We start from the raw sequence: 59,337 nt of genomic DNA on the forward strand, positions 1-59,337 counted from the left end.
TCTGCTCTCATCACTCTCTTCCGAAGGTTCAACCTCTCTGTCACGGATCTAGTGGCGCTCTCTGGTTCCCACTCCATAGGCAAAGCCCGGTGCTTCTCCATCGCCTTCCGCCTCTACAACCAATCAGGCTCGGGCCGGCCTGACCCGCACATGGACCCAAGTTTTCGAGCCACGTTAGACCGGCTTTGCCCCAGAGGCTGCGACGGGAACATAACCGGAGGCCTTGATGCGACTCCGCTCCGGTTCGACGGCCAGTATTTTAAAGATTTGGTTGGGTCGAGGGGGTTTCTTAACTCGGACCAGACCCTGTTTTCCGATAGTTACCAGACCAGGAAGTTGGTGAGGTGGTTCAGCCGCGACGAGAAGGCGTTCTTCGACGCGTTCGCTGAAGGGATGGTGAGGTTGGGGGATTTGAGCTCGGGAAGGAGTGGGGAGGTCAGGAAGAATTGCAGGGTTGTGAATGCGAGCTAAGAATTTAACCCCCTGTTTTTCGATGGAGGAGGAAGAATAACCGTAGTGTTTTAATTAATTGCACTGAATTTGGCATGATGGTATCGTCATATTTTGTTAATAGTTTATGAAAAGAACGATCCTCTTTGGTGGAGTTCATCGTCAACCGTATGCATATTGCAACCATGCTAAAAAAAACAAATTAAATCAACCTACTACAGCGTGCAGATTGAATTACTTACTCCACAACGGGGAAGAATTGAAAATCTAGTGCTTAATTACATGTGAAATGATTTGTAATCGTCCAAGGTGCTACACTACGATGACACAATAGAACCTCCTCTCATATATTGCATATGACTCCTTACTTTTGTCTGGTACGAAGACATGCACGGCGACGTCAACCAAAGTAGTGCGCTTGGGAAGGAGGAAGAGGACGAAGAAGACCTAATCTGAGCACAAACAAAATGAGCAGCAGTCGACAGGGGCGGAGCTGATCAATGGGTGCCCCTGGATTCTCTGGACACCAGTGAAACTGAATATATACCAGAGAGCACATATAAAAATAACAAAAGTATAGATGGTTTAGCGGAAAAGGGTCTTAAGGAACCCAGCATGCGCGCGGGTTCGAATCTCGTAAGGAACCCAGCATGCGCGCGGGTTCGAATTTTTTCAGCTTAATGATAGTTTGGTGGCTTATGTTGAGAGAGATGTATTTTCCACCATTACCGATGCATCTATAGGACACCATAGGATTAAAATCGTGGCTCTGCCACCGCCAGTCGATGTGTTTGCATCGCGACGTCTGCTTCGTTTGCTGCAAAAAAAAAAAAATAAATGACAAGAAAATCTTAATATAATAGGGAAAAGGTCCTACGAAAGTTAGCCAGAAAATATCAGGAATCGAAGGCAACAGGGCCGGCCCTGGGGTAAGCCCACCAAGCCCCGGGGCTGGGGCAACCCAGGCCCGGGGGGCAACTAGCCGGTGGCATACATACTTCCATGGGACCTCGCTAGTTTCCCTTGATCCCCCTCACTAATTTCCCAAATAAGTTTTACATGTTCCCTTGCCTTTCTCTAACTTAACCTATCCTATGTTCCATTAACTTCCCTTTCAGTAGGTGCAAATCCAAACAAACCCTAAGTCTTGGGGGAGGTAAATATGTCTCTGGGGTTTTATTAAAGGTTAATTTCACAAACCCCATTTATTTCGGGGGTTTTGAATGTAACCTTCCAAAACTTTGTCTATTTCACATGACCTCTCTAATTTTTGGGGTGTCTCACAAAACGCCATAAACTTCAACCTTTTCTTCCTAGATCCCCTACATACAATTTCATAACTAAAAATTTAACAAGAGAAGAAAATTAAATTTTTTTTTTGGGGGGAATATATTATCTGTAAATAACAATCGACAAAGTTTGAGATTTCTCTTTTTTTTCCTCAATAATATTTTAGTTTTCCTGCAAATTATAGACGTAGGGGTTAGTGAGATGAAGTTAAAATGTAAGAGGGATTAGGTGAGATAAAACAAAAGCTCTAGCAGTGTTATGAGCAACACCCCTCAAAACTCAGTGGGTTATGTGAAACTAGCCCTGCTATTAATGATAAGAATTTCAAGGCTTTTCTCGCCCAAAAAAAAAAAAAACATATTTTAACAGTTGCAACGCGCGGGCTCAGGCTCAGGCTGAGCGACGCGCTGCCATCCGTTCACGATCCCAATAATTAACCACGTGTCCTTTTCTCACCCTCACCGAAATAAAACCAACGGAAACGAACAACAGGAGCCCACAAACCCAAAGTATCCAGAACCTCATCCCGTCGAAATCCCCACCGTCCATCATCCCCATCCGACGACTCACGTCCCCGCAAAATCTCCCCGCCCTATCCGAATCCCGCGACAAAAAGGAAACCTCACGACTTACGACCCATTTTCACCACCGGAAAAGAAAAAAAAAGAAAAAGGAAAATGTCATCATCGTCGATCTCCACCGCCTTCACCACCGCCGGCCTCCCCCGAGCCCCCAAGCGCCCGCAAACACCGCCAGGGCCATAACAAGCCCGGGGGGGAGGGGAGGAGGCGCCTCGAGGTTCGCCGCCGGCAGTCGAGCCGAAGCTGGCGGGGAGGAACCTCCGGGTGGCGGTGGTGGGGGAGGCCGGGGGGAGGGGCCGGCGCGGAGACGCTGGCGAGGGAGGGGTCGAGGCGGTCCTCATCGAGAGGAAAGCTGGACAACTGCAAGCCCTGCGGTGGGCCATCCCGCTCTGCAATGGTCGGCGAGTTCGACCTGCCCCTGGACATCATCGACAGGAGGGTCACCAAGAGAAGATGATATCGCCGTCGAATGTGGGCGTCGACATCGGAAGGACTTTGAAGCCTCACGAGTACATTGGCATGGTCCGCCGCGACGAGGTAAAAAAAAAAAAAAAAAAAAATTTTTCCTCCCCCCACAGCAAATTTTATGAGGTTTTAATTAAAGAGGAATTAGGTTCAAATTTTATGAGGTTTTAAAGATTACATGAACACCAATCTGGACACCCACTTCAAACATTGCGTTGGCTGATCGGTTAATTTAGTAGGTTGAGGAGTATTCTCTAGTAACAGGGTTATCGTGTTTCTTGCCCTTGACCAGGTCCTTGATGCTTACCTTCGGGAGCGCGCTGCTGAGGCAGGCGCGACCGTCATCAACGGCCTCTTTCTCAAAATGGACAAACCAGAGGCCCGGAGCGGGGGGCGATACAAGATATACTACAACCACTATGAGAAGGGCTCAGTGAACGGGGAGAAGAGGGAGATGGAGGTGGATGCGGTAATAGGAGCGGACGGTGCCAACTCAAGGGTCGCCAAATCGATCGGGGCAGGGGACTACGATTACGCCATCGCATTCCAAGAGAGGGTTAAGATTCCGGATAGCAAGATGGAATACTACAAGGATTTGGCAGAGATGTATGTAGGGGATGACGTGTCGCCGGATTTCTACGGCTGGGTTTTCCCCAAGTGCGATCATGTGGCCGTGGGTACAGGGACGGTGACGCACAAGAGCGAGATAAAGCAGTTCCAAGCAGCCACAAGGTTGAGGGCTCGGGATAAGATCGAGGGTGGGAAGATTATCCGAGTAGAGGCACATCCTATTCCGGAGCATCCTCGACCCCGCAGGTATTATACATTTTGAACAAATACATATTCAATACCATCACAAAACCCCGGTGAAATTTGATTATGTTCCTGTGTCAATCTCTGTATAAGATGAGTAAAAATGAATAGCTAACGCACTAAAGAGGTTATTGAGACTTAAAAGTCACACATCTATGAGGAGATTCACCTCCGTTAAGATTTCCATAGACTAGATAATGAGTTTAAATTTCAGGATCTGGCATCAAGACTGAGTGAACAGTCTTTTCCTGTAGCTTAACATCATTAGATTATATATATTTTGGTCTCATTACACAATCAGGAACTGAAATTCTCAATTTGTCCGGTCTATTTATGAGTGTGCATATACAGTTTGTATCTGATTTATAGCATCATTAACCAATTAGACCTGGTTATTTTTACCCAGTTCATTCATTTTGTATTTGTTCTTCTTTTCCTTTTTCTCTTTGCCCTTTGGGGTTCTTTTTTATTGTCTTTAAATTCTTTGGATATAACATATATATAAGAATCACAATTTATGTGCCCTGTTAATAATAGATATAGATTTTTCGAACATGGACGTCTTTATTTACTCGCTGATCCACACATTTCACTTTCCTCCATAGTTCGCACTTCAAATTTTGCATTTCCTGTGACACATCACAGTTCCCTTGGATAGAAATTCTTCTCGAGTCTCACTGTGTTATGGGAAAGCTTTGAAAATAGTGACCACCTGCTATCTCAATCAGGTATCTTTACCAGCTCCCCTCCAAGACCCTCCCATTTGCTAAAGCTTATGGTGTGAGATACTCCTTTTAAGCTGTTTAGGAGCTGAGATCCGTTTGGTTGATGACAACAGACGACCCCGTTCCCTAAAACGACAATGACATACTCCAAACTCCAAAGGGTGTTGATAATGCTCAATTGTTGCCAGTCTTGTAATTCTTGGTTTCTAGATTAGCACCTTAGCGCGAACGCAATCTCCTAATACCTTTTCCTTTGAGAAATCAAACTCCTGAAATCTTTTTTAGGTTTTTGACAGCTTGAACAAATAAGCACCACTAGATGCTTCTGTGTCCTGATCAACATCTTAAAAGCTCCAGATGGTTGTGCCTTTGAAATGTTGAACTTGGATAATACATAGCATGTTATAATTTTTATAACATGTTTGAACTAAAAGATGATTACTATTGGAATTTGATATCTTGTCATACTTGTACAAAAAAATTTGATTACCTAACCACCGAAGGGGCGAAAAAAATCTAAATGAGCTTGTTGTATGTCCTGAACCGTGTAGGGTACTGGACCGTGTTGCCCTCGTGGGAGATGCCGCCGGATACGTCACCAAGTGTTCTGGCGAAGGGATCTACTTTGCTGCAAAGAGCGGACGAATGTGTGCAGAGGCAATCGTCGAAGGCTCAGAGAACGGCACCAGGATGATCAATGAGGCTGACCTGAGAACGTACTTGAAGAAGTTTGATCAAACTTACTGGCCCACGTACAAGGTGCTCGACATACTCCAGAAGGTGTTCTATCGTTCTAACCCAGCAAGGGAGGCATTCGTGCAGATGTGTGCGGATGAGTACGTACAGAAGATGACCTTTGACAGCTATTTGTACAAGAGGGTGGTGCCTGGTAACCCCCTCGACGATCTTAAGCTGGCCGTCAACACTATTGGGAGCCTGGTGAGGGCAAACGCATTGAAGAACGAGATGAGCAAGGTTGCTTTGTGAGGGTGAAGCCTCAAGGTGGAGATCCAGTATTTGATCATTTATATTTGCATGTATCGGCTAAATTCAAGCGGTACTAAGAGAGACTGAGAGAAAAGAGGACCCCCTGGTGATTCAGTAGTTTGTGGGGATTTTCCTCCTTGGAGATGTATGTATTTTTCTTTGCCAAGCTGCTTAACAGTTCGTGCTGTAAACTACTCTGCCTTGTAATATACAGTTGATGACGAACACGCCCTTTTGATTCGTTGATGACTTATCTATCAGATCTTGGGCTTTTAAAGCTTCTATCCTTCTCCTACTAAATTTCCTACAAGCAAATTTAGGAGAGGTGTGTAACGGTATCTTACCGTGTATGATGCGCTTAAGGTCTGTTTACTTGTTATCCTATTATAGTTATAGCTCGTAAAGTGTCTTCAAATGTACGAAATTGATTCTGATCTCACATTCAATTATCATATAAAAAATTCCCATCATTTTACGAATTTCATCCTGCTATGTTTCAAGCTTTTTTTTTGTTAGCCGGAACTTCTCGCAGGCTCCCGGGCAGGTTTGATGCTGTTCTTTTGGAGCTTCAACCTTCAAAAAGTTGATAAATGAGATAATTCAGAAGAAATAAGGGCTAGTAAATAATAAAAGAAGATGCCAGTGGAGACGCAATCACGAGATTTTGATACATTTGCCTAAGGGGGCACACCCTCAGATAGGGTGAATCTAAAAGATAAGGCTGCTAGTTAGTTTAATAGCCATCGTCATCACCACCATCAACATTTTCTTTCCTTTCGTCTTGGCTGAGCCAAGCAAGGAGGAGACGAGGATGGATATTTTCGATGTTGGGCCCTGCAAGGATTCCTACCAGCTGGGTTTCCTGATAGGACAAAGATTCTCGGACTTGATAAGGAGCAGGGTAGTCACTGACCTCATACTCCAACACCAGCTGCTTCCGTTTTCTCGCACCCCTGAAGCCGAGCCGCTCATCGAGTCGCTCTGCAGCAACAACAAGCAGAGATTTCCAAGGTACTGGGATGAACTATTGGGAACTGCTCAGGGGAGCCGCGTCTCAGCCCTCGAGGTGTCACTCTATGCTCTCTCTCTCAAGTTTGCTCTTTCCGACTATTGTATTTGTCATGAAAAGTTTGAACTGATGCTCGTGAGCACGCAGCTAATACTGGTGAACTTCAGAAAGGAGATACTACCATTTATCCCCAAAACAGAGGAAGCCCCCAAACAAGAAGATACAGCCAGTGAGGACTGTTCCGATGTTCTCATTGTAAACGATTCGACAGCCTTCCTTGGACATAATGAAGATGCAAATGTAGCTCTAGTCGGCCACACGTAATTATTAACCATGAAGCATTCTCAAACCTAAATGCAAACAAAGTTACGTTATGTGAGAACTCACAGAATCATTTCATCTGTGTGCTGCAGCTATTTGGTGAGGGTGATGCTTCCTACTGGACTATCCTTCACAGCTTACACCTATGCAGGAGAACTACCAAGCTGTGCTTTTGGTTTTAACAGCCATGGGGTGGTAAGACAAAGGCACCTTTTCCTTCATCACTAAAATTCCATCGGATATTAATCTATGTTGTGTCTTGTTTAGGCATTTACACTAAATGCGGTACCGCCATCCAACGATGAAATACTTGAAGGAGGAATTGGTCGGAACTTTATATCACGAGATCTACTCGAAGCAACTAACATCTCAGACGCGTTGAATGTGAGATATCATTCTTTTTTTGTTCACAGAAGGAAATCTTACAACTATGCGAACTTACTGATGAACAGTGATGTAATTATATCTTGAATCCAGAGGCTTCAGTCATCCAATGCTTCTGTTGGGCACAGCTATAATCTGGTAGATATGCAAGGCCGGAAGATATTTAATGTAGAAACTGCGTCAAACAACCGCTTCTCCATTCATGAAGCTGGAGCTAGACCATTCTTTCATGCAAACATGTACCTGCACCTTAAAGTCCAGCAGGTGAACAATTCGCAACCAAATTGAGAACAACAATGATATAACATTTGCATGCACACATATCATCATTATGTGCTTAAAAAATTGCATGAAAATGTGGAAACACATTAAATTAATATCAGTCAATCGTAATGAAGGTACAAAATGAGAGTTCTATCAGTCGGCAAAGAAGAGCAGCGCTACTTCCAGCAGAGTCCAAAGAAAATACACTTGCTCTTCTTGGAGATTGTGAGGACGAAGAATACCCCATCTATATGACAGGTGTTCTAAACTAGATAAATTTCTAAACGTATCTTTCATCACTTCTGTCACTAGCTTTTGAATTTTCCATTGGCTAATACTTCAGGCCCCACGCTGTACACTCTATGCACTGTGCTTATTGATCTGGATGACCGGACGCTGACAATAATTCAAGGCCAACCCAAAAAAAGGAGACACTCTTTCTTTATTTTCAATATTCTAAGTGCAGGGGCTACAACTAATGCTCTCACTAGAAAGCATAAAGTCTATCTCAACTATTGATGAAGATGTTAATCGATTGGATCAAACACGGCTATCGTCTTGGATTCAAACTTGAACGCATCGATGTTCTTCATGCAGGCTCATAGAGACCCAACATGTGTCCATCAATGCACCGCAAGGCCGCAACCTGTAAAATCAGTGTTAAAACTATGTCCTCTTCTGTGATACTTGTAACAAGCATATACTTGGAGAACGATTACCTTCCCATGGATTTCATGTTTGATGGGACCATCCAGCTCTGCGCCTAATGACATTAATTTTGTAACTGTACTGTTTATATCAGTAACACTGAAGGATAGCATAGACGAGTAACCCTTCTGCATGGGAATATCACTGTTACACCAAAGTCAGTTAGAACAGAAGAGCTACCCTTTCTGAGTTAGCATAGTGAATCAACACAGTCCAATTAAATAATCAAATATAAAACCTACAAAATAGCAAATAACAATGACAAAATAGCATGCAATAAATACTACATTAAAATTTTAACCCCACTCTCGCACACACACAAGAACCTCTGCTGATAACTCAGCCAATGCTGGGTACCAATTTATTAAATTTTGTTGCATCCTACAAATCACAAGTTTGATAAACCTTAAAAATCGGCCATGCATCAGATGGGTCGGACCATACAACAAAAGGATCCGATCCAAATATAGACACAGCCCGACTGACCATGCTGACCAACCTGGCCTCTCCAACAATCCTAGTTTGAGTCAAAAGGTGTCTTTAGATCGGACTCCGCCATAGAGTATTAGTCCCGAGGCAAGGAAGAGAATGTCTAATTTTCTCATCAGAATGTCTAATTGTCTCATCAGCACTGCCTGCATTAAAGCACGGTCATGCGTTATAATGACTTCTCGGATGGTGCCCATAACTCCGCCACCCAGTTGTCATCACATTAAATACATGGCCAGACGTTATAATGACTCCTCGAACGACGCTCATACTTCGTCGCTCTTTTGCTATCACATTAAATGTGGTGTGGGCCGCCCCTCATGCTCGTCCACCGGCTGCCGACATGTGTAAACCGGAAATAGAACTCCAACTCTGTCGATCGGGGTAGATTACCAATTCGCCCTCCACGCTCTACTATAAATAGAGGCCACTTCCACCATTCTAAGGTATGATCTATCTAATATCTAAAACATAAACTGAATTCTGCATTTCGGTACACTGGGGGAAGTTTCCTCTGGAGCCGCTAATGTCTATTATTTGTGCAGTCTTTTCCAGTTTTATCAATCATCAGAGGACATTAAGGGCCCACAATTTTTTCCTAATATCACCCTACTCACAAATTAACTTTTCAACATAAACAAAGTTCAAATATCAGTAGCTTGATCAGCAGTTTGAGGGCTTTACAAGTGGGAAATAACATTTTGGGGAGAGTAGTTATTAGTTTAACAGTGATGGTGCTTCAGAGCTGAATGCAAAAAGATTTATGCAGACTATGTAGCAGACATTTCTATTTTGAAGCAATGGTATCTTAGACACAAGATTTCTTGTGATATAATCTTTTTGTGCACTATCTTAGACTTGTGTATTGTGTCTGTGTTGGCATGCTCATCCGTGAAATTCTTGATATATTTAATCCCAGAGAGAGGCGGAGCACATTCCATTCCAAGAATAAACCAGAGTTCTGAAAAAGGATGGAAAGAAATTGCAAACAACTAGTGGAGATTTCCAATAACAAATGCTTAGACTGAACCTCATATAGAGATATTGGTAAGGCTGGCGAGCTCAAGGAGGTATAAAAATGAAAGGCACATTGGACAATCGTCTACCAGCCAAAAATTGGAACAATCGCTATCCATAGAGCTAGCTGATGAGTATTCTAGATTGAATTTAGTGGCATCTCGAAAATTTATATATAAATAATATCCATTGAGATAAAGAAGAATACATTTGCAGTTTAAATTTTCTTTTCCCACTGCTTGGAGACAGAGTTTAAAGATGATAGACCAGCAGATTTAATTTAATATTCAAATTGGAGGCTGTTGATCAAGCTTAAAAGGGAATCTTGCATATAACTGTAGATTAAAGAAAGAGATCAAGAAGATTCGGCAATATATTTCAAAGGTCTACAGATGAGACAAGTAAATTCAAAGAGGGCCTTGATGAATCTTGAAATGAAACTAGATATTAAGGTGATATTAAGAAGCTTCAAAGGAAGCAACATAATGAACAGAGGAGAACATCCTTCCATATCTTGTGCAGCCTGTGAATCTTCTTCTGCTACTTCATTTTATTAGATCAATCAAAGTAAAATGGCATGCCCCCTTATCGACCTCCTTCCTTCACTCGATATGAAAACGTACTTAAAGTAGAGATAAATCCTAGTATTTGTAATGCTATTTTGAATCCAGACGAATGGAAGTTGATCTAAGTTTAAGCAGTTGTAAGCGTAGTCAGGGTCACGACCTCCTCATTTCTCTTCCAAGGAAGTCTGCAGCATTCCGTTATATCAGTTTCGGTAGTATTTTTTCTCCCTTCAATAATTGTAATTAAATTGAACTGGTTCCTCTACTATGTTAAAATTTTGTGTCATGCCTCTATTCGGGTTTATACATAGTTTTGGGTTGTGCACTGTCTTTTCTTCACTGTGCCTGCGCATTTTATTTCTTTTGGGTGGAGTCTATGAATCTGAGATTTTCAATTTCAATTAGATCAACCAAATGGAAACAGCAAGTTCCCTCCATCCTCCTCCCTTCACTCTCCATAAAAAGTACAAACACGCATCCACATCAAGGAATGATAAACTTAAGTTTAACTAGCTCGCTTCAAAATCAAATTGACGTCAGCAGAAAGGGGGGGGGGAAAAGGGGAATCAATTTTCTAGGTTAGGGTTAAATTGGGTTAAGAAAACACAATGACAATGGCATACCTAGCGGTGCTAGCGGGCGGAGGGGGGGAGTGCAAAAGGGCGAGCTTGAGGGGCCCGGAGTGGAGCTCAGCCCATCGAAGGGTGCAGACGTGGATGTTTGAGGCCCAAAAGCCCTCGGAGTTAGAAACCGAGCCGCCGTTGGAACGCTCCGGCTGTGCAGCTGAAGCAGCCCACCGGGAATGTCCGGCGCGCCGCCGCCGCCGCCGGCGCTGGACGAACTGCCCATTCGAAATTGCTTATGGCCCGGAGACGGGGACCGGCGACGGGGGTGAATCGGGAAGAATCGAGTCCTCTCGAGAAGAAAAATTAGGTCTCTTTCCGCGTTGCCTTCTCTCAAAATTTTATCGAGGGTTTTTGTCCGTATCGGTCACCTCCATTCATCACATTTCTGATTAGTCCAATATTTTGAAATCAGGCCCCCGCATCTTCGTATTTTGAAATTAGGGCCCCAAACAAATCTTTCTAGGTATTTTGGAAATTAGTCTTTCTAGTTGGCAGCTAGTGGAAAGATTTGGGGGACTAATTTCAAAATGCTTAGAAGATCTTAGGAACTAATTTCAAGTTATCCAGATTTGAGTAGCTAATTCAAAATACACAACAAGCACAAGATTTTAATTTTTCTGCAATACTCAAGGTCGTGTGCTAAGGGTTGCCACTTAGCCGTGACAGATGGTTGATATCCATAGTCTGAATGATCATGAAGAAGTTCTCTCGTCAAACCCTTAAAAAAAAAAACTTGTAGAGGAAATATTTCAAAATATAAAGATGTGGGGACTAATCTGAAGCCTATGAAAGATCTAAAACCCCTCTCATCAAATAGATAGGGCCTGGGCCTAACATGGTGAAATATTAACAAGAACTTCTCAAGTTTCTATGGGCTCAAGTGCATTATCCCACGCGGCTCTTGAGTTCCGGGGGAACGGTTATATAAAAAAACGCGCTTCCAAACAACATAAAAACCCTGCTAACCCCCCAATCAATTTCAAATCAAATCCGATCGCTTTCCCTTCAACCTGCCTCAAAACTCCATTATTCCAAAACTAAACAACAAATATGGGAGAACTACTCCGGAAAGCCATGTATGAAAGCAGGCACACCTGCAAGTGGAATTCCCCACCTCCTACCCCCTGCCTCCCCCGCGCATATCCCTCTCCCCGCGCCGCTCACCCTCCCGCGCCCCGCTGCCGACCGGCGCGAGCCGCAAGCGCAAGGGCCGTGCGCAAAGGGACATGCAAAAGACCCTTTCGAAAACCTCCGCTCCTCGTAAACTTCCTCCGTACTGGCACGGCTCGCTACCTTCGAGAATGCTTCTCCCCTCCGCAGTGGGCGACGGCTCCTGCACCGCCCGGTCAGCACCACCATGATCGCTCGTTCCTCCTCTCCGTCTGCGCCCGCCTCCTTGCTTCTTCCTTCCACTTCACCCGACTCCTTCCGCTCCCCCGACGGGAAAATCTACTACGGCTTCGTCACCCCGAGGGGTCTCGCCCTCTTCAAGTCTGGCCTCGGGGTCGAGGTTCCGAAGGATGAGAGGTACAAAATGGGGTTTACGGATCTGGTGCACGCGGTGATGTCGGTGATGGTTTTCGCGGCGATAGCGCTGTCGGATCATCGGGTGACGAATTGCCTTTTCCCGGGGCACAGGAAGGAGATGGATGAGGTGATGGAGAGTTTTCCTCTTATGGTTGGGGTTGTTTGCAGTGGGTTGTTCCTTGTGTTTCCTAACACTAGGTTTGGAGTCGGATGCATGGCCCCTTAAAACTATTAGTAACAGTAGGACATTTTAGCCTAGATTTTTTAAATGTGTTTATTTGTTTGTTAATTTGGCATAATTTGGAATGTACTCAGGAGAGATGCAAGTACCCCTCCATATATATTTATATGTATCAACTTGTGTTTTCTCTATTCTTTATCAGTGTAGAAATCATGGCCTAAAAAAGTTTCCAAAATAGTTAGGAATCATGTTTTACCCAGAATGCCGTGATGACAATGAAAGTAAATACCAGCCCACAATCCATGAACTACTTTTGCATTACTAGAGTTTCTCCAAGTCGCAGATGTCCCACAAGCGACATAACTTCGCAATTTGCTTAAAAGTTTTTTGAGATAAAATAACACTTCTTTCATTTTAGCTTTCAGATGATACCGTATACACGAGGATCAAAATCCTCTTCGATTAGGTGGTAATTGGGGAGGGTCCAATTACCCTAATCATCACCGGTCATAATCATGTTTCAAGGGACTACGACTCCTAAGAAATGAAGTGAAGTGAACACAATTTACTTACAAGAATAAACCCTTCTGCTAGTCAACACTGTTTTCTACAAGCCTATACATCTCTCATATTTATGATACAAAAGCCTTTCCCACCTTACCTACAAATGATTAAATCTCTCTAATGAACAAAAAAAAAAGCTAGTAATATGCTAAACAATGCACCCACGGTACAGCACTGTTACGTAGTCCTGTAGTCCTACACTCATCCCACTCTCAGCAGGTTGTTAGTAGTCAAAAACCCCAGTCAGTTCCTACACCAGAGTTGCGCATGCCTTTGTCTATAAAGCATTCTGAAAGCTTTTGGAACATATACATTCGAAAACTCCCTGTTACGCGATTTTATTCAACACAACATCTTGCGCTTTTACTATGCTGGAGCTTATCCCATAAACATAGCATCTCTCTAGGGCCTTGATAATGCGCAACCACATACCCGTCTTCACATCCATCTATGTTAATCCTGTTATCCTCCACATACTTAACGTCCATTCCTTTCTTCTTCAAATCGGCTATCCATATGCCCATTGCAACATCCTCCAACTTGAACATCTGCATTTTGCCGGTTAATAAGTTGTCAAGCTAAGCAAATATAAACCTCATAATGTACATGTTTAATCAAACAGTTTAAAAGATACAAACAATCAAACAATCACAGCGAACCTGAAAAAAGAAGGAAAAAGTGCATTACCCTCAAACGCCCCTTTTTGTGCTGCTTGCACACTGATTTTGCAATGTCCCCGGACACCACATACCCTGGGCCATGTGCCCAAGGAGGATAAACTTCCTCCGGCCATTCCTTCATTAATAAGTACAAAATAACATGAGTAACAACTCACGAGTTAATGTAAACCATAAATCAAGATTAACCATGAACAACTACAAAGCTAATATGTTGTCATCAATGCCCATTCCTCGTAAGAGAACATTTTTTATTTAGGAATTTCAAGACCAAGGTTACTAGGTAGAGGCGCATTTTGTATTCTAATGCTATATGTCCTTTCAGGGAAACAGAAAAATGAAAAGACGTAAAAATTATTCTAAAGGGTAAGCCTTTTCATGGAATTTTTGCGTCCAGATACATACCTCAGAACTTATGTACCATTTACTGTCAGAATTTCGGTGAGGCTGGTCATTGTGATTGATTCTACCATATAACAGGCCCCTTGTAACATTTGCTCTGTTCAAAGACGAAAGTACTTCATCCACACGGACAAACGCATCATCATCTGTTTTCATAACATATTTGGCTGACACCACATTCGTCTGTTAAAAGAGGAAAAAAGAATTAGCACAAAGTTCAAATTAAGCAGGTCAGATGTTATTCACCAGCAGCTATAATAGAGGTATTTACCCCATAGATGCAGATGGCAAGGGTTTTCCATGTGATTAGACTATAATAATCAACAATTGGCATCAGCTGAACGTCACCATATGTGCGTGCCTCGTCCCAAAGCTCCTCATTCACCAATTGGTTCTTATGCTGTGAGAGAACAAAATTTTCCGTCAGTTCAAGTAGTTACAGAACATGACAAAAACAAATCCTTTTTTCTGATTAACAGCACTGCAGTAAAGAAATAAAAGGAAAAAAAAAAAACATTTGTTAAAGGCTAGTGATGTCATCATAACTGTAATTTAATACCCATCACCTCAAGCCTCATGGATAGTCGGCATTTACGACTAGATAAAGTCATGAAGTCAATTATACACACAGGAACAGATATCTTGTGCTCGCAAACTAATAAAGACGAATTTAAATCGAAGACTATCTACTTGTTTTAAGCGTAAAGATAGTCCGTGTTCTCCAATATAGTCATGAAGTGAATCAGTTCTGAACCAAAACATTAAATGAATCTGCTTAGTAAAATACAAGCTCATACCAGGCCAACAAAGAAACGAACAGCAACTTTGCCAGTCTTCACAACATCATACTGCATCCAAGATCTTCGAACAGCCATTCTCCGCTTGAAATTATTTGCGGTTGAAAAGACTCCGATGAAAAGATCTACAGGTTTATGAATGGGAATAGGGGGTGACTTGAGCATTTCCAAATCAATCACATGCTCCAGCTCCTCAGATGTTGGCAAGCCACTTGCTAACACAGATATCAGTCTAATGTCTCCAGAAAATCTTGCTTCGCTAACAAGCCATGGCTCCAAGCTCTGACCAGGCAAGCAAAAGAATTAGAAACACAATTTGCTTTTGAACTTTTCAGAAACAATCAAGCGGATATGTTCAAAGTTAGTACTTCACGATAAGCAAAGGAAGTTATATGCTTGCCATCAACTGTCATCTGGATCCCTTCCACTCCCATTCGAAGAGTGGCGACAGCTAGATATCCTTGCTTAAAGGGAAAATAATGTCTTGGCTTAGAGCCCTCTTTCATTACAGAAGTTCGCTGGGAAACACTAGAAAGTGTACCATTAGCAGTAATCCCCTTATCATCTTTACCCACCACGGTGCCGCATTCTTCTAAATCATCCACTGGAAAAGAGGAAATACACAATTGAAGAAAAACACCAAGGGAACTAAGAGAAACTAGCAATAGCGTAAACGAAAAGCTAAAAGAGCACGTGTACCACCTGCTAGAATCTATTACTTATTTCATTAACTCGGTGGCTAATTTGTCAAAAGCAGCCAGACGACAAGTTCTACTATAAAGGAGCATCTCACAGTGGCATCATAAAGATCCAGATCCAATACAAGATGCAGAACTATATCTGTAAATTAAGTTCCTGAAATTTGAGGAATATTACCTTTCTTATTATGTTCACGATCTGGAGAAGGACAGCGTTCCTCAGCACCCCAATCACTCGCCAGGGTCCAAGTATTCTGGACAATGACCGGATCATCAGTAAGTTTATCACCATGAATCCGGACATTATAGTGCAACATAATAGGAGGATCCGGTTCTCCTGGAACAGTTGTTCCTGCTAAATCAATCCGAAAATTGCCCATGATTCCTCCAGGAGTTCCAATAAAAGTGATTGAAGAACCTTGGACCAGTCCGCAAGGAATCTTTAGCCTGAAATCACTATCAGTAAACTCTGAGGCATTCATTCTTCTAATGGAATATGGGCACTGTTTCGCTTTAGCTTTCTGGATTGCACTTCCATTTCCAGAAGCAATCCGTTTCTCATCTTCAACTGATACCATAAGTTTTTTCCACACAACTGCAGCCTCCTTGATAGCCTCAAGGGCCTGAGGTAAACCCTCAGCATGACTGATTAAGTGAGCTAAATGATTCCATGTCTGCATAGACTTCTGTTCTCTATCAGAGAGGTTCTGACGAGTAAGAAGACTTGACATTAAGGAATCTGTTGAGACTACTTGGGACTCATACTTTGGTTCTTGAACTGGTGGGTCTCCAACTTTTACCGACTGAAGAGGGACAGAAGCATTGCGATAAAAAGGATTTTGAAAAGCAATTTCCACGAAGGGACTCTCTATTATTATATATCTAAGGACCAGTACCGTGAACAAGAATACTATAACAAGACCTCCAAACCACTTCTTCATCTTTAACTGAACTCTTCACATAAATATTTCAGAACTAGGAGAATGTTGTCTTGCAGCAGTTCATTGAAGAATATCAGAAACCCCAAGCCTCTTAGACATTAATAAGCTTCTCAATAAGAAACTGCAAGGTCAAGTCTGATTCTTCCCCTTTTTTCACGGATATACATCTTGAATTATGACCCAGCATTCACCCAGACAGCTGCTTTTTAAGACTGGACCTTCAATATTAGTCAAAAGAATCAAGCTCGGCGTCAGAATTTTTCTAAGGATGTAACTGGGAGTGGGAGTGCAATGTGCTGCATTGACAGCCCCAAAAATGCTGTGTCTGGCAACATCTTTGATGAAGTAAAGCTGTAACAGAAATGAAATGAAACAGATTATGGAAGTAATTTTTTTTCCCTTAAAGAAAGAATGGAAGTTACCGAAGAATAACTAAGTGTGATTTCCCAAATCAGAGTTAAAAAAAAAGTGCTTGCAACAGAGAGTTGCTTTTACAGATTATGCATGTAGCAGCTCTGTCAGAAAAACAGGCGTCGCAAAGAGTTCGTTCTAAAAGCAAAAACATAAGTCTTGCCTATGAGGACGTTTAACATAGTGTGAGCGGAAGTTTTTCACGTGAGTGGGGGCCACATCCACTCACACGTGAATATCCATTCACGCGAAAAGAATTTGAATAATTTGCTCTCATTTAAAAAATCTTCAAACAATCATTTTGGCATTGGATTTGTTCCTAAGTATTTTGTGAACCTGTGCCCAGCGGGTAAAAGGCAAGTGAACGGGTAAAGGCACTTGAGTCCAGCGGGTAAAAGCAGCGGGTTTCTTTTCTTCTTCACCGGCCCACCAGTCTCTTATAAATACACATGTTTACCTAGGGTTTTGTGGTGTGTGGGTGAAAAATTACAGCAAGGGGAAAAGACTGCGGGGAACTTTTAGTCGGCTGCTGTGGGGAAAACGCAGTGAGAGAAAAAGGAGAAAAACAGAAGCGGGGAGAAAACCAAGGTGTTTTTGGCGGCTGTTTTTAGAAGAGAGATCAAAGGAGAGAGTTTTTTGAGGGATTTACAAAAGAGAGGTTAATTTCTTTGGGTAAAAATCAGATCTCTTTTCTTTGAGACGAGCTTGTGGATTGTACAAGTCGTCGGTGTTCTTCTCATAGTGGAATCTCCCCTCACCCCTCCCGTGGACGTAGGCAATTTTGTCGAACCACGTAAATCTCGTGTATTTACTGTTTTCTGGATTGTTGGCTATTGCTTGTAGGTTCCCTCAATATTCAGTCTTAGAGCTGATGAGAGGAAGAGTGTATATTTCACTTTGATGAAATATATCACTTTCGGTTCTTGTTTCCTTTGAGAAATAAGAATTTCACTATCTATTCTCGTTTCCTTTGAGAAACAAGAATATAGAGGTTGACTTGTGTTTTTGTGACAATAAAAGCCAGGGCTTTCTCTCAAGTGATATCGCTTCCGCGGCGGTGGGCGTGACTCTGCGCCCAACAATTGGTATCAGAGCTGTTATTCGGATTGGGAGTGGTGTAGCTTCTGATTTGAGGTGGTGCTCGGTAATTTCCTGAGAGAAGCGGATTCATTAATACAAGCGGAAAATAGCGTCAACAAGTAAAACAGTTAAAGTGGGAAAATACGAGATTGAAAAATTCAATGGGAAGAATGATTTTTCCTATTGGAGGATGCAGATGAAAAATTCGTTGATTTCGCAAAGCTTTGGCGGGAAAAGAGAAGAAGCACAAGGATATGTCTGATGAGGATTGGGAGGAGCTGGATCTGGAAGCACGGGCGTCGATTATCCTTTGCCTTGAAAGGGATGTAGCTTTCTTGGTAGATGGAGAGGAAACGGCTGCGGGCGTGTGGTCGAAGTTAGAAAGCACCTTCATGACGAAGAGTCTAACAAACCGGATCTATTTGAAATCCAAATTGTATACTTGCAAGATGGAGGAGGGCTCATCAATCCGGGAATATATCAACAAGTTCGATAGGATTATATCGGATCTGAAGGACATCGATGTGACTGTAGAAGATGAGGATCAGGCTCTTCTATTACTTCTATCTCTGCCGAAGTCTTATGAGAACCTGGTGCAAACATTGATGCTTGTGGGAGACAATTTGACGATGGATGAGACTAGAACGGCGCTTCTAGGGGATGACCTTCGAAAGATTGCAACCGGTGACATGACTACTGGTGGTAACAAAGAACAAGCGCAGGGATTGTTTGCTAGAGGAAGGAGCAATGAGCGAGGAAAAGGCAAGGGAGGAAAGTCTAGATCTAAATCGAGACCCCTTGCGGGACGAGCGTGCTTCAAATGCGGTGAAGTTGGGCATTTCAAGGTCGACTGTCCTAACAAGAGAGTAGGTGGGAAAAAGAACAACAACAAGACCGAGAGAAGAGAAGGCAAGGAAGAGGCGAGTTACGCCTCGGAGGAAGGGAGCGATAAGGAATGCTATATTGTTACGGGTAGCGAGGATACCTCCGGGAAGTGGATTCTTGATTCTGGTTGCTCTTACCATATGTGTCCAAATAGGAAGTGGTTTACTACCTACAGGAGCATTGATGGTGGAACCGTATTGATGGGGGAATAACCATGCTTGTAAAATGGTGGGGCTAGGTGATATCAAAATCAAGATGCATGATGGAGTGGTTCGAACTCTAACGGACGTGCGGCATGTTCCCGCCTTGCGGAAGACATTAGACTCCGGTGGCTGCAAGATTGTTACAGAGAACGGAGTAAAGAAGGTTGTTCGAGGTTCCCTAACAGTGATGAAGGGTGTTCGTCACGGTAATCTATATACTCTCTCGGGTACGACGGTGACAGGAGATGCAGCGGTTGGAACTGATGGAAGTGGTGGAGACCCATGTGAGCACACCCGGTTATGGCATAGGCGGCTTGGGCACATGTCAGAGAAGGGTCTGGTTCTGCTTGGTAAGGAGGGTTTGCTGAAGAATCTGAAGAAACCTTGCATGGATTTTTGTGAGGATTGTGTGTATGGAAAGGCGCACAGGGTCCAATTCTTGAAAAGCAATCACAAGAGCAGAGGTATACTAGATTATGTGCACACGGATGTTTGGGGTCCGGCTCAGACAACTTCCAAGGGTGATTCCAGGTATTTTGTCTCGTTCATAGATGATTATTCTAGGTATGCTTGGATTTATTTTCTTAAGCATAAGAATGAGGTATTCGAGACATTCAAGAAGTGGAAAGCAATGGTTGAGAAGAGGACAGATAAGAAATTGAAGACACTGAGATCTGACAACGGTACAGAGTATACAGACGGTGCTTTCAAGGAGTTCTGTGATCAGGAGGGCATTATTCGACACTGGACAGTCAGGTCAACACTACAGCAGAACGGGGTCGCAGAGAGACTGAACCGAACATTGCGGGAGAAGGCAATGAGTATGCGATCTTATGCTGGATTGGGCAACGAATGGTGGGCAGAAGCGGTGGCTACAGCATGTTACATTGTGAACCGTTCTCCACATTCTACACTAGATGGTGATACACCCTATAGGGTGTGGTCAGGGGAACATGCAGATTATGAGAGGCTCAGAATTTTCGGATGTACCGCCTATTATCACGTCAACGAGGGAAAGCTTGACGCGAGGGCCAAGAAGGCGATATTCTTGGGGTATGCAAAGGGCGTAAAAGGCTACCGCCTTTGGTATACAGAAGATTCGAAGTTCGTGATCAGCAGGGACGTTACCTTTGATGAAAAATCCATGATTGCTAGGGCGCCCAAGGATGATGGTGTTGGGACTGTTATACAAGCAGGTACAAAAGCTGGGGGCTGATCAACCCCTGAAGCACTATGGGCATGTTAATTTGGTTGAATACGCACTCTCGATGGAGGAAGACGAGCCGGTCTCCTTCAAGGAAGCTATTCGGGATAAAGATAGCGAGAGTTGGTTGGCTGCGATGGAGGAGGAGATGGAATCTCTTCGGAAGAACCAAACATGGGAGGTGGTCCCATTGCCTGTAGGAAGAAAAGCTATTGGTTGTAAGTGGGTGTATAAGAGAAAGGAAGATCCTTCAGAGCTCGGTGGTACAAGGTATAAGGCGAGGCTAGTGGCTAAAGGGTTTGCACAAAGAGAGGGTGTGGATTATAATGAGATATTTTCTCCGGTGGTAAAACACACTTCTATTCGGGTGCTATTGAGTATTGCTGCTCATGGTGATCTTGAGCTGGAACAACTCGATGTTAAAACGGCCTTCTTGCACGGAGACTTGGATGAAGAGATCTACATGCATCAACCTGAGGGCTACAAGGTTGAGGATAAGGAGCATCATGTATGTCACTTGAAAAAATCACTCTATAAAATGAAGCAATCTCCTCGGCAGTGGTACAAGCGATTTGACTCCTTCATGCTATACATTCGGAAGCTTCGTGGAGGTGATTATATCTATCTCCTTTTGTATGTGGATGACATGCTTATTGCTTCAAAGAGCAGGGTGGAGATAGATAGGCTGAAATCTCAACTTGGTAAAGAGTTCGAGATGAAGGACATGGGCGCTACTAGGAAAATACTGGGTATTGAGATTAGAAGAGAGCGGGCGAATCGGCGATTGTTCTTGAGTCAGAAGGGCTATATAGAGCGGGTGATCACGAGGTTCGGGATGCAAAGTGCTAAGTCGGTGGCGACTCCATTGGCTCCACACTTCAGGCTTTCAGGTAAACAATCTCCCACTACAGCGGAAGATAAGGCACACATGGAGCGTGTTCCTTATGCTAGTGCAGTTAGCAGTTTAATGTACGCAATGGTGTGTACACGTCCAGATATTTCACAAGCGGTTAGTGTGGTCAGCAGGTTCATGGCGAATCCGGGAAAGGCGCACTGGGAAGCTGTGAAGTGGGTCCTGAGGTACTTGAAAGGTACCGTGGATACGGGTCTGTATTTTGGTGGAGATACATGTCAGATTGATGGGTTTGTTGACTCTGATTACGCGGGTGATCTAGATAGACGACGATCTACTACTGGTTATGTATTCAGGATACATGGAGCTCCAGTTAGTTGGCGATCGATGTTGCAGGCTACAGTGGCACTTTCTACTACAGAGGCCGAGTACATGGCCATGGCGGAGGGAGTGAAGGAAGCATTGTGGTTGTGGGGTCTTCTAGACGATTTGGGAATTGAGCAGGAAAACGTAGTGCGATTCACTTGGCAAAGAATCAAGTTCATCATGCTCGTACCAAGCATATCGATGTCAGGTATCATTTCGTGCGGGATTTCATAGAGGAAGGTGATATTTCTCTCATGAAGGTGCACACGAATGAGAATCCCGTAGACATGTTAACCAAGGTGGTCACAGGTAGCAAGTTTAAGCATTGCTTGGACTTGCTTCGTATCAGCTCGTGTTGATTTGCCCAAGAGGGCATGGCCCTTCGGGGTGGTGATGGGGTGAGGTGGAGACTATGATGGAGAACAATACCTGAACTACGGTTAGCTTGATCCCGGTGGAGGGTACGTAGGCAGCCGCGGTAAAGTGGCGCAGCTGGTCTGGCCTAGTTTGGCCGATGGATATCTCTCTGGTGAAGCTCGCGGTGTTCTTTTGGTGTTCGTCCAAAATTTGAGGTTTATCAAATGTTGTACGAGGTGGAGAATTGTGAACGTGTGCCCAACGGGTAAAAGGCAAGTGAACGGGTAAAGGCACTTGAGTCCAGCGGGTAAAAGCAGCGGGTTTCTTTTCTTCTTCACCGGCCCACCAGTCTCTTATAAATACACATGTTTACCTAGGGTTTTGTGGTGTGTGGGTGAAAAATTACAGCAAGGGGAAAAGACTGCGGGGAACTTTTAGTCGGCTGCTGTGGGGAAAACGCAGTGAGAGAAAAAGGAGAAAAACAGAAGCGGGGAGAAAACCAAGGTGTTTTTGGCGGCTGTTTTTAGAAGAGAGATAAAAGGAGAGAGTTTTTTGAGGGATTTACAAAAGAGAGGTTAATTTCTTTGGGTAAAAATCAGATCTCTTTTCTTTGAGACGAGCTTGTGGATTGTACAAGTCGTCGGTGTTCTTCTCATGGTGGAATCTCCCCTCACCCCTCCCGTGGACGTAGGCAATTTTGCCGAACCACTTAAATCTCGTGTATTTACTGTTTTCTGGATTGTTGGCTATTGCTTGTAGGTTCCCTCAATATTCGGTCTTAGAGCTGATGAGAGGAAGAGTGTATATTTCACTTTGATGAAATATATCACTTTCGGTTCTTGTTTCCTTTGAGAAATAAGAATTTCACTATCTATTCTCGTTTCCTTTGAGAAACAAGAATATAGAGGTTGACTTGTGTTTTTGTGACAATAAAAGCCAGTTCTTTCTCTCAGGTGATATCGCTAACAATCCGGTGGGCGTGACTCTGCGCCCAACATATTTTATAAAGAATGATTATGTTTTGAAGAATAATAATAAGAATATTCATGCTAAACAAAATAAATATATATGGATTCCTAAGAATTTGAATATTCATGATAGGAATGATTATATTTCATCTTATATGTATGAAGTTTGCAATTCAAAGAATTACACTTATGTTAATAAATGGAAACCAAATTCTAAGTGGATTTGGATTCCAAAGGGCTAATCCTAATGATATAATATAAAAGGGTGCCAAAGTGCTTAATATTTTTATTAAGGTACCCGGGAAAAGAAAATTTTAATTAGAATTATGTTTATTTCTTTTTGCTAATGACAAAGGGGGAGTTATATAGAAAATTTTAATTTTAAATTTTTTACTAATGCTTTGATGCAGGGGGAGTAAAAGATTTTATTTAATGATTTCATGCAGGGGGATTAAAATTTTTATATCTTAATAACATATATTTGTCATCATCAAAAAGGGGGAGAATGTTAGGAATCTTGACCCCAAGATTAGTTTGTTTTGATGATAACAAATATTATATGTTGTGTGTATTATGTGCTAACATTTGTTTTGCAGTATCAGAGCTATATCAACAATTATATTCAAAGAGATACTCAAGACATAGATGAGTTCAAGGCAAAATGAAGCAAAGAAGAAGATATACTTTATTGTCAAAATGTAATTTTATATTTTCTTTGCTTAGAAATTTGTACAAGCCTTGATCACTCACACACATGCACACACATAGTGTTAGAACATACTAACACATGCTTAGTGTGTTGGTTAACAATAGAAATCCCCTATGTTAGCCATTAAAGTTTATAGATATTGAGTGAGTCTTAAAATATTTTATTTACACCCCTTAGAAATTAGAATCTGGAAAAACCCAAAAGATCAAAGTTGTAGGTCTCTTCAAGAGATTTCCAACAAATCTTAAATCACCTCATTCCGATATCGGATGAGAAAGTTATAGTCAAAATACTAAACAGAAAAATTCCAGAATCTGAGTTTACAGTGTAGTCGACTACTATGCCTTGTAGTCGACTACTGAGCAATTTTCTGACTTCACAGAGTCTGCTTAGACTCAGTGTAGTCGACTACTATGACTTGTAGTCGACTACAGATGTAGTTTTTCCAGATTTCAGGTTTTAAATAAGTGACTGTTTATATCCGTTTTGTGGACGTTAATTGGGTTTAAAATTATGTCATTTCAGAGGCTATAAATAGGTTTAAACATCAGAAAACAACAACCAAGTTTTGCACTTGCAAGATCAAACATTTTGTGCATATTCACTCTCTAATTTTCCAGATTTTCATGCTAAGTGTTTAGAAAAAGAGAGTTTCTGATATTGCCTTGGTTTCAATCATTCTTAGAGATTGTATAGGCAATATTCAGAGAGTTAAAAGAATCCTAAGCCACTGCAGTACTTCACTACACATTCAAGGCTTATAGGATCAATTGTGTTCTTGCTTCAAAAAGGATTTCTCTCGGATTTGAGAGGGTTGATCTCTTGGTTTAGAGATTGGGTGGCAATTGGCATGGTCTTGTCAATTGGTGTTGCAATTTGCATGGTCTTGCAAATTGGTCAGGTTTGCTTTTGATTTTGTAAGGTTTCAAAATCATAGTGGAAATCTCAAGCGGGATTTGCTTGGGGACTGGATGTACACCGGGGAGGTGGAACCAGTATACATGCTTGTGTTTGTGATGTTCATTTTCTGAGATTGCCATTCTTTCTTTGCAATTTATAATCTACTTTGCATATATTTTACAAGAATACTATTCATCATCTTTCTAGTGTTCTAGTGTATCTATTTCAGATCCTACAAAACATACATATAGTTTAGACAAACATAATAGACAACATAAATTAGAAATGAAAATAATAAAAAATTTAATCACAATAGAAATATCATACAATCAGTTAGTAGAATAGACTTTCAAGATATACAAAAGTATAATTACAAACAAACATATGAATGTAATCAGCAAATTACATTCAACCAAATAAGACATATAAGGCACAAATTCCGAAAAATTAAAAAAATTTAATTATGTTAAAAATGTTCAAATATAGTATTATAGCAATATATGTTTAAAGAAGTCAAGAACATAAACGCACGTAAGGAAGCATAGATATAATAATAATAAATAACAAACAGTAAAGATAGAACATGATGATAATAAAAGAGAAAGTACAAAATTACAGATATACAGATAAATAAATATCAATATTCAAAGAGTCATAAATAAATGAAGCACACAATATTACTAGAAAATCACAAGATATAAGTCAAGAATGCAGAACAAATCAGGCAGAAGGACAATAAAGATTATAATAAGGTATACAGAATATACATAATCACAATTGAAACTAGCATTAAGTAAAAAAATATAGATAGAAACACATCAATACATATAGACAAACAAACAGAGACAAATCATAATAATAATCAATAGTAGAGTGAGACGATACATAATAACTATTATCATACAAACAGTTATATAGAACAAAATAAATAATGCAAAATCATAGACAGATTCAAAGAAACACAAATAGTTCAAAGCATAAAAACAAAATATATCAAAGCAAAATAGGTAAACAAAATTCAGAAACATATGATGTGTATAGCAAATATAATCATCATGTATAATAAGCGTTAAAATAAAAACATATACATAATAATAAGCATATAAAAAGTCTGAATACTCATAGTAATAATCAAGCTAACAAGATAAATTATGATGAAAATAGTCACAAAATATTATATGATAAAAATAGACATAAGAGTAAACAAGTGATTCAAAATAAACATATTATATAAAACATAATAGGAAGGACATAATTATATATATTCGCAAACAATATAATAAATTAAAAATGTTAGTAATATTCATAAGGTGAAATAATAAACAAGGTACAACAATAATAATCTTTATTGTATAAAATCAATTCAGATGTAGCAATATGTTGTATAGTTTAATTAGATTCAAAATAATAACCAATTTAGATGAGATTCAAACTAATGTTGATGGGTTGAAGACCAAGTTTAATTAGATGAAGACTATCATGGACCAACTTGCGCCGGCTGTGGAGCATCTGAATGCGGTATGAGTTCAAGATCGCATTAGGGGGAAGATTGGCGTCAGGTTTGCTCATGTCTCTTATAGAGAAAAGGTCAATCAAGATAGATGTTACTGAAAAGAAGATATTTTTATTATTGACAATAAAGTTTTTATAGAAGATTTGAAACAGTCTAAAGAGATTTATGCTCTTGTTATAGCAGAAAAAAAAGATTATGCCCCTATTGAAAATATCATTTAAAGTGCGGACTTTCTTGTAATAGTTTGATGCAGTTATGCCTAAAGAACTTATTGCCATGTTACTAATGCTTCAAGACATTCAACATCAGATTGACTTCATCCCTAGATCATGCTTGCCAATTCTGCCACTTTATCAGATGAGCCTGAAGGAATAGGAGATCTTGCAGAAATAAGTGGATGGACTCATCTAGAAATGCCCTATCGGAATTAACATGAGTTTGTGTACTATGCTAGCATTACTTATCCTAAAGAAAAACGGAGAGCGGTGCATGTGTGTGGACTGTAGGCTATCAATAAGATTACCGTAAAATATCAATTTCCCATTCCTCGCCTGGAAGACATACTAGATTGTTGCTGGGATAAATTACGTTCTCAAAAATTAATCTCAAGAGTGGTTATCATCATATTCACATAAGAGAAGGAGATGAGTGGAAAATTGCCTTCCAGAAAAAAGGAGGTCTATATGAATCGTTGGTCATGCCTTTTCTCCTTTTCAATGCTCCTCGGACATTTATGTAATTAATGAATCAGGTATTAAAATCATTTATCGATAAGTTCATTATAGTTTATTCTGATGCTATCCTAATTTATAGTAAGAATGAGTCTGTGCATCTGGACCACTAGAGGGAAGTAGTAACGACTTTGTAGGAGAACAAGTCATACATCAATATGAAGAAGTGCACCTTCATGACCCAGTAGCCTATTATTCTTAGGCTTTATAGTCAGTGCGAAGGGCATCCACATTGATAAGAAAAAGGTGTGTGCCATTTGAGATTAGCTCAACCCGAAGATTGTTAGCAAAGTTCGTAGCTTTCATGGTCTAGTGACCTTCAATTGGAGAATTGTGAGAAACTTCAGCAGCAATATTATGACTATTACGGAGTGCATGAAGAAGGGCAAGTCTAATTGGGGAGAAGCTGTTGATCATAGCTTTGCACTCATCAAAGAGAAGTTGACAGCAGGTGAAGTGCTCTCAAGAAAGGTGTTTGATTACTAAAAGGTGTTCGAGGTTGATGTGATGCATCCATCGTAGGTATTGGTGGTGTACTATCCTAATAAAGGCGTTTGGTTACTTTCTATATCTAGAAACTCATTGAAGTTTAGTAGAAATGGACTATATACGTGTTAAAGTTGTATGCCATAGTCTAATCCTTGAAGCATTAGGAGCACAACTTGATCCTGCGGGAGTGTTTGCTTAACACCAAATATCGGGTGTTGAAGTCCATCAATATTCAGATTAGCTTCAATTGTATGCATGCTCGACCTGCAGCATTTCACCTTTATTTTGAAGCCCAAGTATGGGTAGCAGAATATGAATGCGGATGTACCCAGTCAGAGAGCTACTCTGTTGATGACTTTTCTAACAAAGATGACTGGATTCGAATACCTGAAGGCGCTCTATACAAAAGATGAAACTTCAATGAGGCTTGGAACAATTGTTTGAAGAATTAGCAGACCAGAAGCTTTCATATCCATAATGGTAATATACTTCGTGGAGACCAGTTACGTGTACCCTAAAGTTCACTAGGAGAGCAGATCATACAAGACCTTTATGATAGCGAGCTAGGAGGATATCTAGGGTGTGATAAGATAATTGCTTCCGCGCGGAGAGTTACTACTAGTCTCAGCTAAAAAAGGAACAGAAAAACATATGCAGCATTGTCAAGTTTGTCAAGTTGCTAAGCGACGGTCTCAAAACAGGGGATTATACCTTTAGTTGTTCCTAATACGTCATGTCATGACATCTTGATGAAGTGTATATTGAGATTCCCTAGAACTCAGTGAGGTACAGATTCTATTTTGTTATGGTTGACAGATTTTTAAAGGTATCACACTTTATTCCATGCAAGAAGATAACAGATGCTAGTAACATTGCCAATCTTTTCTTTTGGCATATAGTAAGGAGTGCCAAAGTCTGTTGCATCTGCTAATGACTCCAAGTTCTTGTCCCACTTCTGGAGAACATTGTGGTAAGATTTAATACTTCACTCTAATTTAATACTGCTTACCACCCTTAAATGGATGGCTAGAGTAAAGTATTAAATCACATTCTTGGTGACCTTCTCAGATTCATCTATAGCGATTGTCCAAAGTAGCAAGATCTTGCTCTAGCGCATGCTAAATTTGTTTACAACTGTATGAACAGTCAAAGTACTAGTAGGGTTCTCTTTGTGATTATGTATGGGTGGCTTCTGAACCATTATCTTGACTTAGTTCTATTACATAAACTTCCAGGGCAGAGTATTGCTGATCACATAACAATACATATGGTTGAAATGATACAAGCTATTCATTAGGAAGTAAAAGAGCAGATAGAGAAGCCTAATACTAAATACAAGACAAATGCTGATCAACACAGGAGAAAGAAGGTGTTTGAGTAAGGGGACATTTTGATGATGTTTCTGTGAAAAGAGCACTTTTCGGCGGTGATCATCACATTTTAGTATATGTTTATACTCTCATTATCTATTTTATTTAAATAAATATATCACTACTAATGTGTTTTTCTCTTAATTTGCAGGAATCGAAGAATTAATGAATAAGAGATAAAAAAAAGAACTCAAATTTCCTTATTTTCTAACCTTTCATTGAAGTCCGAGATTAAGCCAAGTAAACTGTAGAAGTCAAAGAAATAAGGATACAATATGAAAATAAATTAACTCAAAATCATATTCAGGATGATTAGCCACAAAGAAATAATATTATCTCCCAATATGAAAGGCAAAAATGAACATATGGTATATAAAAATCACCTATCTCGACGAGACAGATTGTATTTTAAGAATTTTGAGATTCTAATTGCTTAGTCAACCGATTGACTAATCGGTTGGTCAACTAATTGATTCGTAATTGATTCGTTTTGTTTGGAGTCTAAGTAAAATCTAGTGATTCTTGTGTGAATCTCATGGTTTCACACAAGACTGTACTCTAAGGTGAACCTAAGGATATCAAACTTGTCATGCACCTACACTATGCAATAACATGTTTCACTATCGCAGTAATATATCTTTAGTGGAATCAAACAAAAAGAAGTGTAGGTACAAGAAGATAAAATAAAGGTGGTAATGCAATGAACATGGTAAAGGAAAGAGATATCCAAATAAACATAATCATGTTCCAACTGAATAAAAAAGAGTACAACCGATAGACTAAAATAAATATGAAATATCTCAATACAAAGAGTCAAATGTAAATAACGCCGCTTTAATAATATACTGTAAAACCCTGTAAAATAGAGTGAATGAGTTTTTATTGTGAAATATATATTTATATCATAGATAAATGTGATAATAAGTTGTAAAATAGAGTGAATGAGTTTTTATTGTGAAATATATATTTATATCATAGATAAATGTGATAATAAGTGATTGGGGATAAATATATATTTATATCATAGATAAATGTGATAATAAGTGATTGGGGATCAAACAAGTGTATATATGTGAGAAAAATCAAGTGGAAAAGACCAGCACACAAACAAACATGCACAAACAGGAAATTTCCTATCCGGTCGACTGCGCCATAGTGGCGGTCGATCGCTGGGCATGCAGGTGAGTAGAAAGGCTTCTTCTTCCTACGCGGTCGATCGCGACATGAGTGGCGGTCGACCGCTGAGCAGATTTTGAGTTTTTTCAGGTTCGGGTCATGTTGGGTTTTGGGTCAGGTTTATTGGTTCATATATATAGTTTTATGCGCGGGAGACCCTCTTATTCATCAGTTTAAACCATAGCAGTCTTCACCTTCCCTCTTGCAAACCCTAATCCCTTCTTCTTAGTGTTTCTGACGGATTTTGAAGAGTTTTAGCGGGATCTAGCAGCGTTCAGCGAAGGGGAATCCTTTCCAGCGTCGTCAAGAGTTTGCCAACACCCCTCAGGCGAATTTCATCTTGCTCAACCCTACACCCATGCTTTGAAACTTATTTTCTAATGTTTTCTTGTGATTTACGAGCCTAACATGCTATTTTATGTATAAAGATAGATCTTTATATTACATATTGCAAGAAGAATAAATTTTTAGTTAATAAAGATCACTGACGAACTTCTTAATGCAGATCTAGATCTGAAATTTTTTTTCAAGAGTTTGAAAGAAAAATATTTATTTTCAAAGGTTTAGACATGAATATGTATGTTTAAAAACGTTTCGATTTGTCTATAGTAATTAGGTTGTTCTTCATATGTTTTAGATATGCTAAATTACTCATATAGGGTTTCCTATATGCAAGATTAACATTTATATGCTAAATTACTCATATAGGGTTTCCTATATGCAAGATTAACATTTATAAGTTTGTGTATCATCTATCGCAGAACAGAAAACCTATAGGGTTTCCTATATGCAAGATTAACATTTATAAGTTTGTGTATCATCTATCGCAGAACAGAAAACCTATAGGAAGTTTTCTGTTCTTGCTCGGTTGACCGCAGATATGCGGCGGTTGACCGTTGGGCGCGCAGTCGAGTAGAAACTTTTTGCTCACTACACGGTCGATCGTAGGTATTTGACGGTCGACCGTGGGACCTGTTTGTGCATGTGCACATCTTTTACATGCGGTTGTATCACTGGCGAGACACTTAGGTTATATGGGTTTGTTATACGCTGAGATTGGTGTACATGAGTTGACTATGGACATGAGTCTTAGATTTTATTCACTGGGGTATGAGAGTGAATAGTATATATGCTATGCTTTTACTTGTATCTGTTCATTTTATGATACTAATCATATGTAATCCATGTGTTGGACACTTGTTTATTACGGCTCATATGTTGGACCTTAATCATATAGTCCATGCGTTGGACATTTACCCATTTCAGTCCATGTGTTGGACATTCATCATATATAGTCCATGTGTTGGGCTTTTACCTGTTACAGTCTATGTGTTGGGAATTTATCATATGCAGTCGACGTGTTGGACATTTATCTGATTTGTTTTATCTAACATATAGTAGATGAAGTCCATGTGTTGGAAAAGTATCTGGCATTAATCAGGACATCTTGATAGTATGGTTGGAGATGGAGTTATTGCTTGCTGTAGTTCGGATTTGGTAGTTAGATATTTATAATTTGAGCTACGGGAGACGTACCTATGCTCGTGTTGTAAATTTCTAAATATCAGTCTCCCACTTTATTTTACAATCGATGATTTTGCTATCTATTATGTATCTATGGCTATTTTCTTATCCTTCTAGCCCTTCCCCCTGGGGTTGGTTGAGATGTTACTCGCTAGCGCTTGACGCTCGTTGTTTACCCCCCTTTTCAAGTAATGAGCCAGGTGCACGGAGAGCCGTAGGTTGATGGAGCTGCTCTAGTAGTTATTTATCTATATTATTAGTAGTTATGTCAGAACTTCACAGTGGATGTGTTTATGAACATTTGAGTTATCATTTTAGTTTTGCAAAGGCGATATGCATTAATGTCATTTCATTTGAATTCCTATTGTGAGACAGTTGTATCATCTCAGATGTTTTCTTCTCAGAGATTTGTCCATTTATATCAGTGGTATTGATTTTTTCAGAGTATCTATTGTTTAGTATTTCTTCTGTATATTTTCTCTTACCTGTTTTGTACCTACACCTATTGTTGATTCCACTAGATAGATGGTAACTGTGATGGTGAAACATGTTGTAGCATGGTGTCTGGTGCTTGACAGGTTTGACATTCTTGGTTTCACCTTGGACTGTAGCCTTGTTGAAACCAGGGGCGTAACAGTTGGTATCAAAGCTCTTGTTCCAGTATCCTAGGATCATCCTGTGTCGAGTCATGAAGTTAGAGTAGAGTTCCTTAGGATTCATATATAGAGTCCGCTAGAAATTTCTAGAATGAGTGAGGACGTTATATTCACGTATTCAAAAATTACAAATATTTTCTTTTGTGATATTAAAAGTATTTGCGTGAATGATATATGATATGAACTTTCTACGAGTTCCATATATGTTTTGTTGGAGGACTCATAAACCTTCTTCTATGTGCTCAGATGGCAGGACGTGGTAGACCTCGTACCCGAAGAGCTGGTCAGGTAGAGCCACAATAGGCTCCACCCGAGCCATAGCAGGCTTTGCCCGAGCCGTAGCAGGCTCCACCCGAGCCGCAGCAGGCTCCCTAATATTTGATAGATCTAATAGTTCCCATAGCCGCTAAGATGGCAACACTTGAGGAGCTTATGACGAATCACGTCACACTACCACCACCAGTAGTTCCACCACTGGTAGTACCAGCTATTCCAATTACGAAGAATTTTTCGAGAGACACACCAGCACCTACCCCACAGGCAGTTGCTGATAGGGCCATTGAGTAGGAGGCTTGGCTCCGTTTAGTGGAGAGATACCAGAAGATGAGGGCACCAGAGTTTCAGGGATTGTCAGATTCTCTTGCGGCACATAAGTGGAAGGAGGATGTGGGTAACATTCTTGAAATACTTAATGTGACTTCGGTTCAGAAGCCAAGGCTGGCATCTTACAGTCTCAAAGGGGATGTAGGAAGATGGTATCGGCTTCTGTTCAATCCAGAGCCGAGGATGACCCTCACCTGGGAGGATTTCGTCTACTTCTTCGATGAGCAGTATATCTCTTCTGCGGCATGGACCGGGAAAGAGCTTGAGTTATCTAGATTGACTTAGGGAGACATGTCAGTAGAGGATTTCGAGAGAAAATTTATGACTCTACTTCACTTTATAGGCATGTGGCAGACTGGAGAACGCCAGGCACAGATGTTTCTAGCAGGACTTTGCCCTAGCCTTCATCGATACCTCGTTTTTAGGAGGTTCTACTCAGTTCGAGAGGTAGCTGATGCTGTCACTTCGCTGGAGAATAAGTCAGCTATGTTCCAGAAGGGCAAGGAAGGAAATACTAAGGATAAGGACAAGAATAAGAGGCCATTTTTAGGACCCCAGCAGCAGCAGTAGCAAGGCCCTTATAGAAGAGGACCTCAGTACGATCAGAGAGCACCTCAACAGTGCAAGTTTCAGTTCACATATTATAATTATCGTAAGATTAGGCACAAAGCATCAGAAAGTCGCAGTGCACCAGCAGGAGCCCAGCAAGGGAAAGGGTAGAATCAGCAACAGAATCGATTTTAGAGCTAAGGTCAGGGCCAGCAGATAAGACTGGAGGTACTGCCAGTAGTCCCGCAGATTGAGGGGTAGGTTTGTGCAGTTCAAGAGGTCCCTCAGGGATAGGTAGTTCCATATGCTCCACCTCCAACCGCAGAGCAGGCTCCAGGCACCGGTAGAGTCTATGTAGTAGTCCCTCGTGATCATGGTGCGAGCGGGACCGTAGTGGAGGGTACTGTAGGCTGTCTAAAAATCACAATAGATAGCTGATCCCCATCAAACACCGATGATGGAAGTTACAATCTGACGACTTCCAGAAGGCTACAATCTGATGACTTTCACGACAACCGATGAGAGCTCTAGTTTAACAGCCTTCACCATCAACATCGAGAGTTACAATCTGACGACTCTTGCATATCAAAGAGCTAAAGTAAAGATTACAAAATGACGATCTTTGCAACGCTTCGACAGAAAGAGACTACAAATCGATGGTCTCTTCAAATCAAGACGTGGAAGTCCTCCCCGCGTACCAGCATCAAGATGCGCCGTGTTCATAGCCACGAACGCAGCTCAAATGCAACTCCAAAAGTTGCAAACGCAGCTTAAATCACCACTGGACGCAGCTCTATTCGCTGCTCGACGCAGCTCAACATCGCTGCCCGACGCAGCGATCAACATCGCTGCCCGACGCAGCTCAACATCGCTGCACAACGCAGCTCAATATCGCTGCCCAACGCAGCTCCAAGCGCTGCCCAACGCAGCTCTATACCGCTGCCAAACGCAGCTTTCATCCGCTGCAAACGCAGCTTCCAATCACTGCGTTCAAGCTTCCAGACACTGCGTTTGGACACAGAATTCATGCCAGAATGCAGGATCTGCGTTTGACTCGTTCAAACACGAGTTGAACGATTTCAAAACCGTTTCCCACAATCTGCAACAAGATCTTCTTCATCCTTGGCTTATAACCGACTTTCGGTTAAATCAACTCTTTCATAGAGTTTTAAACTCGTTCAGAGTTCTCCACAACGTCAAATCGTGAGGAGAAGACTATGTTCCAGTGAAACAAGACGTCGGATCGTCAACGAGAAGCAAACTCTACGCGAGCATTCGAGGGAGGCATCTCATCGCCACCGTGAAGAACCCAGATTTAAACAAAGGGGAGAATCCAGATCATTCTCCTCTCTTTTGTAATCAGGAAATCCAATTGTAACTGAGATTAAAGGAATACAAATCAATTTTTCTTCGTTTCTTTTACTGCAAATTTTCCACCAAACAAAAGATGGCGACTCTGGTGGGGAAGAGCTTCTCTGACGAAGAAGTGGTGGCGCAATCCGATGTTCATCTCACTGGAACTACGGTTGAAACTCTCGTCATAGAGTTCGATCAAGCCAAGTATGAGGAAGTCCTCTCCTCCGGATCCCTTATCCCCAAGGCTATGCGCAAGATCCATAAAGTCTTCAAAGAGACTAAAGCTCCAACTGCTCCAATTACAGCCGAACCGCCTAAGGAAGATTGCTCGGACAGCCCCTCCCCCGATGGAGTGGGCTCAGCTTCGGCCAAACTCGTCCACCGAGTTGAAGGTGTTGCTGCCAAGGCCTTGAAGCAGGCTAAGAAGAACGTCGTTCGACGGAGGAGGAGATCCTTACGACGAGCACATCTCCGAGAATGCCGATCCTCAAGTCAACATGAGCTTCGTGTTTGTGAGCCTAAACGCGACCCTATGCCCTGCGTTTCTGTTTCAGAATGCAAGTCTCGCGTCTATGAGCCCAAACATAAGCTCTGTGTGAAGAAGACTGAACGCAACCCTCAGGGGCGCATTCCACAAAATGAGCGCAACCCTCAGGGGTGCGTTCCACAAAATAAACGCAACTCTCAAATATGCGTTTCATCAGCAACACCTGGAGCTCAGGCATGCGTTCGGGTGACGAAATTCAATATGGAACCTGGCCTTCTCCGTGGAGCTTCGGGGCGCTGCCCCCGAACCCCGCCGGGGGGTATTCCATCCCCCCCGGACCCCCTGGCCAGGGGCGCGCCGCCCCCTGGACCCCCGGCTCGCTGACCGGGCAGCGAGACCCCCGAATACTCTGCGTAGCGCGACTAGATTGAGGGGCGGATGTCAAAAGTCCATGGATTCAAGGCATCTCAACCAGATCCATGTTCACCAAGAGCCAGTCCTGTCCAATCATAGACTGGGGGTTCCAGTTCAAACCTCACGATCAGTGAGTAATTCTCCTCGAATCTTCACAATCGATTTGAGAGAGTTCATATCGAGAGAAAGACCAATACAACAAGTCATTCGTTTATACGTTCTCACAGGAAGAAGTCTCCAGAGACTGAATATCCTGAGGTCACTATCAATGTGATCGGCAGAGGGAAAACCTCAGGTCCTAGTTCCAATGACTCTGAGACAAGGCGTTCGCCGACCGTCAGAGAAATCGCTAACGAGTTTGAAGGAGTCTACCAACGCACTCGGACGCGAACAGGAACCATTCTCCCTGTCAATTATCGGAGGTTAGCCAGAGGAACCAATTCCGATGATGAACACTCAGCCATCGCGGAGTCTCAATCGTCAAGTTCCTTTGTTGAACGTGAAAGCTCCGCCTATATGACAGAAAGCCATGAAGATCTCACGAAGAGACTTGATGAGCAGGAGGCCATGCTCAAATCTCAGCAAGAGGCCATCAATGAACTCATGGCCCTGTTGACTCAAATTGTCACAGACAAGGCCAAATCTCAGAAGACAGATTCGCCACCTAGGCAAGAACTCTCCCGGAGAGGAAAGACGTCTTCGTCCCGACCTCACAAAGGCAAAGGGAAGGGAAAATGGTTGATGACACGGCTTCTGACCAAGAAGCCCACAACCTGGAATCTTCCTCTGATGAAAGAAGAGAGACTGAGAACGAGTATAATCTCCAGTCTGTCAAAATGGAAGAATTAGAAGCCCGCCTCAATGCTATTTCTAACAGAAGCGAGCTCCAAGAAGAGGGAGTTGTCAGACCCTATCCTGCCAAATGGGATGCAGCCCCTTATCCTCCAAAATTCGAAGTCCCGACGCTACAAACTTTTGACGGCACGGGATCACCGAACCAACATATCTATCATTTCAAGTCACAGACTGGGAATGTGATATCAAACGACGCCATACTGGCTCGATTATTCATTGGCACCCTCAAGGGAGTTGCCTTTGGATGGTTCAGAAAACTGCCTGCCGGATGTATCCAAAAGTGGGCAGATCTAGAGAGACTCTTCCTGTCAAGATTCTTTGAAGAGGATACCAAAGCCTCCATCCATACTCTTCTCGCCACTAAGCAGAAGAAGAGGGAGTCCGTCAAAGCCTTCGTCAAGAGGTTTCGAACCATGGCTCTCCGGTGTTCGTCAGGTATGACACAGTCTACCTTAGTAGAGACCTGTCGGCACAACTTGCAAACCGACCTCCTAGCCCAAATAGGAGTTGTAGGATGCCGTTCCTGGAGATAACTAATCTCTCAAGGCGAACAGGCTCAAAAGATTATTGACAGGATCAAAGCGGACGAAGCCCAATCTTCTCCTGAGCAATCGGACCAAGCTCAATCTTCTCAGTCAGAACCGGAAGATACTACGGCCACTGAAGCTAATCCTCCTCAATAGGATGGTGGGTCCACTAAAACTATCACGTTAATGATCACCTCTGATAGTCCTTTTCCTCTAAATTCCCCCACCAATCCTCCTCAATAGGATGGCGGGTCCATCAAAACTATCACGTTAACAGTTACCTCTGATAGTCTAGTTTCTCCAAATTCCCCCACAAATCCTCTTCAAGTAGGATGGCGGGTCCACCAAAACTATCACGTTAATCGTCACCTCTGATAGTCCTTTTCCTCCAAATTCCCCCACCAATCCTCTTCAAGTAGGATGGCGGGTCCAATAGTCCTTTTCCTCCAAATTCCCCCACCCATCCTCCTCAATAGGATGGCGGGTCCATCAAAACTATCACGTTAACAGTTACCTCTGATAGTCTAGTTTCTCCAAATTCCCCCACAAATCCTCTTCAAGTAGGATGGCGGGTCCACCAAAACTATCACGTTAATGATCACCTCTGATAGTCCTTTTCCTCCAAATTCCCCCACCAATCCTCTTCAAGTAGGATGGCAGGTCCACAAAACTATCACGTTAACATTTACCTCTGATAGTCTACTCCCTCCAAATTCCCCCACTAATCCTCTTCAATAGGTTGTCAATCCGCTTCAATAGGATGGCAGGTCCACTAAAACTATCACGTTAATGATCACTTCTGATAGTCTGTTTCCTCCAAATTCCCCCACCAATCCTCTTTAAGTAGGATGGCGGGTCCACAAAACTATCACGTTAACAGTTACCTCTGATAGTCAAACTTACCAGATAATGGCCTACCAGGTGATGTGCCTCTATTCCGACTTCATGGATAGTGCCCCACTAGGTGATGTGCCTTGTCTACCCCTTTTTATTCCCCTGCTAAGTCTTAATCAAGACTGGGGGTTGGTTACTTGGAATCCATTGGATTAAGAGTAATAAATCTTTCACATCGTCAAGTTAACATTACACTTCTGACGATCATCACCCACAGAGTATGAATGCAGCTTGCATCACTCCCCAATTTGTCACGTTAACAATACACCTCTGACAATCAACCTATCACTCCTCTTCAATAAGATGATAGGTCCTCAAAATTGCTCAAATCGCAATCTTCCCCAGCAAGACACTAAGTCTTTAAAATCTTAGTATCAAAATTCATCGCTTTTGATGATAAACTCACATAGCAATTCTCCCCAGCGAGACGCTAGTCCCCAAAATCTTGTTCAAATCACAAGTACAAAAATCCTGTCACGTTAACACTAAACCTCTGACAAAACCAACTTATCAATCCTCGTCAATAGGATGATAAGTCTACAAAGTTGCTCCAATCGCAACACAAATCTTGTCACGTTAACAACAAACCTCTGACAAACCCACTTATCAATCCTCGTCAATAGGATGATAAGTCCACAAAGTTGCTCCAATCGCAACACAAATCCTGTCACGTTAACACTAAACCTCTGAAAAAATCCACTTATCAATCCTCGTCAATAGGATGATAAGTCCACAAAGTTGCTCCAATCGCAACACAAATCCTGTCACGTTAACACTAAACCTCTGACAACCCACTTATCAATCCTCATCAATAGGATGATAAGTCCACAAAGTTGCTCCAATCGCAACACAAATCCTGTCACGTTAACACTAAACCTCTGACAAAACCTAAACCTCTGACAAATCCACTTATCAATCCTCTTCAATAGGATGATAAGTCCACAAAGTTGCTCCAATCGCAACACATTCCTGTCACGTTAACAATATACCTCTGACAACAATCCACTTATCAATCCTCGTCAATAGGATGATAAGTCCACAAAGTTGCTCCAATCGCAACACATTCCTGTCACGTTAACAATATACCTCTGACAACAATCCACTTATCAATCCTCGTCAATAGGATGATAAGTCCACAAAGTTGCTCCAATCGCAACACCTTCCTGTCATGTTAACATCATACCTCTGACAAAATCCACTTATCGACTCTCCCCAATAGAGCGATAAGTCCTTAAAGTTGCTCCGATCGTAACATTCTCTTGTCACGTTAATATCAAACACCTCTGACAAAATCAACTTATCGACTCTCGTCAATAGAGCGATAGGTCCTCAAAGTTGCTCCGATCGCAACATTCTCTTGTCACGTTAATATCAAACACCTCTGACAAAATCAACTTATCGACTCTCGTCAATAGAGCGATAGGTCCTCAAAGTTGCTCCGATCGCAATACTTTTCACTTATCGACTCACATCAACGGAGCGATAGGTCCATAAAAATACTGTTAGGTTAACATCACACTTCTAACAGTCAAACCCCCAATGAACTTGTTAATCCTTTTTTAACAAGAATAGCAAGTGGTCATTATAAAATCCCCAACGGATTAAATATTTTCTGGAATTATCCTAGTGATAATAAAGAAAATTTCTGAATTTTACTCTAAGTGAAAATTCAGTCGTTATTAATAACGCCAAAATCCATGCCTTACACGCATGGGGAATTTTATCCTGAATCCTAAGTAGGGATAAGTCAATGTCTAACACACGTTGCCGGTTAGTCTTTTACCGTGAAAAGGACATCAAAATCCATGCCTCACACACATGGGGGACTTTATCTCGATTCCTAATTAGAGATAAGCCTACGCCTAACACGCGTTGCCGGTTAGTCTTTTCCCGTAAAAATGACAAAGTCTATGTATTCAAAATCATAGCATCAAGTCTAAGAGGGTTCATTCTCTTAGCACAACGTTACATGTGGAATGGACTTAGACAATCCACATGCTAGCCCGACTCAAACGGTAGTCGGTAAAGGCTTATCAAATCCGTTGATGGCTGAGGGTTTGCCAAAAAATCCTATGCATGTTTGCAGGTCCATCAGCTTAATGGATGTGAGCCGAGACTTAAAACGGATGAGCCAAAGACAAGTTTCAAATACTTAGTCAAAAATGCACAGAAGCCACTTCCATGTCTTAAGTCAAAACGTTGAGGTCAGACCCGCGATGCAAAAACCGAACGCCGAGGTCACACCCGTGTTCCAAATTCAACATGCAAGGATGAGACCCGCATCTCAAGTTCAAAATGCAGGGTCCACCCCCACATTCCAGAAGCAGGATTATGGCGCATACCTTCACACAGGTCCTACGTGCAAATCCCTTCAACCAAGATGCCTTCGAAGCAAGTGCAGAGAACAAATCCTTTACCACAAGGAATCAACAGCTCCAAGATCAGAGTTGAGATCCAAAGTATTCCGAAAATTCGTCCCAGTCAACCGCGAACTTTCGAAAACTTTGGAGGGGGTTCTGTAGGCTGTCTAAAAATCACAATAGATAGCTGATCCCCATCAAAACACCGATGATGGAAGTTACAATCTGACGACTTCCAGAAGGCTACAATTTGAAGACTTTCACGTAGATCGCTGAAGGTTACAATCTGACGACCTTCACGACAACCGATGAGAGCTCTAGTTTAACAGCCTTCACCATCAACATCGAGAGTTACAATCTGACGACTCTTGCATATCAAAGAGCTAAAGTAAAGATTACAAAATGACGATCTTTGCAACGCTTCGACAGAAAGAGACTACAAATCAATGGTCTCTTCAAATCAAGCTGCGGAAGTCCTCCCCGCACACCAGCATCAATATGCGCCGCGTTCATAGCTAAGAACGCAGCTCAAACGCAGCTCCAATCGCTGCCAAGCACAGCTCTGAACGCAACTCAAATCAGCCTCTGAACGCAGCTTCAACCGTTGCCAGACGCAGCTCCAGCTGACTTCGAACGCAGTTCTATACTGCTGCCAAACGCAGCTTTCATCCGCTGCAAACGCAGCTTCCAATCACTGCGTTCAAGCTTCCAGACACTGCGTTTGGACACAGAATTCATGCCAGAATGCAGGATCTGCGTTTGACTCGTTCAAACACGAGTTGAACGATTTCAAAATCGTTTCCCACAATCTGAGGGGATCACAACTCCACTCAGGAGTGATTTAAGGGGCGGTTACATCGCATTAGCCCCACTTAGGAGCGAATTAAGGAGGTGGTTACACCCCTTAATCCCCTATAAATAACTAAGAAATCAACTTAGTTCGGGGCTGGATCTTTCGAGGCGGTCGGTTGGAACTTCTTGGCAGCGAAAAGAGGATCCTTCATCCTTCGGTTGGAGCTTTGGAGATCGGCAATAAGATCTTCTTCATCCTTGGCTTACAACCGACTTTCGGTTAAATCAACTCTTTCATAGAGTTTTAAACTCGTTCAGAGTTCTCCACAACGTCAAATCATGAGGAGAAGATCATGTTCCAGTAAAACAAGACGTCGGATCGTCAACGAGAAGCAAACTCGACGCGAGCATTCGAGGGAGGCATCTCATCGCCACCGTGAAGAACCCAGATTTAAACAAAGGGGAGAATCCAGATCATTCTCCTCTCTTTTGTAATCAGGAAATCCAATTGTAACTGAGATTAAAGGAATACAAATCAATTTTCCTTCGTTTCTTTTACTGCAAATTTTCCACCAAACAGGTACATTCTTCGTGAACTCCTTTCCAGCCCGTATTCTTTTTGATTCAGGAGCTTCGCACACTTTCATATCTTATACTTTTATGATTAGACTTCAGCTCGTAGCTCAGCCTCTAGATGTTTCTTTGTCAGTTTCCACCCCGCTAGGTGAAATGTCGCTCTTAGAGAGCATTTATACGAGGTGTGTTATTAGTTTAGATGAGTCTGAGTTTGTTGTCGATCTAATAGTGTTGAGCATGTCAGAGTTTGATGTTATTCTTGGTATGGATTTGCTATCTTCCTACCACGCTAGTATTGACTGTTTTGCAAAAACAGTCAAGTTGCGAGCGTCCGATGGGTCCGAGTTAGTTGTGGCCACCTCTTAGGGAAACCGGTTTGCAGAGTCATTACTGGCGTACATCGAGGAGGTGATGCTTCGGGATCAGAGTGTTGATATATGTGAGACTAGAGTTGTCTCAGATTTTCAAGATGTCTTTCAGGACATACCTGGGTTGCCTCCTGTGAAAAAGGTTGAGTTTTGTATTAAGTTATAGCCGGGCACAACCCCGATATCCCGAGCACCCTATCGCATGGCACCTGCTGAGATGTGGGAACTACAGACCCAGTTGGATGAGTTGTTAGCTCAGGGCTTTATTCGTCAGAGTCATTCTCCGTGGGGAGCGCCGGTCCTCTCCGTAAAGAAGAATGATGGTAGTATGCGATTATGTATCGACTACCGTGAGTTGAACAAAGTCACTATCCGGAATAGATATTCTTTGCCTCGGATTGATGACTTGTTCAATCAGCTGCAGGGTGTTAGACCCTAAGGGGGTGATTAGGGTCTTATGCTAATCTAATCCGATTATATACCAATTAAAACTATTAATAGAATATCCTAGCAAGAATAAAATGCAACAAGATATATTAGCTAGGGTAAGGCAATATGAACAATGAAATATATCCTAGCAAAGAGATATACTTTGAGATATATATATGCAAGGATATGAAACTAACACAATGGTAAACAATATGAAATAAGATAGTGGATGATATAAATAATGAGACAATGGCGATATGAGCAATGAGCACAAATATAAATAAACGCCAAAGCACACTCAAACACAATCAAATGATCACGGAGTTCGGACCTTCCGTCCTACGTCTCCGCTCCCCACTCCCAGGGAGAAATCCACTATCACAACCAGGTTTTCTACGCTCACCCGAATAACATTTACAATCACACTATGTCGGTTTTCAACGATCACCGATCAACGTATACACTCACACTCACAATGTCGGTTTTCAACGTTCACCGATCAACTTACACTCCTCACACTTGGTTTTCTAGCTAACCGAAAACTTTACAATCTCACAATTATAACAAACAATAAATTTGTTCTCTACAATAGATGAGAACTCAATATAGCTCACTCTCAATTGTTACAACTCCCCACAACCCAAATTATACTATGAATGTAAATACAATACGCTCAATGGTTGTGTGTGTAAGCAATGAGAAAATCAAAATAACTAAACTCAATTAAAATCTAGCATATACAAATTATGAGCAAAACAATAAATAGCTAGACATAGAGTTTAGGAATTCTTCTCTGAAAATCAAGTTGAAGAGGAGGATTAAAATGAAGTTCAAACACTGTAGATGATCTTCTCCACTTGTAAAATAATCTTCACAAACCAAACAGACTTTGAACCCAACTAAAACCCTTTTCAAAACTCTTTTAAACTTCTTTAAAACTATCCATTGGGTTACTGAGATAGAAGGGGTTTGGGGGTTTATATAGGAAGAGAAAACAACAGCAAAAACCCCAAACAAAACAACAAAAATCCCCAGAAAATCAGCGGTCGACCGTGGAAAACTCGCGGTCGACCGCGAGCCAGCTTTGAAACTCAGAAAACTTTCAGATACTTTGGCAGTCGACCGTGGCGGTCGACCATGAGAAAATTCAAGCTGACGGTCGACCGTGACGGTCAACCGCAAAAGTTTCTGTTAGCTCCGCAGGCTAAAAACAAAGGCGCGGTCGACCGTGACGGTTGACCGTGAACTGATATATGAAATTGATAGTTTTGAAAACAGTTTGCTGATTTTAAAACATTATTTAAAAATATCAAATAAATTCCAAAAATTATGAAACTTTGAGAAATAATTGTAGACATGATAATACACATGCTACAAAAACTGGTTTTCTAAAAGGACTTCCCAAATGAGAAATATCATTATTTTGCAAAATAGTCCAAAACATGAAAATGTGAACAAATGAGTTTTGACATTTTAGCTTAACCATGTTTTGAAACTTTGCACAATGATTATGTAGACTTAATAAAATATGTATATGATTATTGTTAAGTCTAAAAACTAAGAATACAATATTTTTACAAATACAATAGAAAATAAAACATATGCGTATGTATATGAAAATATATTTGTTTCATATCTAAGTAGTTAAACCAAATCACAATAATAAATATGAAATATGTAATTTCATATTTATAAACATAAAAACCAAAACTTATGTTGTATATATATATGACTACATATATATACAAGGAAACCAATAAAATGTGTGTGTATATGATATTGAGCTTAGAGTATCTAACACACATAATATAAAACCTAAACTAGATTACCCAAGCCGATCTTGATCTTCAATAAGCTTGACTTGGTACACTATGCGGATGAAGCTGAACTTGGATCTTGAACTTGAATTGCATAAGCTTCACTCTATTATTCCGCCAACCTCTATTGGATATGATCGTTGAAGCTCTATTCCATCCATCCTCCAACGTGTTGTTTGTCTACAATAAATAAAAAACCATAAACATTAGACAAACAACATTAGTAGTTATCAAGCGACGATTGGTATGGCTCCATATGAGGCATTCTACGCGAGGCCCTGTAGATCCCCTATATGTTGGGTAGAGCCGGAGGATAACTTGTTGCTTAGACCAGAGCTTGTGAGGCAGACTACTGAAAAGGTAGCATTGATTAGGGAGCATATTTTAGCCATACTTATGCACTCAGTGTGCCCATGTAGATTACCATTACCAAGTTCACCCAAGCAAGTATTAGCCTCATCAAGAGAGAATTTTGACCCACAGATTTATGCCTTTTCCTAGAAGCAAAGTAATGTTGCATTCATATGAAACCATCAAATTAATTTATTTCTTGCAAGCGACCTGAATGACAATGAAAATGGAAGATCAACATCAATTAAGATGATCTACAGCTAAAATGTTGACCATATTCTTCGATATTGTTCCTTCAATTTTTCTAAGTCACACTTCTAGAAGCATAGTACCCATTACATTATAAGGAGTTATATAACTTGCATTTCAACTTCATGCTTCACATGTGAAGATACCAAAAAGTGGATAAATTTGAAAACCAAAAAGATTACCAACAATTATCCTAATTGTTTTAAATTTAACATAATCAGTAAAAAGAACACTTCTACCATGACATGAAAAGGTTGTTGCTTTCAAATCAAATTTCAAGCTTAAAATAATATCGTATGAAGTTTAATCAACATATATTAAAATTCTACCTTGCATTTTGCTAACCAAATCATGTATCTTGTTTGAACCTTGCTCAATAAAAATCTGATGGAAGATATAACTATGTTATACTAAGTACCAACCATTATGCTCAGTTATAAAAAAGCAAAGTGACATACATAACCCATCTTCCATCAATTACATACTGCTAATTTATTGATTATCTTGTACGCACTCGGAGCTATAGGACATGAATACTCAAATGATATAAAATTGTCTATAAACAAACCTTCAAGTAGATGTTAGGGAAATAGCCTTGGCGTAGCCGCGTACCATATTGTTAAAACCTCTTTGCAATATGCGACAAGTCTAGAGTTAAATCTCCACTTACCGCCAGGCTCTGGCCTATTCCCTCTAGAAAAATGCATTTTCAAAATTATTTTCTAAGATCTTGAGAGAACTTTTGTTTTACACTATATTGTTTCTTTAATCCGATTGCTCACATTTTTATATAGCCTAAGATGTTATCGCATTTAAGGTTTTTTGTATTATCATGATGCAAAGATTTCCTGCATTTTACTCACACAATACATCCACGTTGGACTACTAATAAAAAGGATACTCTGACCTTCTAACAGATACTCTGGGAAATATCAAAAGATTAAAAGGCATTCTGTAATTTAAAGATCTTATCTGAAATTTGGAAGACTTTGTTCTCTCGTCTTCTATTTACTCTTGAATCTTCTCTTTTACAAACCAAGGATGTAAAAAATGCATCTATGTTCCAACTAAACAGAAACAACAATATTTAGGAAATTACAGCCGGGACAGGTTTTATTTCTGTCTGGCCGATCGCGGTAACATGTGCGATCGACCGAAAACGCGCACGAGTACAGGGTAGTTTCTGAATTTCTGTCCAGTCAACCACGAAGACTTCGACGGTCGACCGCAGACCGTGTAAACTCAAAGGTGATTTTGGACGTTCTGTCCGGTCGACCGTGGCGTCAAGTGTGGTCGACCACCCGTCGGGTTTGGGCCTGTTTTCAGTTTCCTATTCTGTTTGGGTTTGCTATTTAATATAAATAGAAACACGATTTTAGGGTTTGGTTTATTAGAGAATAGAGAGTATTCTGAGCACTTTGAGAGGGAGAACTTGTGAACAAGTTGAGAGATTATTGGTTAGGGTTTGTTCGAGTGTTTGAGTGATTGTAACCCTTTTGTACTCTCCTCGAAATAGTAAAATCTTCCTATCCTCTCCCCGTGGACATAGACAAATTGCCAAACCACGTATATCTATATGTTTGCGATTGGTTTGTTGTATTTGTTTGGATTGTGCTCGTGTTTAGTTTGTTAATCTTCTCTCGTGGCTTACGGACTCGTTCAGTGTGTGAGCACTCTTCTGCAAAGGCGCGCAACACCAACCACCAAATTTTATTGTTTAGTTCTCTTTTATTGTTTTTTATGTCTCTATCCTAACATCGGTGTGTTGGTAAAGTTAGCCTAACAAGTTTGCTGAGAAAGCTACGTTCTTTAGCACATTCTAGATCATATTATCCTTCTCCGCTCCACATACACACACAAACAAGCACACGAACGAACATGTAGATAGGCGACTACAGAAAACAAACACAGTAATGCAAGGTACATCTGTTCTATGATTTTTTTAATTAATAGCATGTCATTCTAAGATGGATCAAATATCGTCCTCCGACTCAATTTCCTATTATATATCCTTTCTATGATTTTTTTGTTAATTAATAGCATATTACTTCTTATATGGATCATATATCTCCTTTGACTCAATTTCTTAATAGATTATAATATTTTTTCTTGGATCTCTGAGACTAATTTTTTCCTCCAAAACCTTCTAATTGTGATGAATCATTCCTAAGAGCTTGGGAATCTAATTTTGAATACACATTAGGTGGCAGATTTCTAGATTAAGGGATCGTATCATATTAGTTGCATATATCTCCATATGCAAAGGATTAGTATGCGGGATTCTCTTAAAAACTATTTCTTACTTCAAAAGGAAATAGGATGTCTATAATGTAGGATCTGAAATAGATACACTAGAACACTTTAGGGGAGGGGGGTGAATAGTATTCTTTTAAAATTTATACAAAGTAGATAATAAATTGTAAAGAAAGAATGACAATCTCAGAAAATAAACATCACAAACATAAGCATGTATACTGGTTCCACCTCCCCAGTGTACATCCAGTCCCCAAACAAATCTTGCTTGAGAGTTTCCATTATGATTTGAAACCTTATAAAATCAAAAGCAAACCTGACCAATTTACAATACCATGCAAATTGCAAACCCAATTGACAAGACCATGCCAATTGTTAAACCGACCTCTAGACCAAGAGATCAACCGCACTCATAAACCGAGAGAACCTATCTTTGATGTAATGTACAATTCCAATCCTATAAGCCTTGATGTGGATGTGAATATATAACAGTGGCTTATCAATCTTTTTAACTCTCTGAATATTGCCTAAACAAGCTCTAAAAATGATAGGAATAAAGGCAATATCAGAAACTCTCTTTTATAGAAAAACAGATTGAAAAACTAAAAGTTTAGAGAGTTAATTTGCACAATATGTAAATCTTATAAGTGCAAAAAACTTGGTGCTTATTTTCTGATATTTAAACCTATTTATAGCCTCTGAAATGACATAATTTTAAACCCAATTAACGTCCACAAAACAGCTATAAATAATCACTTATTTAAAACCTAAAATCTAAAAAAACTACATCTGTAGTCGATTACAAGTCATAGTAGTCGACTACACTGAGTCTAAACAGACTCTGTAAAGTCAAAAAATTGCTTAGTAGTCGACTACAAGGCATAGTAGTCGACTACACTGTAAACTCACAGATTTTGAAATTCTGTTTTTAGTATTTTGGCTGTAACTTTCTCATTCGACCTCGGAATGATATGATTTAAGATTTGTTGGAAAGATGTTGAAGAGACTTACAACTTTGGTCTTTTGAGTTTTTTCAGATTCTAATTACTAAGGAGTATAAATAAAATATTTTCAGACCCACTCAATATCTATAAACTCTAATGGCTAACATAAGGGATTTTTATTGTTAACCAACACACTAAGCATGTGTTAGTGTATTCTAATACTATGTGTGTGCATGTGTGTGAGTGATCAAGGCTTGTACAAATTTCTAAGTAAAGAAAATGTAAAATTACATTTTGAAAATAATGTATATCTTCTTCTTTGCTTCATTTTGCCTTGAACTCATCTATGTCTTGAGTATCTCTTTGAATATAATTATTGATATAGCTCTGATATAGCAAAACAAATGTTAGCACATAATACATACAACATATAATATTTGTTATCATCAAAATAATCTAATCTTGGGGTCAAGATTCATAACATTCTCCTCATTTTTGATGATGACAAATATATATTATTAAGATATAAAAAATTAACCCCCCCTGTATAAAATCTTTTACTCCCCCTGCATTAAAGCATTAGTAAAAAATTTAAAATTTTCTATATAACTCCCCCTTTGTCATTAGCAAAAAGAAATAAACATAATACTAGTTAAAATTTTCTTTTCCCGGGTACCTTAATAAAAATATTAAGCACTTTGGTACCCTTTTATATTATATCATTAGGATTAGCCCTTAGGAATCCAAATCCACTTGGAATTTGGTTTCCATTTATTAACATAAGTGTTATTCTTTGAATTACAAATTTCATACATATAAGATAAAATATAATCATTCCTATCATGTATATTCAAATTCTTAGGAATCCATATATACTTATTTTGTTTAGCATGAATATTCTTATTATTATTCTTCAAAACATAATCATTCTTTGTAAAATACTTAGGAACAAATCCAATGCCAAAATGATTGTTTGAAGATTTTTAAAATGAGAGCAAATTATTCAAATTCTCTTTACTTTTATTGAATTTACTAACATTCAAACATATATAATCATATTTTAATTTAATAGAAGAAATATCTTTATCTAAAACATTAATGTGAATTTTTAAATCATTGCATTCTGATTTTAGATAAACATTCTCATTAGTCAAAATATGATTTTCTTTAAGCAATAATTTATTTTCCTCTTTCAATTCAATTACTTGAGAATTAGAAATAGTAGAAGAATTAAAATCAGAAATTTCTTCAAGTAATCCTTTATTTTCACCTTTAAGAAAATTATGTGAAGCCTTTAATCTCAAAAATGTTTCATATAATTTATTGAAAGCATCTAAAAGCTTTTCATTATCACTTACTTCATCTTGTGCCATAAAACACATATGAGCGCTTTTCTTTTCTTCGATTTCTTCATCCGAAGACGAATCATCACTATTATCCCATGTAGCTGCCAAAGTCTTCCTTTCTTGTTGAATTTTATAGACTTTTGTTAGACCCTAGAGGGGGGGTGATTAGGGTCTTATGCTAATCTAATCCGATTATATGCCAATTAAAACTAATTAACAAATATATTCTTGCAATATAGATATAGAAAGAGTTATGTGCAAGAATATGCAATATGCACAAGGTGATATATCCTATATGATAGAAATATATACAAGGATATATAAACAATAAGTTATATCCTAACAAAGAGATATAGACAATGTATGTGCAAGGATATAAAACTAACACAAGGGTAAATAATATGAACTAGATAGTGGATCATATAAATAATGAGCTAATGACAATGGCGACAAGAAATATAAACACAAGTATAAATAAACGCCAATGGCACACTCAAACACAAGATATGATCACGGAGTTCGGCCCTTCCGTCTTATGTCTCCGCTCCCCACTCCCGGGGAGAAATCCACTATCATAACCCGGTTTGGAAGCCAGAACTTCTACACACTCGGTTTACAAGTTCACCGAAAACTCTCACACAATAAACACTATGCAATCACACTCTACACCCACTAAGTGTTGGACCTAGCCGTGTCTCCCTCAAGTGCTCGGTTACAACCTCTCCCTAGGCACGTCAACCGACGCCACTCCTCTTGGGACGATCCCCGACTCTCACCACACACTCCTCACTCGGTGTACAAGTGTATTACAAAGTGATTCTCACGATAAGCACAATATAACAAATGATTGTTCTCTCTAACAAGGTGAGAACTCAATTAGGCTCAACTCAATATCACACAATACCACAACCCAATTATATAATGTATGCAAATACAATAAGCTCAAGTGGGTGTGTGTAAACAATGAGTGAAATCAAAATCAAAACTAAACTCAATTAAAATCTAGCATCTTGAAATTATAAACAAAATAATAAATAGCTAGAAATGAGTTTAGAGATTCTTCTCTGAATAACAAGATAGAGAGATGGAGATTGAAGCCCAAACAAGAAGATAATCTCCTCCACTTGTAAAAACTAAAACAGCTTTAAACCAAACCCTTAAACAAGCTTAAAACAAGCTTAAACCCTTTTTAAAACCCTTATTAAAAACTTCTTGGCTTGACATGAAAGAGAGCAGCAATAGGGTATTTATACCCTCTCAAAAACTCAACCAAAACCCAAGCAAAAGACAGAAATAGCCCCAACAAAACAGCTCAGGAAATAGCCGTTGGGAAAGCAACGGCTCTATTGGCGGTCGACCGGCGGAAATATCGGTCGACCGCTATCGGTCGACCGAAAATTTTCATCGGTCGACCGGACCGGTCGACCGACAGCTATCTGTCAGCCCAGTGAACTTTTGACCTCAGGTTCGGTCGACCGGTGCGGTCGACCGAAATCTGACATTTCAGAAAACTGTTTTGCTGATTTTAAAACCCTGTTAAAAAATATCAAATAAATTCCAAAAAATGTAAAACTTTGGGGAATGATTGTAGGCATGATAATAAACATGCTACAATGACTGGTTTCCAAAAAGGACTTCCCAAATGAAAAATATCATTATTTGACAAAATAGTCCAAAACATGAAAATATGAGATACTTGAATTTTGATGTTTTGACATAAACCAACTTTTGAAACTTTGTGAAATATTTTTATAGACTTAGTAAAACATGTATAAACTGATATTGAAGTCTATAAACTAATAAGACAATATTTTCACAAAATTGCATATTCTATGCAATGTTATCAAAAACACAATAGAAAATATGAAATATATAATTTCATATATATAACCATAAAAACCCAAAACCATGTATGTATATATATAACTATATATATGCATAAAAACCAAAACTTATGTATATATATATATATATATATATACGAAGAAACCAATAAATGTGTGTGTATAAGATATTGAGCTTAACGTACTTAACACACATAATATAATGAAGCTTGAACTTGATCTTTAACTTTGAATTTGCAAGGCTTCACCGACATTCCGCCAACCTCCTTTGGATATGATCGTTGAAGCTCTATTCCATCCATCCTCCAACTACGTTGTTTGTCTATAATAAATAAGAAAACACAAATACTAGACAAACAACATTAGTGGTAAATTGTTTGTTAAACATCATCAAAACAAGAAGGCCAACAATCTCCCCCTTTTTGATGATGACAAACAATTTACAAAAAGAGATATATGCATGAAGGAAATGAATATATAATTTATAATTCACATGCATATAAACAAGAAAGAATATACTCACAATATTTCTCCCCATTTGACAACATCAAAAAGGGGACAAAAGAATTAAGAGAGCGAAAGCTCCCCCTATCAATAAGCATAGGTGAGTATAAAAACTATATATATGTGGGGATTGCTCCCCCTATCAAAAAGCCATAGAGAATATATGAAATAAAGACTAAGACATACATATGTGAGCAAACATAAATGCTAAACACAACTCTCATACAAAAAGATAATGAGAACATATATAAATATATCAAAGTAAAAAATAGTGTCTCATATCAACGAACATAAAAACCATTTGTAAAAGTAAATTTATGAAATCAAAAAGAAGAGAAACATGAGAATCATGCAAAAAGTTTTCAAATAAAAAAAAATCAACCAAAAGAAATCATAAATCAAAGTTTAAATCCAAAACAAAATCTTTGACAAAAGAATTTCAAGAGAGGCAACAATATATCAAGCTCTAAAGTTTGTTCTAACCCATATAATCAGTTTAGCACCCGGTAAACAAGATTTGGGAATAAACACCCAATAAATCCGGAGGGTTATATAAGTACAAACCTCTCATCAAAACAAAACCAATAATCATGAAAACAAAAGAGTTTGACCAATAAAAGGAATTGTTTTCATAAAAGTTTAAAATACATTTTTCAAAACCAAGAAAAAGAAAAATAAAAGTACTAAAATTCTTGGCTTTAAAATTATTTTGGCACCCAAGTATTCTTGGTGCCGGTTTGTTTAGGGACATGACCCCTATCATTAAAGCTCAAAGTCCTAGGGTTATGAACCATCTTGGACATATGTGGTGCACGGGATCGGTCATAGCAATAATTACTCAAATGATCCTTCCGATTGTAATATGTACAATGGAAAGGAAGCATTTGCTTGTGTTGACCATTAAAAGGTGCACGTGGAATATTTGCAAATAAAGATGGTCTTTTAAGATTATTTTGCAAATGAGAAACATTTTGAAACAATGTTGGTCTACTTGAAGTATTTTGCGATTTAGAAACTTTTCGCAAATCAAAACAAAACTTAGTTAAGTGACCAACTCTACCACAAAAATCACAATGATACACATTACCATGCTTATGATGAACAATGGGTGCATGTGTGTGTACATGTGATGAAGAAGAAGCCTTATGAAATGCACATGGAGTATTACCAATCTTGGGTTTGTGTGCATCATAGCAAAATTTAGCAAGGTGGCCTTTACGACCGCAAATATAGCATTTGTAAACTTTGCTATACAAGTGTGCATAGTGTGTAGGTGATTTTGTAGCACTAGACTTAGCACACTTGTCCATAAGTTTCTTATGGTTATCAATGCATGTTTTTAAAGTTGAATCTAAGCATGATATGCGTTCCTTAACAAGATTCAAATCATCATTATGCACAACATCATTGATAATAGAAGTAGAGCATGTATGGTTATCAAAATCATTTCTAATAGCTACTACTTCTAGCATGACATTATCTCTTTCATGAGTTTTTGAAGTTAAAGAAATATGATCCAATTTTAATTTTTCATTGTTTTCTTTAAGGATCACATTTTCATTAGAAATAGTTTCAAACTTAGATGCTAACAACTCATGATCGGATTTCAAATCCTCATGCTTGCTTTTTAAATCAATAAAATTTTTATGCAATAAGTTATAGGCATGCAATAATTTTTCACTAGCACAAGCAAGTTCATCACTAGATAAATCATTAGTGGTTTCAAACTCGCAAACCTCACTAGGGCTATCGCCTAGTGGCCGTGTGCATGATGCTCTACATGAACTTGAAGCCGGATCTTCCAAAGCTTGTCGGATCGCCTCCAAGTCCCCTTGATGTGCTTCTATAAATTTTCAAAGTTTGTAAGCACTATCAAAATGAACAAACTTGTTAGACATAGATGAATTAAAAACATTTAGCAAATATTCTAATAAAATATTGTTCATTGTAAACATACGATGATCATTTTTATTCCACTTGGATTTCTCCAAAGTGGGCACAATATAAGCATCATCTATAATTTCCCATAAATCAAAGTGTTTAGATTGAACAAAAAGTTTAAATCTAACACACCATTGGGCATAGGGAAAATTATCTAATCTAGGAGTAATATTAATGGCATAACCTAAACCATGCATATCCATAATATAAAAGGCAAGCAAGATACAAATAAAGCTCAAAATTAGATTAGCACAATAAGCTAACTTGGATCTTTAACTCAAGGCGATTAGACCTTAAATCAAAGAGCACCAAGCTCTGATACCAATTGTTAGACCCTAGAGGGGGGTTGATTAGGGTCTTATGCTAATCTAATCCGATTATATGTCAATTAAAACTAATTAACATATATATTCTTGCAAGATAGATATAGAAAGAGTTATGTGCAAGAATATGCAATATACACAAGGTGATATATCCTATATGATAGAAATATATTACACAAGGTGATATATCCTATATGATAGAAATATATACAAGGATATATAAACAATAAGATATATCCTAACAAAGAGATATAGACAATGTATGTGCAAGGATATAAAACTAACATAAGGGTAAACAATATGAACTAGATAGCGGATCATATAAATAATGAGCTAATGACAATGGCGACAAGAAATATAAACACAAGTATAAATAAACGCCAATGGCACACTCAAACACAAGATATGATCACGGATTTCGGACATTCCGTCCTACGTCTCCGCTCCCCACTCCCGGGGAGAAATCCACTATCACAACCCGGTTTGGAAGGCGTAACTTCTACACACTCGGTTTACAAGTTCACCGAAAACTCTCACACAATAAACACTATGCAATCACACTCTACATCCACTAAGTGTCGTGTCTCCCTTAAGTGCTCGGTTACAACCTCTCCCTAGGCACGTCAACCGACGCCACTCCTCTTGGGACGATCCCCGACTCTCACCACACACTCCTCACTCGGTGTACAAGTGTATTACAAAGTGATTCTCACGATAAGCACAATATAATAAATGATTGTTCTCTCTAACAAGGTGAGAACTCAATTAGGCTCAACTCAATATCACACAATCCCACAACCCAATTATATAATGTATGCAAATACAATCAGCTCAAGTGGGTGTGTGTAAACAATGAGTGAAATCAAAATCAAAACTAAACTCAATTAAAATCTAGCATATAGAAATTATAAACAAAATAATAAATAGCTAGAAATGAGTTTAGAGATTCTTCTCTGAATAACAAGATGGAGAGATGGAGATTGAAGCCCAAACAAGAAGATAATCTCCTCCTCTTGTGAAAACCAAAACAGCTTTAAACCAAACCCTTAAACAAGCTTAAACCCTTTTTAAAACCCTTGTTAAAAACTTCTTGGCTTGACATGAAAGAGAGCAGCAATAGGGTATTTATACCCTCTCAAAAACTCAGCCAAAACCCAAACAAAAGACAGAAACTACCCCAGCAAAACAGCTCAGGAAATAGCCGTTGGGAAAGCAACGGCTCTATTGGCGGTCGACCGGCGGAAATATCGGTCGACCGCTATCCAGGACAAAAACGAGAAAAACAGGTATAGACTTATCCGGTCGACCGGTGCGGTCGACCGGTGCGGTCGACCGAAGGAAGCTCTTGGTCGATCGCGGCGGTCGACCGATGAACTCTCTGTTGCCAAGTGAACAAATGAACAATTGAGCGGTCGACCGGTGCGGTCGACCGAAAACTGATATAAGAAAATCTGATTTGCTGATTTTAAAACGCTGTTTAAAAATATTAAATAAATTCTAAAAAATGTAAAACTTTGGGGAATGATTGTAGGCATGATAATAAACATGCTATAATGACTGGTTTCCAAAAAGGACTTCCCAAATGTAAAATATCATCATTTTACAAAATAGTCCAAAACATGAAAATATGAGATACTTGAATTTTGATGTTTTGACATAAACCAATTTTTGAAACTTTGTGAAATGTTTTTATAGACTTAGTAAAACATGTATAAACTGATATTGAAGTCTACAAACAATATTTTCACAAATAAAATAGAAAATGAAACCTATGAGTATGTATATGAAAATATATTTGTTTCATATCTATGTAGATAAACCAAATCACAATAATAAATATGAAACATGTAATTTCATATTTATAAACATGAAAACCAAAACTTGTGTTGTATATATATGTGATTACATATATATACAAGGAAACTAATAAAATGTGTGTGTATAGATAATTGAGCTTAGAGTATATAACACACATAATATAACAAAGCCTTCCTTTTCTTGTTGAATTTTGTAGACTTTGACATTGATTTTAGAAGGTGACAATCATTCTTCATATGTCCTGGCTTATTGCAACCATAACAAATGAAATTATTGTTAGTATCTTTAACATTACTTGTGCCTTCATAAGTTACATCGAGTGTGTGCCAAATATCATATGCGGATGTGGCCGTTGACACCCTATTGAACTCATTCTTATCAAGAGCACAAAATAAGGCATTCATTGCTTTAGAATCCAAGTTTGCATTGTTCCTTTGAGATGTAGTCCATTCCTTGAAAGGAGTGGTTGGCTTCTCATATTTTGTTTCCACAACGTTCCAAAGTTCGTAGCCAATTGATTGGAGATAGATTTTCATCCGACAGTTCCAATAGTTGTAATTTAGTCCATCTTGTAGGATCTGAAATAGGTACACTAGAACACTAGAGGGGGTGAATAGTATTCTTTTAAAATTTATGCAAAGTAGATAATAAATTACAAAGAAAGAATGGCAATCTCAGAAAATAAACATCACAAACACAAGCATGTATACTGGTTCCACCTCCCCGATGTACATCTAGTCCCCAAGCAAATCCTGCTTGAGAGTTTCCATTATGATTTGTAGAATATCCTTCTTTGAATTATGATGTATTTATTGATGCCATCTTTCACCTCACTCTGATACCAATTGTAGGATCTGAAATAGATACACTAGAATACTAGAGGGGGGTGAATAGTATTATTTTAAAATTTATGCAAAGTAGATAATAAATTACAAAGAAAGAATGGCAATATCAGAAAATAAACATCACAAACACAAGTATGTATATTGGTTCCACCTCCCCGGTGTACATCCAGTCCCCAAGCATATCCCGCTTGAGAGTTTCCACTATGATTTGTAGAACCTTACAAAATCAAAAGCAAACCTGACCAATTTGCAAGACTATGCAAATTGCAAACCCAATTGACAAGACCATGCCAATTGTTAAACCGACCTCTAGACCAAGAGATCAACCCCTCTCATAAACCGAGAGAATCTTTCTTTAAAGTAATGTACATTTCTAATCTTATAAGCCTTGATGTGGATGTGAACTATAACAGTGGCTTATTAATCTTTTTAACTCTCTGAATATTGCCTAAACAAGCTCTAAGAATGATAGGAACAAAGGTAATATCAGAAACTCTCTTTTATAGAAAAACAGATTAAAAAACTGAAAGTTTAGAGAGTTAATTTACACAATATGTAAATTTTATAAGTGCAAAAAAACTTGGTGCTTGTTTTCTGATGTTTAAACCTATTTATAGCCTCTAAAATGACATAATTTTAAACCCAATTAACATCCACAAAACGACTATAAACAATCACTTATTTAAAACCTGAAATCTGAAAAAACTACATCTGTAGTCGATTACAAGTCATAGTAGTCGACTACACTGAGTCTAAACAGACTCTGTGAAGTCAAAAAACTGCTTAGTAGTCGACTACAAGGCATAGTAGTCGACTACACTGTAAACTCACAGATTTTGGAATTCTGATTTTAGTATTTTAGCTGTAACTTTCTCATCCGACCTCGGAATAAGGTGATTTAAGATTTGTTAGAAAGATGTTGAAGAGACCTACAACTTTGGTTTTTGAGTTTTTCCAGATTCTAATTGCTAAGAGGTATAAATAAAATGTTTTAAGACTCACTCAATGTCTAGAAACTCTAATGGCTACATAAGGGATTTCTATTGTTAACCAACACACTAAGCATGTGTTAGTGTGTTCTAATACTATGTGTGTGCATGTGTGTTAGTGATCAAGGCTTGTACAAATTTCTAAGCAAAGAAAATATAAAATTACATTTTAACAATAATGTATATCTTCTTTTTTGCTTCATTTTACCTTGAACCCATCTATGTCTTGAGTATCTCTTTGAATATAATTGTTGATATAGCTCTGATATTGCAAAATAAATGTTAGCACATAATACACATTGTTTTCGCCAAAAGTTGAATTTGTTGTCGAATTCATTATATCTTCGGTCGATTACAATAAATTCAAAGAAAACAGCCTTTTTATAAGACTCTTTTACACAACAAAAAGAAAATTACAACTCTTGAGAAAATAAACGCAGGATCGTTGTTTGGATCACTGCTTTCGTGGGATCTTTGCCTGTGCCGGGAGCGCTTTGACTCGTGGACCACCAAGTCCAGATTCTGATTGAACCGTGAGGGGTTTATGATTCTGACTTCGTTTATCGAAGTGAGAAATTGAAACGATATCTTATCGATGTAAGATAGTCGTTCTTCTTGAAATCAAGTCAAAGCTTAATTTCAAGGATTGGCCGTAAGATCAATTGGCCGTAAGATCAGCACCTCTGCTCTCTCTCTGCTCTGGATTGCTCTGGATTGCTCTGAAGTACTCACAATCCTCCGCCTCTGGAAAAATGGCCTTAGGAGGGTATTTATAACCTCCAAGAACAGTTGGCAGAAAACAGGTTCGCGAGACAGCTTTTGCTGTCTCGACGGGCGAGACAGTGTTTGCTGTCTCGGCCCCGCGATGACAGTAAACACTGTCTCGCGAAGCAACAGAACGCAGGCAGTTTTCATCTTAACTGTTCTTCCCACGTTTAAACTCCGTTATTTATGTAGTTATCCACGTGATTCTCGCCCACCGACGTTTCCCACGTTCTTGAACATTAGTGGCCACGTGTAGGGAGTTGTAAAGGTAGTTTTGACTATCTGAAAGCTGTCTCACGTGCGAGACGAAATTCTGTCTCGCACGGCGAGACAGCAAAGACGTGCTCTCGCGTGGGCGAGACAGTAAAAGTCTGTCTCGCCCGCGAGACAGTAAAGACTGTCTCGCGCGGCGAGACAGTAAAGACTGTCTCGCACGGCGAGACAGTCAAGTCTGTCTCGCGTGCGAGACAGTAAAGACTTGTGTTTTTTTTTTTGATGATTTCCTCTTGAGCTGTATTTGGATATCCTTCAGCATTTTTTGACGCCTACACACATAACATATAATATTTGTTATTGTCAAAATAAACTAATCTTTGGGTCAAGATTCCTAACATATAAAAGTTAGCATGATGTAATTTGGTTTATGCTACTACTATAAGAATAATATTAATGATAAATAAACTCGACATAATTACATATATTATCACAATGCCTTGGAAATATTCCGAGTATATGCAGGTTTATCTTAGCACTTTAGGATCCCTAAATGATTAAACAACATCCTGAAAATTAAATTCATGATACAAGCTAATTGAAGCAAGCAAACTACACGTTCATATATGCCCTTACATGTGATATTTTCACTACCAAACCAAGCTTGAAACTAAAGTACTAAACTCTAACCAAATTAATAAATTAAATAATCTAAGAGAGGGGTTTTACTTATATAGCAATATAGCAAAGTATCAATAAAAGGTTTATATTTCCTTTCCTAAGAAACAAATGAATGAAATCTTGACTAAATACATAAATGCCTTCGCCCACCTACAATTTTGTACCAACTCAAACATAAGTTGATCTCCGTTGTTCTTTTCTTTCTCTAAACAAATTTATTAAATATAATATTGCCTAAAATCCATAATAAGGAGCCCCTTTGAAGATTGGAATGCAAGTACTTTATGGGGATGCATATATACCATCTGTGGAACTCAAAACTGGATAGTACATAAAAAAAACTGCATATATATATATATATATATAT

General features: G+C 39.5%; 3 protein-coding genes and 2 pseudogenes across 3 annotated transcripts; 3 read left to right on the forward strand and 2 right to left on the reverse strand.

Moving 5' to 3' along the window:
- Positions 2,618-5,593, forward strand: LOC109834138 (geranylgeranyl diphosphate reductase, chloroplastic-like). The gene is given in 4 exon segments (XM_020402059.1): positions 2,618-2,773; positions 2,776-2,853; positions 3,077-3,602; positions 4,876-5,593. Coding segments are annotated over 4 exon segments (1,098 nt in total). The 5' UTR covers positions 2,618-2,715; the 3' UTR covers positions 5,312-5,593.
- Positions 5,892-7,975, forward strand: LOC109834137. The gene is made up of 7 exons (XM_020402058.1): positions 5,892-6,377; positions 6,468-6,640; positions 6,734-6,836; positions 6,909-7,025; positions 7,119-7,289; positions 7,424-7,547; positions 7,633-7,975. The coding sequence occupies exons 1-7, from the start codon at positions 6,123-6,125 to the stop codon at positions 7,806-7,808; spliced, it is 1,119 nt and encodes a 372-aa protein (XP_020257647.1). The 5' UTR covers positions 5,892-6,122; the 3' UTR covers positions 7,809-7,975.
- On the reverse strand, positions 7,384-10,918 carry LOC109835128 (annotated as a pseudogene).
- LOC109835129 lies at positions 11,362-12,537 on the forward strand (annotated as a pseudogene).
- On the reverse strand, positions 12,920-16,941 carry LOC109834139 (beta-1,3-galactosyltransferase GALT1-like). The gene is made up of 7 exons (XM_020402060.1): positions 15,720-16,941; positions 15,212-15,447; positions 14,844-15,125; positions 14,318-14,446; positions 14,050-14,229; positions 13,655-13,762; positions 12,920-13,515 (listed from the first exon to the last, which is right to left on the reverse strand). Exons 1-7 carry the CDS (start codon positions 16,480-16,482, stop codon positions 13,306-13,308), a joined length of 1,908 nt encoding a protein of 635 aa, XP_020257649.1. The 5' UTR covers positions 16,483-16,941; the 3' UTR covers positions 12,920-13,305.

Source organism: Asparagus officinalis, chromosome 3 (assembly GCF_001876935.1).
Source record: "Asparagus officinalis chromosome 3, Aspof.V1, whole genome shotgun sequence".
NCBI classification, from domain to species: Eukaryota; Viridiplantae; Streptophyta; class Magnoliopsida; order Asparagales; family Asparagaceae; genus Asparagus; species Asparagus officinalis.

Bases quoted from the DNA above. Each gene is read 5' to 3' on its own strand.
- LOC109834137 (XM_020402058.1), top strand. From the start codon at position 6,123: ATGGATATTTTCGATGTTGGGCCCTGCAAGGATTCCTACCAGCTGGGT. The intron at 6,378-6,467 runs GTGTCACTCTAT...GTGAGCACGCAG, and splicing joins GCCGCGTCTCAGCCCTCGAG to CTAATACTGGTGAACTTCAG. The intron at 7,026-7,118 runs GTGAGATATCAT...TCTTGAATCCAG, and splicing joins ACATCTCAGACGCGTTGAAT to AGGCTTCAGTCATCCAATGC.
- LOC109834139 (XM_020402060.1), bottom strand. From the start codon at position 16,482: ATGAAGAAGTGGTTTGGAGGTCTTGTTATAGTATTCTTGTTCACGGTA. The intron at 14,230-14,317 runs GTAAATACCTCT...CTCTTTTAACAG, and splicing joins TTGCCATCTGCATCTATGGG to ACGAATGTGGTGTCAGCCAA. The intron at 13,763-14,049 runs GTATGTATCTGG...TTATTAATGAAG, and splicing joins AATGGTACATAAGTTCTGAG to GAATGGCCGGAGGAAGTTTA.